A 71615-nucleotide genomic window follows, 5' to 3' on the forward strand; every position below is an offset into this window, starting at 1 on the left:
CATTTGGAAGCTCAGTGTGTGGGCTGTGAGGACAGACTGTACGAAGGGCTGGAAACTGGCAGAAACACCAGGTTCAAAGGGTGGTGGCCCCATGTCTGGTGGTCACCAGTGTCCAGAGGATCACCCAAGGGGTCGGTACTGAGATCTGCATCGTTCAATATCTTCATCAACATCTTTGATGGTGGCACAGTCAGATGCATTGATGCCACTAAAGTACTTTGACTGACAGAACAAAGCTTCAGAGAAGAGGCTCCTTAATAAACTTGAGATCTGGGCCAATGGACACTTCATGAGGTTCAACAAGTGCAAATTGTGCACATCAGGCAGAATGACCCTGTGCATCGGTGACAGGCTGGGAAGCACCTCACTGAAGAGTCATCCTGGTGAAAAGGAGATGAGGTTACACAGAGCATGAGGCTGAGCATGAATCACCAGCATCCCAGCAGGGCAAACCACAAACTGGGCTACATGAGGGCAGTGGTCAGATCTATTCAGTTTTGTACCCATTTTGGGGGTCTTACTGTCCAAAAGGGGTGTGGAGAAACTGTAAAGGGTCCTGTGGAAGGTTACTGGGATGGTCAGAGGCATGGACTGAGGGAGACTGAGGGAGCTGTGCTTGTTTTGTCTGATCTAGTGAAGGCCAATAGCTGCTGAACAGCTGCCCGTAGCGTTTTGAAGGGTGGCTGTGCAGACAGGAGTCATTCGTCTTCTTAGTGCATGAGATGAGCCACTCATCCTCACAGTGCATGAGGCTGTAAGAGGGGGTGGTGGCCACAGATTGATGGCTGGGCTTGAGAAGAAATGTTCACCTGGAAGGGAGCATAAGAGGTCACCCAGAGAGGCCGTGGAACTTCTGCTCCTGGAGGTGTTCCAGGATTTAGCTGGACCATGGCTGGCCTCACCTGCTGTTGGTGATAGCCCCCTGCAAGCAGAGTGTTGGACTGGGTGAATTCCGGAGGGCCTTTGATTCAGTGGTTAACTAATTGAAATAAGAACTGTATGAAATTATAACAAAATATAAATACGATTAAGCAGATTCATTTCCAATTTGCAGGAAAAAAGGTAACTGTAAATGTGCTAGTTCATATTTTTGCACTGCACTGGAAGAAACTATACAGAAACTATACAGCAATTCCTAAGCAACATTTTTAAAAATCTCAGAGGTCAGGGGAAGAGTAAATAACCAGAAGGAAAGGCTGTACACCCAAAGAGTCAACATCAACATTTGCAGGGGCATAGCAAAACTATAACCTTTTCAAGGCAGCCAAAAGCAAGCTCAGACATTTAAAAGCGTTAAAGATTTTCAGCAGAAGAGATGTCGTCCTGATCCGTAGATGTTAGGGTATCAGAGAATCACGGAACGGTTGGGGTTGGAAGGCACCTCTGGGTTCATCTGGTCCACCCCCTGCTCGAGTAGGGCCACCCAGAGCTGGTTGCTCAGGAAAAAGACTTGGAGAGCGCAGTAAATGAATCTGAATTTGCAGAACACGTCGTCATCACAAAAGGAGGTAAAATATAAAAATTGGTGCACACCAGAGGGGATGAAAGGAAAGACCAAGTAGGGTATGGTAGCTACATCACTTCTGACTTTGGCCTCCTTTGGCCCAGGATATAAGTGAAGAGAAAAAAAAAAGAGTCATGGAGGATAGAAAACATTTTATTGTGAAACCCTTCAGCATGTTAACTTTCCGAGGGTGAACACAATGGCCGTTCCTTCACTGTTTCCAAGAGAGCCAACTCCAAATTTCTCAGCAGCTCAGGGACAAGACCTAAGTTTGCTGCTTCTCCGTTGAAAACCCAAGAGCTTCCAGAGGCACCTGCATGCCCCCTTCCTCCACGTCCCACGGCAGGCAGCACGGGGACCTGCCGAGCCCTGCCAGCCCTGCTCCTGGCCCTGCCCCGATGCTGGAGGAGCAACCTCAAAGCAGGGCCGCAGGCACCAGCCCCAGGCTCATGGTTTTCTCTTCACGGGTCTGTTTTGCTCCTTCCAACAATTTGCGTCTTCCAGCATCTTCCTACCCACTGCAGGCCTTGGTCTCCCTGTATTTGGACGAGGAACAGAGATCCAGCACCTCTCAAAGCTTTCGCAGAGCTTAAGGGAGCTGAAGCTCCATCAGTTTAAACAGGAAGCAAGGCACAGTTATGTACACAACGCGAGCTGAAGGATGGTGGCTAACTAGTGAAATAAATTACTGGTGACTGGTGAGCGAACGCTGTTAAGTGGGGTGTGTGTTTGGCCTAAACGCGGGTGTTTTCTCCAGCTATTAGGCTTGAAACATGAGTTCCTCCATGCGTGGCGAGGCAGGAGGTCACTCAGACGATTGTGCCGGGTCCTTCCGGCCTTAAATTCTGCTGCTCCCTGGAAATTATGTGTCAGAGGGTTTTTTCTCCTCGTAGCCAGACTGAGAGCTTGAAATGCACATGGTTACTGACAACTCCCAACTGTCAGTAAAGCTGTTCCACGGAAAGTGTTACATGACTGATGTCTCTACAACTGCACTTTTCCAAACAGATGGGGGGAAAAAAGGCACTGGTCTCGAATCAAATTAGTCTTGACAGATTACGCACAAGAAATTTAACACATGCTCCACATTTTGAGCAACTTCTAAATATAACGTCTCTTTTGAAAACAAAGTATACGATGGTGCTAAAAACGTGTAAATATAGAGCTATAAAACTTTCTTCACGTTGCAGGCTGAGGACCACTATTAGGGGCTGGAAAAACGACTTTCCCATGGTGTGGGAGACCCACGTCGGTGTGGCCACACCTTGTTTAACCTCGGAGATAAGCTCCTTTCTGCAGGCTCGCTGTTTGCCTTGCAGAGGTTTGTCTATACGGCACACAGGGCAAAGATAAAAATGTTCCCATTGTAGCTGATGTCGTGATTGCATTTAGAAATAATAAATCCTTGACATTATGGAAAAAAATTAAAATAACCCACATGGGAAAAGGTGATATTTATATTCTGTTGCAGCTGGAAACATACTGTAATAATGAATTAACCACTGTGTCTTGGTCTACAGCCTGTTTTTATTTCATTATAATTAGGCAGGGGTATAATTTTATTTTACCGAGGTGGTTATACTGGTAAAACGTTTACTGCACATGCAGTTCTACTCATACCAATGTTTGATGCGTTAGTATGCATGATGCCATCTCCATTTCAAGCAAGAGATGCAGCAGTATAGGAGCAGCTTACTAGCATACATGCACCTCTAGCTAGCAAGTGCGCTGCTTTAAATGGGGCCGGGTAGTTAAAGGAGCACGGGGTGTGTGTGCAGATAGGTTCTTGGAAGGTTGAAGTGGCGTTCTGAAGATATAAGCCTTTTCCAATTACTTGTGGGAATTAATATGAGTAGAAAAAGCCATCTTGGAGACTGAGATTTAGCAGAATAAAACAGATTTGCATCCAAAAAAAAAAAAAAAAAGTAGTTTTTTTTTCTGAATAATTTCAAATTACACAGGTAAAATGGGCTCTGAAGATTATAGCAGATAGGGCCTGTATAACAGAGGAATTATTTTCTCGAGAAAATTACATTTGAATTTATTTATAGCCATTTTGGTGCTCTAAGTGCTAAAAAGCAAATCACGTGTTCAGGTTCTTTAATCCATGTGGAACCTGCTTTGGAAGGAAAGTACAACAGCTTCCTAATTATTATTTCAAGGTATCTTTAAAATAAAACAGTAAAAAAAGGGCTATGTAATTGCATATATACTGTACATGTATGCATTATGTATACACACATATGCTTTGGGGAATGGCAGCAAGAAGTCAGACTGTAGCCTCCTACCTGGTACGGGGTAAGGCAGTTTTCTTGGTAGGGTTACGGCAGGAAGAAGAGGTGTAAGAACTACCACAGCAGCAGATTTGCTTAAGAACGGTAACGCTGGGGACAATTTTGTCCCATTTGCTGATACCAGACCATCTCCCTTGGATCAATGAAGGTGCAAGAACCCCACTGCAAGGAGGTCACATGCACTGGGGGAAAAAGGACAGAGCTCTGGCCACAGAAAGCCTGGAGGCCTCTCCGCAAATTGTCAGACAGCCCCATGAACTCCTCGGGGCTGGCAGCACGGTAAACCTCTGAGCGTGCAGACAAGCTCTATTGCTAATGTGGCTCCACTCATTTTGCCTCGCCCTTAACTTGGCCCACACAAAACACCTCTTCTCAGCACCGAGGCACCACACTGCGTGGAAATCTGCCTTCCTCTGAGGGGATCCGGGCTCAGTCCCCCAAAGTTGGCTCCCCAGGGAGCCCCCAGGCTCCCACTCCCCTCCCCACTGATGGCATCGGGCTCTTGTGCCCACCCGTGGTGGGGTTCAGAGCCAGACCTTTGCTTAATTCAACCAGGTGAAGGACAACCTCCACTGGTGTTGTCTTGCACTCTAGAATAGTGGTGAGCTGGGCAAAAAAAAAATAATAATAATGAAACAACCTGAAAATGAAATGACAGTAGAGGTGAGGACAGAAATAGTCAGCAGGCGCTTGAGAATATGCAGCTGCTTGTTTATTTTCTGCGCTTTGCAGTTTCAAGGGGGAGAGCTGGGGCTGCCTGTCTGCTGCAAGGCTCTGCAGCAGGAGACACTGCTTCCCTGACGGAGCTTTGTACATCTGCCTTCCCTCTCCTTTTCCCGTGCAGGGGGAAAACGTGCATCTTGCTTCCTGCGTGCAGAAAACATAAAGATGCCGGCAAACGGGATGGGATTGTTTACCAACCCGCTCCGCAAGCCAACGTGGTGGTGAAGGAGGAACAAATGCGAAATCTCCATAAGAGAGAAAACAAAGCCTGTCTCTCCCCCATCTTGGAGCTGACGGTCCTGCAAGACAGACATGGTGCTTCGCACATTTAAAGGCGCAAGGCACATTATAGCAGCTGTACCACGGGGAGAGGAGATGCAAACGCATGCAGCTCTAAGAAGGTGGCACTCGGAGAAAAGGAATGGCAACACAACCCTTCCTCCACCCTTTCTCTGCCATGGATAAATCCGTATTTTACAGGCTACCACAGCTGCAGAAGGTGGCAGCACAAAGCAGAGACACAACCGACTCCAAAATCGCGATCCAACACCTCTTGCACGTGGCACGGAAATTCGACTAGAGACGTCGTCTTTTGTCAGCAATGGGGCTGGATTAAGAAGCTCTCATTCCTGGGCATTATTTATTTTGGCTACAGAAACCCTAGGAGGCTTTGAGGGTTTGGAGCAGCTAGTGGTTTCGTAACGCCAGCGTGACGGCTGCTTCTGGATCCAGGCAACGCGAGGGATGCACAGCGGTTATCAGAGTTATGGTATCAAAGAAACAGCAGAGATGCTGTCCTCCGTGATTATTTTTATTCTAAGGCTCATGGGCTTTGTTACATTCTCTAAAAAAGAAGCAAATCCTTCTTCTTAATGGCACTACAAATAGCAAGGCCGAGAGCAGACACCAAATCACACCCTTCCCTTTCCATTTTGGCCAGACATGCATGGCACAGGGTCAGGCACGGCACAGGGGCGTCTTAGTCCCATGCCTCTGGAAAAACAAGAGCGTTACATGGCTGCAGGGCCGTGTTTCCCCTCGGCATTTGATAAAGGGCCGTGTGCTCGGTTCCTTGCGTGTGCCATAGCACTTGCAGCAGATACGCTCCGCGTACGCCTCCAGACCGGGCTGCCCTTTGGACCAAGCCACTTCAGCCACCAGTGGCTTTATCACGAGCCCCTCCAGGTGTGGCCCGGCCTGTCGGGTGGCTGTGTGCTTTACAAACAGTTAATACATTCCTAACAACAGAACCCCTCACCTGATTGATCTTTTATTTTATTGTCCCGCAATCTTCTATCGCGCACCTTCCCCACAAAGGTTTTCGGCTACTGTAACGGGTGAGAGGTCACACCTGGAGCGCATCCATCACACCCCTGCTTTCACCGCGCTGCCGGGCGCTTGTTCTGCAGGTGAGCAGGTAGGGACAGCCCAGCCAGGAGGGCTCCCCAGGTGACTGCCATCCTTTCAAGGCACTGCAGTGACTGCTGCAGCCCTGTGAAACCTGCTGGTCTCCGCAAGCTGACGATGCCAGGTGAACTGGCTGCCAGGTTTTAGCTGCACCCCTGAAAAATAAATGTGGGTGCAAGGATGGAGCCACGTGAGGAGAGCCCGGATTCATGAGAAGGGTCCCACCAAAAAGCAGAGCCCCTGCTCCTCCCTCGCCTCGCACCCACCTCGTGCACTGGGCAGGGACAGGGAGCTGAACATCAGGGCAGGAGGAGGACAGCAAGACACCTTCCAGCACCGGGATGTTAACACGAACGGTAAGGGCTGGGAGCAGCAGGGAGCGCAGAGAGGGCAGCAACAGCTTGATAAAGGTAGGAAGCACAGCAAGGAAGCGAGGAAGAAAAACGGACGGATTAGCCAAATACATTTTGTGGTGAAAACAGCTGGATGAGCATCTCTGGAGACCGTGAGAAAGCAGAAACAGAATGGGGAGATCATCATCATCTGTCCGTGCTCGTAACGATGACAGATAGGACAGGCCGCCCAAGCCAGGCGCGCCTGCCGTGCTGCAGGACTTTCTCTTCCCAGAACAAAGCCGCCTCCGCGGCCACGTCCGGCCCAAGAAAAAAATGAAATATTTTGCTGCTGCCTCCTGTATTTTTAGTTATTTATTGTTCACTGTTATTATTTTGTCTTTGTGGATTCCTTTCTGACCATCTTGGCAGCAGGCAGAGAACATCACCTGCAGAACCGTGCTGCGGGTGCAGGGGGAGGCTCGGCTGCCTCCCAGCCTCCTTGCCCCGCTGGGTCCTCAAGTGGCCTTGGCAGCATCCATCACTCATTGGATGGCATGTAAGAGATATCCATGCTTAATAGCTGGGCTAAAAACTTCTCATTGTTATGTTTCTTTAGCCCAAAGGGCCTGTATTTAGCTACGTTCTTCACTTCAGTGCTCATTTCTCCCATTAATCTCTATGATTTCGGCATAGGGTTGCAGTCTCCCTCTCCCCCTTCACCCCATCCTGCTGTCGATGCAGACATCTCCTCATGCTGCAGGAAATATCCCCATTGATTACCCATGATGTACAAAGAGCTACGACACACAAGAACTACGACAGCAATGATGTTATCTCCTTATCTGTGTACGAACCCTCTGCACTTGGCAGGCTGTGGGATGAGGAGCCGCGCAAAATGCTGTGTCCCCGTGGAGAGAAGGGCAGGGGAGAACAAATTCCACCTCGGTACTTAGAAACTGAGCAAGGGTGGTTTGAAGTGAAACAATGAGCTACCAGCATTTCTCCTGGTGGTGGTGTCCGCTCCCGAGTGAAGCCCCACTCGCTCCCTGGCTACTGCTCATCCTCACCCCTCAGCCCCGGTGCCTGGGATGAGGGAGGCCGCCCGGCACCACTGCAAGCAGGGGGCTGCCAGAGGGCTGCCAAGCTTCCCTTGCACCCCCCAGCCACCAACAGGTCTGCAGAAAGGGTGCTGGGAGCCCAGCAAAGCCTGACATCCATCCTCGCTAAGGCAGTAGGTCGGACCATCAGTCTGACACTGCACTTAATGCCCTGGGTTCTTAAATGAACTTCCGCACGCTGTCCCAAGACGCCTTCAAGTTTCAGTGCACACTCTGGGGGGTGAATTCCCAGGCTGGCACTAAGCTCAAGGTGTAAAACCCCATGCAGCCCCTCTGCTTCAGTTCCCAAGGCCAGTGCTGCCTGCCTCCATCCACATCTTGCCAGTAGCTTACCCGGGCACATGAAGAAATAGCACCCTTTGAGGACTGCAGGGCAGTCAGAGAGGAGGAAACAGCCTTTGCAGATGCGCTTTCACACGTGTGCACGCTCTCACTTCCTCCTCCTCCTCCATCAGCAGCCCCTGAGGAGTCAAGCTGTGTGCAAAACGAGGGCTTGGACATCCCCGCTCCCACCTCCTCGCCTTCCCTGGGATTTCTGCGGTGTGCGGCGAGCTTCCTTTCCAGGTGCGGCATCACCCAGCTTTTCATCCCTCCTCCAGTCACACCAAAAGTCGCTGTCAGAAATATCATTGATGAAATGAAGCAGGACCCATGCAGCCAGCAGACCCTCAGAAGCCAGGACTAGGGGTGAACCAAAGCCAAGCGATGGAAGGGGTTTAGCAGCTCTTGTAGTCCATGGCAGCTCCTCAGCGCTGCATGCTGTGTCGTTTCTACAATGATGGGGAAAGGGTAAATGGGTAAAATCCTGAGGGAGGACGGATGAGGCCAGCCCAAAGAGCTCTGCTACCACTGCAGGAGCTGCGTCCCGGGCCCCTTCCCCCTTGCCTCCAGCACCACCCACACAGCCATCCATCAGCATCGGCCGTGGAGCATCTGGGGGCAACATGTAATTAGGAGCGATGCTGCCTGCCATTTACAGACACACGGCTAGAGAAAAGCTGGGAAAGTAAATCCCCACCGACAGACGGACCTCACAGCCTGCACCGAAGGTAGCGGGGGGAAGCAATGGAAAGGTGGAGGGGAGAGAAGGGGAGGAGGGAGAAAGGCGAAGGCAGTAGCTGGCTCCACACAGCTTTAAAGCAAAGCAGTCATAAAAACACACGCAGAGGGATCCTGATGACATCTTGCTGAGGTCTGATAAAAGTGTATCTGAAGCAATGAATAAATTCACCAAGTAACAGCCTGCCTTGCTGGAGAAGGGCAGCTACGTTTGCTCTGTGAATCCTTTACTGGGATGCACACCAGCAGAAACCGTGCAGGCCCCCACGTGCAATATTTCCTATGCACAGGGCATCACGGGGCCCAAAATGCTTTCCTCTGCTCTTGAAGTCTTTCCCTGCACGAGAATTTCTTCAAGATTTTACACAGAGCTGATTAAATTGTGTGGCCCATCTCAGGCACGCCTGCTCCTCAGTTTTTGAATGTGGCTTTTCAATAATTTCCTTCTTTTTTTTTTTTTTTTTTTACATATATCCAACTTTTTTTCTTTGTTTTTAAGGATTTGAAAAAAAAAAATTATTGTGCTTGTCACTACACTGTTAGCAATTAATATGCAGTTGTACATGTTTGCTTTCAAGGCACACATCGGCCTATTGTCAGCGCAAAAACTGGCTGCTGGTGAGAGGCTCTGACTATTGCCAAGACTCAGCAACTAGCCTTAGAAAAAGGCAGGTCAGTTAAAAGGAGCACGAACTACGACAAGCAATACGTGGAGTGGTAGCTTAGGAGGGCTAAAGGAAATCTGACGAGCAATTAGCCACATAAACAAAAACATAAGGCAAACTATAAAAAGGCGTCACAACCTGGAAACATGCAAGAACATTTTCTGAAGAAAGGAACAGATTCCTTTTTTTCTTTTTCCTGAGGTCTAGAAAAGCATTGAGGAGGAGCTAAAGGAGTTAATTCCATCTCTTCCACAGCTAAAGCCATGTAGTAGATGCATATATCAATGAATTGGAGTTAAAGCAAATTAACTAATTAAAATAATAGTATTAACCAATATATATGGGTGGAAAGATGAAGGAAATCCAGAAGAAAGTGTCGGAACCATTATTTCATTCAGCAGAAGAAAGGGAATGAAGCAAATGGACCAGCATTTACAACTAAATGGCAACAGAAGACAGCCAAGACCTCACCACTGTGCGTTTGGGGCTACAGAAAATGCTCCTTTAATGAGGAACTTTTCAATTACATTATGGAACAACGGTTTGCTAGTGCACAGCAGTGGACCTGCTGGCAGTTGAACAGGAAGGAATTTATATCAGGCTCCAGAATTGTACTCACTGCCTACAGTTTCCCTGCAGAAGGGCTTCAGATTACATCGTGCCTGTGTGAAGTTGCACAGCTCTGTCAGCCAGCTATTCCAGCAGCCCCGAACATCGCGGGAGCTGCGCCGCCCTCATCTGATAGCCATATGCCCGGGAACCTTCCCTTCGCGGCACCGAACACCCTCGCAGCAACAAAAGCTTTTCCTGGCTGAGGGTTTGCGGGATCAGCTCCCCATGCAGGCGGTGCGGCCGGGCTGCAGCACCAGCTAGCTCACAGCCATCTTGCACGGATCCTTCACGTGCCGCTCGCCCTGGGATTCAGCCACACGAGCAGCACATTGCGTTCATCTGTAACAGACTGGGGTGAAAATTCAACAGAAATTTAATTAGCTTGTGTTTTGTTTTAATAAGATCCTGCTATTGAATTTTTCTAAGTTACTTTTTTGTTTTGTGGATCCTTAACTTCCTTCAATAACTCCTGCAAGGGCTTTTCACGCTGGCCCAGACAGGTGACTGGAAGAAAAGGATCTCCAGCTCTGGTCCTTCGGACTGCTCAGGTTGGGGTGGGAGGAGAAGCACATCCCTCCTTCAAGATCCAAATCTTTTTGGTAAGATTACAGAAAACTACTTGTGGTCTCTGAGGAGCAGGCAAGCTCCAGACTTCAGATTGCTTTTGTAGTTTCGTGTCCTTCCTTTAGGTGTGCAGTGATGTAGCTCTGTCTATCTGCACACAGGAGGAATCCAGCTGAGAGCCCATTTTATTATAACTCCAGATGATGTCCAAGAGGATGAAAAACTTGTTTTTCTCAGGTGGTCAGAGAAAAGTCCCAGCAAAGTGGCATTCCTTCCTCTCCCATCTAAATTATGCAGAGGAACTCAAATCGTTTATAAAGCAGTTTCAAAGATGCTTTTAAAAATAAACACGTGAAATGCAAAGAGAGGGAGAGAGAGAAGACAGCCCTGGACTTTTTCACCTTTTCAATTAGTTTTTAATCTCTTAAGAACAGTCATTTAAGTCAGAGTAGTTCAACTGTTATAAAGCAGCTGCTCGAGCATTGTAAATTAAACGGCGAGTTTACCAAACATTCCCATTGCATGACTGCACCAGCATAAACACAAAGTCGGGATTTTAAAAACACTTGGGGGGGAAAGGTTAGACCTAAAATAATGATTCATGACCTCATGATAAATGGAGCCGATGGCAAAATTTGAACAGATTTTGTTCACGGTAAATCATGCCTGATATAAAAAGATGTATAAATACGGGGAGATGGTCCAACCGCAGCTCACATCTCAGGGTGAAAGGCAGGTTTCACACCCTTGCTGTCAGACAGGACGAGGTACGGCAGGCATAGCTGTATCTTCTGTGATGACAGCTTCTTAAAATACATTTTCATTTTCTCCACTTTAACCAAGGGAATTACCACAAGAAAATGAATTAAGGTCAGCTACACATTAATCACATCAGTAAACAGTAATAACACTTAGCACTCATACCAGTTTTCAACCTCAGAGCACTGCTGAAGCCTCCCGCAACACCCTGGGACACACTGAGGAGGAGGAAATGGAGAGGGAGGAGGAAGAGGAGGAGGAGATAGAAGAGAGGGATCCATACTTCCCCTCATCCCCATGGGTACATGCTGTCAGAACAGACTGATGTATCCTTCAGCTCCATCGCCCTGCCTGTGATGGTATTCAAGGAGCACAGGACGATGCCTTGAACCCTGAGAAGACCCCCCCTGCCAAATGTCACTGCCTCTGGGGTGCTCCAAGCCCTCAGGGGGCCTGCCAGTGAATTCTCCCCCAGCCACTACAGATGCTTTACAGCGGCGAGTCTTGAGAAAGCAAAGGCAGAAATTGCAACAATCACATTTCTGTTAACTACGCTTGAAAACGTGCATGTGTGTGTATATGGGGAGGGGTTACATAAACATCAGAGCAGCCTACAAATGGGAGCTGTTCCTTCCAAATTATATACATTGCTTGAGTCATACAATATCAACTTCTTTCAACTCTGTAAACTCCCTTCTCTCTTTGCTCTTATTCACTCCAGTATATCCATCATTTTTGATCCTCTACTGATTTCCATTGTTGGGGCTCATTTTCTGTGACTTGAGAACCTGAAATTACTCTATATATCTTTGTAGCTCATTGAACTAGCCAGCATTTATTTTAATTTAGCAAGGAAACATTTGGCTGGGTGTGACCAAATAAATACTGTGTCTAAAGCAACACAAATATACTTTGCACAAGGCTATAAACCTGTCTCGGAGCTCTAATGATATTGCAAGTCAATGAAGCTTCAGTGCTCTCATTAACATGATTCCATCAGGCCTCTATGCTGCATATTATTAATTTTTAACAATAGACTGTAATATAACTATAGCACCGTAGGGGTAACAAGAGCCAAATCTTGGTACTAATCCGACCTTTTAGATTGATAATAGCCTTAACACTGACCTAATATTGAAAGGTGAACGTGCACAGCGGACATCAGACCTAATTATAGGACAACAGTGGTAAAACACACCATTAGGCTGTAGCAACAAAGACAAAACTTTCCTCAGGGAGCAAAGGGCACGGATCTTGTCACAAGGTCATGAGGAGTCCTATCACCTATCTTGACACCAAAATAATCAAGAGTGTTGATTTAGAGAAAGACATTAGCATATTTTTCCCCACCCTAAAATGTTGGGTTTGTGTTAGAAGGAACAAAACGTAGAAGAACCCAAGCTGAAGCAGGTGCCTATCCTTTAACTCAGCTTGGAGACAGGAATTAGCAGGAACAAGTGTATTTATATGGAGAAACAGCAAGCTACCAAAATCTCTTGGAAATCCGTTAGGATGATGGCATTAATACAGCCGCACTGTTCCTCTCCCCAGCCTGCTGATGCATCACAGAGAACACAACTGGTTCCTACTCCAGCCAACAGGCTAGATGGCCCTCAGCGCCGTGCTGAGCACGCAGCCAGCCTCACCATCGGACCTCTGCGGGACAGGGGACACAAACAACTTAGAAACGTTTAACCTAAGTAAGTGTAACCTCTTGTGAAAGGTAACACGTCAAAATAACTTGGTTTAAAAGGCTTTATACTCACCAATTCGTGCTTTAGCATTGCTTGTATGTATTTTCTAATCCAGTCTTTTTTGCAGGATCTAGAAGTACAGTACAGCGGTAATAACGTAATTAGTATTTTCACTAGCTAAATTATAGAGCTGACTGCAGAATGCAGCACAGTAATATCAATATTAACAGTTAAGTATTATACAAAAATGACATCAACAGCTTTAGTACAGCCATGAGAGACATTGTAATTTCCTCTTTCTCTAAGATTCCTTCAAATTGTGTCAGATGAGGAAACTCACAGAATCCACTGGTTTTTAGTGCAACTCAAATTCTAAAAAATTACCATCTCAAAGATATCTTAGGCAAATTTCTGAAGGTTATTAAACAATATAACTAATACGTTTGGTAAGGAATAAGGAATTTAAGTCCTGCTGCATTGACCTCTTAGATGAATGTGGTATTTCCAGTACTCAGGTAAGTTAACAATGAAATAAAACAGATTCTCCGCAGAGGAAGATGGTGATACACAGGGAGTTGTAATGCTTATCCAAGACCGTAAAAGCAGTCCAATGCCAGCACAAGAAGAAGAATCATTGGCTTTGCAATCTAGTGCTGCTCCTTATTGTTTTTCCTACCCTGGTCCTAAAACTCTAGCAACCAAGATACACCAAGCAGCCATTAAGGAAGACACATCAAGGAAGCATACTTCCAGAGATCCCTCACTTGAACGGATTACAGTCAACCACCTCTTCGTGCCCAGAAATCAGTAAACTCCACTTTACCCCACAAGCTGTGGACTGCTCCATGGCATCCTCCATGCCTGTAACTCCCTTCTGGTCAAGCTAATTCACAGCCCCCAGCTGAGGATCTACCCACACACCATCAGCTTCCTAATTACAGTAACTTTATGCTTTACTTCACAAAATGGGATTCGTTTGTTCTTTCACCGATTCCATTCAGCTCCTTCAACACTTTGTTCATTTGTTTGTTAAGACGCAGATCTCCAGCAGATTGATCACTTCAGATGAGACAAAGCAATGCCTTGGTAAACCCCTCTGGAAATGCAGAACATATTATATGCACAAGAGTTGAACTCCTTGAATTTCCCCCTTTCAGATCCTCTTGGGTTCCAGTCATTCATATAAAGAATGAAGCTTTTGTAGGCCGGTTAATCCATCCACTGAATGAAATATGGTGAAGTTTTACACATCCACATGTTCTTTCAAGGCTGTAGTTTACATCTGTAGATATAATAATAGATGTAGTAATATAGACAAAAATCATAGCTTGGGCCCCCAGAGAAAGCCTTTAAAGACTTGGGTTCAAAAGTCTCCATACTGCAGTCAAAGCAACTGGCAAAATGATTTAAGGGCTGTCTCTGCTTACATTCACTTCTGCCAAAGCACTGGCTTAATTTTCTTTGTGTGTCTTAATAAGCCACCTCTGTGAGAAGGATTCTTACTTGAAATCATTGTATGTCTCTAAGCTCAGAAGGAGAAATTCAGGCACTGTTGAGTGGTATGCCGAGACAAACATTCAGAGGTGGTGTCGGGCTCAGCTGCAAAATGAGCCTACTCTTCATCTTCTCTAGCATCACAGTCACGAACTAGCATGAAAACAGCATTTACACAATGAATTAAAATGCAAATCTATATTTTATTCTATGAAATTGAGACAAATGGTACACACTTGAAGCTTGCCAGAGTAGCAATTACAAACATTAATATAGTTTTAGATGACGAGTTAAGTCAAACAAGAGGGCAGAACAGAAACACCATACATTGGAGCCTGTGAAATAATACAGAAAAAAAAAAAAAAAAAAAGCAACTCTTGCCCTAGTAAAGTAAGCCTAAAATACAAACTAATGATAATTCTGTTGCAAAGGCCTAGATCTGCCTTGTGCAGATCTGCACCACTGGCTAAGCTTCCAGCCACAGGGTGTGCAGGGAAGCAGCCTGCCAGCAGAGGAGAGCTGAGGGCTTCTCCAAGTATGCAGGAGAGGACTTTGCACTGCCACAGCCTAATAAGATGTGGCATCATCCAGGAGGGAGACCCGCAACAAGAGGCCAAACAGCTCCACCAGCCTAGGACAGAACTGCGCAACTGGTGTAAAGATGTACTTACGCTAGATCTGATTGAGATTGCACCCTGCAAAATCAAATCACTTTGAAGGTTTGCCTTGTGCAATCACTTCCTTTGTCAGCAATCAGTAAAAGGCTGCAAAAAAACCTGTGGACAAATGGTTTAGGCATTGAAATTTAACCCTGTGGAATCACTACAGTGTAGCACCTTTGTCAGGAGACTGAAGCCTCTTGGCTCTCCCCACACAGAACACATACATTAGCACTGTGTGTTGTGGCTGTGCTCCCAAAACCAAAACACAGCTACAGGCACTCAGCTAAATACCTATCCTGCCTCCCATCTGCCCTGCAACTACAGGATTTCTGTTCTATTAGGGAAAATAAGGGCTTCAGATCCTTCAAGACTCTTTGGGAGCCCTTGCAGTACATTTTCTCTCAGAGATTGTACAACATTTCATTTTTAAATATCCATAATGCATTTTGCAAATAATGCAAAATCTATTGAGTATTACAACGATTTTCTTAATAGACCTGATGTTTTTCCACCAGTGTTGTAACATCAATAATGTCAAAATATAAAAACCAAAAAGGAAAAGGCACATGGTTAGTCGATTCTAAGACTTCTCCTTCTGGTGTAGGCTAAGGCAAGAACCCAGGTGGTGTGGTTTTATACATCAGCAGTCACGAGACCAACGTTTTCCATCTCAGCTGTGTGCCATACAGCCAGCTACTGGGCATCCCCTGCTTCTCAGATGAGCCTGAGAGCACCAAGTACCTCCGACCAGTGGCATAGCCCTCTGTAGAATTAAACCTTAGCACAAGATAGCCCATCAATGGTTTTGTGAACTGTTGAAAAATATGCTGACAAGAAGAAAATAGTCATTTGGAATTTGGCAGGGAAAACCAACTCTAAATCATTTCCAACTGCAGTAAGCCTCTGCTCTCTTTTTTACAAGTAATAGAAGAGACTATCCCTGTTTTATAAACTCATTCAGTTAATATGTTTAAGAAAGTAGACAAGTTTCTCCTGCAGGGGTTTTCAAGTATTGTATTCCCTTGCAGCTGCCAGCATTTCAACATCCCATTCCAGAAACGCTGCATATTGCTCTTTGGGAAAAAAGAAAAAAATAGAAACTGCTGCAAACTAAGAAGAGAAAAATGGTTAGCAGAACAAAAAATAGTAAGTGACAATTACCTATTACTTGATGAATACTAAAGGATTGTATGACACTCCCTGCTGCTACAGTACACCAAAAGAGCAGGAAGAATATAACAGTTTTTTCACCCTACAAAAGAGGGCACAAATATTTCCTGGATGTTCGAACATCTCTCAGTTCATACCTCCAATAACCTCCACGTCTACGTGATCTGTAAGCTTCAGTTCCAAGTGTGTTTCTACTCAATTCTGCAGCAGTTTCATCACTTGAAGAATAAGTACTGAGCAGTCTTAGTGCACCAAATCAGTGGGACTCCAGTATCCTCAGGTTTCCTCTGAATGAGCTCAAAGCTTTGCTAACAGTATTCCCGCAGCCAAGCAATTCTCCTCTCTTCCTGAGTTGTCCAAGCACTGCTGACCCAAATGGGGCAGAACCTCACAGGGTCCTTCTCTCCCTTTGTACCCAGGGAAGCTCCAAGTTCACTCTGTCCCTTCCAAGAGGAACAATGACACATACACCAAACAATGTATTGTGCCACCCTTCCACGTAATCCTGCCTTAATTAGGAGGACTTCTGCAGTAGGTGTATTATCTAGCATGGCAGGACCACCACACTCTTGTAGCATGCAGAACAGAGCCCTTTTATCATCATCAGATTTGATTACCTCTTTATTTAACAGCTATTAGCATGTTTGGAGATGCAAAATCATATCGCTTCACTTTCTGAAAGGTAATGGTAGGAAATATCTCAGTGCAGAATGGATTCCATAATTAGAAAAGACACAAGGGACAACTTTTTCCTCCTGCTCTCAAGCTTGGGAAGCTCTAAACAATATGCAAAGGCAGAAGGGGAAAAAAATCGATAAAGTACTGAGAAGGATAAAATTTGAATGAGATAATAACAAACCTTTCTTGTGGAAGGAAGAGGAAATGACTGACTCTGAAAAAGCTTTGTAATAAATCATCACCCCTGCATGAAATTCCACTGATATATGCTGCAGTATGTGGTAGTAAAGTTAGATAAAAAAAAACAAATAGGAACAAAAACTTAGCAATGATTTTATAAGAAACAAAATACAGCTTGCTGGAAGTGCTGAGCTCTTTCAGTGGTTCAAACAGTAGAAGGAGATTGCAGAATCTAACAAGAGTTTCAACAGCTGTATTTGTATTACAGTCATAAAAGCATAAATGTGAAATACAGCACTAATAAAAAATTGAAGTTTATAAAACTGGCTGGTAATTTTCCACCCGTTCCAGAAGTATCTCAGAATATCCAGGGGAATAATACCTGAAAGAGAAACATATTGTTTGTGCATTAGACTACAAAGCATGTTCTGTGCTAAGTAATGGAACTATTCATATTTCTATCGATCGGGAAAAAATCCTAGCATTAAACAATGGTCAACAAACTCTACAGTTATTCTCCTAGAGTGATGTAAGTCTGCTTTTCAACTTACATTATCATTTATAACTGGAAGTCAGTTTTTCAAAAAAAGATGTTGGCTTCGTTTGGGGCAGTGGCAAATTTTTAAGAGAGGTTCAGCAGCCACAAGCATCATCTTTATTGGGAAACGTAGATATTAACGTCTATTGAAATTAGGTTCTTTAATAAAAAGGCATGAGTTTATACTGATTCATAGGCTGCCAGAGAAAAATAGCCTACTGCTGTTTGTGAAACATAAGCACACACCCCAAAGCTCATGTGAAGGCTACATCACTGCAAGAGACATTGATTCTGGAACAACAAAAAAATGATCACAGTGACCTTCCGTCTCTGGTGTCAGCTCAATGATGGAGATTATCCAATAGGTTTTCACTAGAGTAGAACTCTATGGTGCCATTATTGTCCTGCTGTCATTCAGTTGGTTTTCCACAATGGACCAACTACATGCTTCCAATATGCAAGCATCATCAAAGCTGCATTTAGTCCTTGTTTTCCACGTTAAGAGTATCTGAAAATTATTATCATGCTATTCTAAAAACATACATCACAGTACATTCATGGTTTTGCAGGCATGTTAAGATGTCACCTCTAAACCCCGGAAGCCTTAACTATAAGGAGAGAGGAGCACACTTCTATGTAGCGCATGCCTAAAATGTATTCAAGTAAAAATCCCCAATGTTTTCCCATTAAAGAAGGATCCAATTATGATGAAGATTTTCATTTTCTGAATTATTTCTGCATAATACAACCTTTTAAAGTCTTTTTAAAACTCAATAGTTCTCCAACAGTAACACTAACTTTTCAATCACTGTTATCATATTCAGTCTGTAAACGGCCCGGAATAACAGTCTCCAAAACAAACCCAGACCTGGAGCTTAATATAGCAGCTGTGCCTTGGACAGCAGAAACACCACCAGGCAGTAGCACAAAGAGGCAAGCAGGAGATGCTCGAAGGGGCCCTCCTTTGTTACATCTCCGCCTCCATATGTAGGCTTGCTTCATTTACAGAAAAATAAAATAGATGGAACAGGAAAACATTAATTATATTCAGAGAAGTGTAAACAGAAGTCTTCTTTCCCTTTTAAGTATTGGTACTTGTAGCTGCAGAATGAAGTTTCTTTATGATTTTGCTTTTACCCATTTGACAGCCAGTGGCTTTTCCTTGTGGAGACACACTGGGCTTCATTTTGCATGACTGTCTGTAGCTGCTATTAGCTAAAGAACTCTGTTGCTGTAATTAAAATTGATGATGCAGATTTTCAGAGCCTGTAGAGGGAGTGCATGAGTACAACATCCTTTTGATGTGTTGATGGAGTGAAGGACTGGTAAATGGATCTAGAATCTAGGAGGGCATTTACCTCCTTATTACAATTTAGGATGGTGACATTTTGACTGTAAGCTATTTAATAGTGTTTCTGTATTCATTAAGGGCAAAGTTCAACTTGGTGCAGACAGCTGGTGCATGGTCCTTTTATATAACACTTAAGCCTCATGATGAGGCTGGGGGAGGAAGGGCAGCTGTGGGTAGAGCAACTGCACCCTCTGTATATCAGAGGAAGTTTCAAAGGAGCCTCTGAATACACTAGTTCAGACAGGCGCTTAAGGAAGTCAAGGACATAACCAAAGATTCACCAATACCTGAGAAATCCACAGATAAGTTACCAAGATAAACTAAACTTGCTCTAGACATTCATGACTATGAGTGGCTGTGCTGAAGCCTCAGGGTTCATCTGGGTAGCGTAGGACTAGCTTTTCATCTCAGTTTCCTGCAACAGCCTGATTATTTGGGCTTTATTTACAAACAAAGAAATTTATTCCCCAAAACAATCAGAAGATAGGAAGCGTTCAAAAGTATGTATCTAAAATCTGTGGTTACCACTGGGGCATTTAACCAAACGTTACACTGTTTGATTAAAAACAAAAGTCATGTAGTTCAGTTTTTTAAATCCTCACTTTGTATTGCTACTGTGAAAAACATCTAAAAGTATGGATTTTTTTTAGATTTCATTTTCCCTACCTTACTATTTCCTCTGGAAAGCAATTGTTAATAGTGTTGATATACTCCTGAAGAAGTGACCCGGGTTCTGCTTTTATTTCTTGAACCTTTTTAAGTCCACCAGTTGTTACAAAGAGACGACGTGCTTTACTGTCATGTGGTAACACCTACACACAGAAAAGTACATAAAAAGAATATATTATTTTAAAGGAATCTCTGCACTACTGGGCTCAAATATTGCTTATCTGTTTTTAATTCAGAGGACAGTTAAAGTGGAACACATCAGAGGTATATCTGTAATGACTACTGTATTTTAACACACAGGTATGCAGCAAAAATAATAAACCAACCTTTTATTGTTATAATGTAATTTAAGATGTACTTTAATACGTAACATATATACAAATTCTGATTTGAACATTTATTGCTCCATAAGTAATATTTCTTGAATTATCCCTACAGAGACAATATGATTGTGGAGATTAAACAGATAATAAAAACAGAATACTAACATGGAATAACAACAGCATCTGTTCCACTTAAACCAAGTTATTCAGGTCTTTTATGTCAATTCCCACAGTTTAATTGTAGGGCAGAATTTTATATCATCATAATGATCTAGTATAGATTATTGCGTGAAAACAATACTGAGAATTGTTGCAAGTGAACAATGCAGCCTTGAAGCATTACACGCTACTATTAAATTCCTGGATATTAAAATCCTACAACACACTGTGTAGCCATGGAAGCCTTTTACACACATACACACACAAAGCAAAAATGTTAAGTTTCTGCAGCCAAAGGGGATGAGAAGCAGAAATGATCAGACAATACATTCTGCACTCCCTGAGTGATGCCAATATGCAGTTTTTTTCCAGAGGACGAAAGGGAGAGAGGTGGGGGCTGGGCCAGGCAATGGAGAATGACAGCATGTAGTCCATAGGCCCACAGGGCTGCAATAATATTAAAAAAAAAAAAAAAAAAAAAAAAAAAAAAGATAATGCAAGATGTCAGCTGCATCTACAACAAAAACAGATGGGTTTAAAGCCAACCCTGAGAGCTACATACTATGGGGCTATGGGGGCAAAAGCATTTTGTAAGCCTTCACCCTGGTTGGACAAATCGAGTCATAAATTTGACTGTGTGTCAGTGTAAAACAAGAGCCTTGAAGGAGGAAGGGATTACCTAAAAGGATGGAGGAAAAGAAGGATGAAATTTCTGTCACGCATATGGGCAAACAGCCTTCATTTCTCTGGTCCCTCTAGGCTGCACAAAATCAACAGACAGGTGAGGAAAAACAAGGAGAGCACAGAGACTTCTCTCTACTGTGTTCCAGAGAAGTGTCGGGAACAACTGTGGTTGTTTCATTCTGGGAACTAAACAGACAGCTGTTTCCACATACCTCCCACAAGAACTGCCAAGGAGGAACTAGCAAGGAGACAGGATATGGCCCTTTCCCTGCCTTTTTCCTCCACACCGTGACTCCCAGGCAGGATAGACAGCAGAAAAGTTTCTTGGAAGAGGCTCTAAAGACAGACAACACCTCTGAGACAGTCTCTCCCCACCCCGAGTCCAAACTGAGACAGCACAGAATTGTAAAGACCCTGGAAAGGGCAACGCTAAAATGAGACAGTCCAGCAGTGAAAACACATAGCATCCCACTCTGAAGCACAGCTCAGAAATAAGGCTTTTACTGAGCTATAAATAAGCCAACAAAACTAATACATCTCAGGTTTAAAAATAGGAAATTCCTAAGTTATGTTACAGGACTGAAAAAAAAAAAAAAAGCTTTTACTGCAAAGAACTTAATTTTAAATGTATACTTTAGAATAACAAATGCTTGACAAGTAAAATTTTAATACAATATATAAGAAGAAAAAATAAACAAAATATCAGCTGATATAAAGGATACAAAATCACCTTGACAGCAAACAACACTCAAATGTATATACACTGCGTAACCAATTACTACACACTCAACTCTTTGATAGTTCTAGTTAGCACACAAAAGCCAAAGGCACTGAATTCTGAGCAAATCTCCAATCTGCACTACAAACAGCAGTACTTCCAGATCTGTGATGAGAAGAATTGATTACCAATCAAGAGTTTTACTCGGCCATTTCCAGAAAGCACACCTCACCAAGAGAATCTGGTACCCCTGCAAATAGATCGCACTGCATATACTGCATTATACTCCAAGCAGATTAAACTGCACAGAAGGAAAGTCTGTAGTTAAGCAGGATTTCCAATTACTAGTAAGCATAACTAGAAGTCTCCTGTTTATTTAGGAATTACTTAAATAATTTGAAATGTTTTGATTAAACAGTATTGCTCTTTACATGCTGTGCTCAAATCAATGATGTAACGACCAATAAACAGTTACAATTTTGACAGACGAGAAAAGATGTAGAGTGTTTTAAGCTTTCTTAATTGAGACTGAAAATTAATGAGGATGGAAACGATGAAGTCTTTGCACTCTAGGTTACTGTAAAACATCCAACTTAAGCAACTCCTGTCCTGTACAGACAGCTTGCACTTTGTCTAAAACAGATATAACTGGGATTTATGTGATGCATTGGCTCAGTGAAAGTATTTGCACGAGTTAGTATTTCACTTAATCTCAAGAGGCAAAGAAGAAAAGAACCACCTTGCTTATAAGCAATTGTTTTCTTACTGTCTTTGGATGAATTATAGCAGGTTCCAGATAAAACAGCATCCAGTTTTATCAGACAACAAAGCACGACACTTCAAACTGCTTCTGTGAGGGATGCTTGAGGATCCTGCGAAAACTAAGACCTTTACAGATGCCCCACCTTTGGAATGATAGCTTTCTTGCTAAATGGAAACGAATGCATTAGTCATCAAGCGGAGCCTTTTCTTACCTTGCTAAACTGCCCAACAATGTGTTTCAGAATATTGGGAGGGGCATCCTGCAGCAATGGTTCAAGTGCTGGAAGATATGTGCATTTCTGAAGTATGTTCTTTAATGCTCTTTTAGTCTATTGAAATGCAAAATAAAATTACTATAGTAAGATATAAATGAAAACAACAAGAATTCATGTTACATATCCCTGAAGTCTGACCAAATTGATTCTTTGTTAGAGTGACCTGATGGACATCATACTTTTTATTCTGAAAATACTCTTACAGAATTCTGATCAATTTTCTACTTAGATTTATTAAACCTCAAACCTACAGTGCATCATATTCTTATTATGCTATCTACAGTCAAAGTAATGGCAATTTTACTTTGGCTACAACAGAATCAGGAGTAGATCCTTTAAGTAAATTGAAGTACTGTAATATAATAAGAAAGCTAAATCAAAACACAGTTTAAAAAATTGTATTTTAGAAGTGACTTATTAGGAGAATCTGCTGGTGTGGGATAGCAAGGTGCACGACCATCCAGGCAGAAAGGGAAAGAGAGACAGTGGAACAGTTGTATGTCAGTGCCTGGTTTCTGAAAACAGACTCAATGCTGGCTATGAGAAGCAGTAATGACCTCATTGCGTAGGACTGTACGTACAGCTAATTTGGCCTTGATATTTTTGTAAGCACTGAAAATTACAATGCAAAATTGTCTTCTTCTTTTATAGATCTGGAATTCATTATACTTTGGTGGACTGTAAAGAGGCACAGTACAACCTGGGAGACCATATCCTGTCATATAATACTTAAAACTACATTTTACCCAAGTCTAGCCCTATTAGCTGCCACAGAGGGAAGGCCCTACATTACAGCTTTTATGGGTGTACACAGCTCTGATCTAAAGTAGGAAAAAAATGAGGGACTATACTGCTCTGGCTGTACCAAATGATTTGGCAGGCACCGTAGGAACACCCATTAAGACCAACCAGTCCTAAAAAACGCCACGCAGCCTTCAGACACCCTCCACACAAGAAATCCACAACTCATTGAATATCAATAAAAGCATTTACCGTTTAACAGTTTTTAAGCAGTTATACTTGTTGGTTACAATAAATATGTCATACTGCAGATACTGTGAATATACTTGCTTTCAGTTGAAGATCTTCTGAACTGTGTGTGTCCATATACATAGAAAGCAGTGTGGGTAGGACATTTGCTACTGCAACAGCACGCGCATGCTCAGGAGTATGTCTTCCAACCTGTCCCAAGGCCCAAGCAGCTGCTGCCTTAATATGATCTTCTTGTTCTTCTACCAAGCAGGTACACAGTGGTGGTATTCCCTGTAGCATTAACCAAAAGCACAACCTTTACAAATCTACACCAAGAAAGGACAACTAAACTGGTAGATTGATTGTAAAAAGAAACATGTTCTCTCTTCTTCTAAAATAAGCTATAAAGAGAACACTTGCTAGTGTTGTCATATTTTGCCATCAGCACGACTAGCAAGAATTTTGAAGAAATCTTTACAAATCTAGTTAAACAAAAGGAAACAGATTCAATATTCTAAGTCAGATGGAGCTAACACACAAACTTTAAGGGATGAAAGGAATACATCACATAATTCAGGCTGTACTAACAGTAAAGGTTTCATTTTGTCAGACTGAAAATAAAGGAGTTGTAGTGCTTATGAATCTATGACAGAAGTTTAAGAGCAGAACGGCTCAATCATTCAGTCATTTAACTTTCTTTTAGTCACAACACTACATTTCACCTCATAAACCTCTTCTTGAGTTCAGTAGTTCATGCTTGATGTATCTGATAACTTCCAGAAAGGCTTCAACTCTTGACATGAAGACATCAAGAGATGGAGAATACCTCACTCGCATCCAGCTGTTACTGAAGTTCTTCTAGTTCAGGGTCACGATCTTTTTCCTTTCTCCACAGGATTATGGAGCTACTCAGTAGCCACTATTTTATGTCCAGGATAGTTCAACAGGTATCATTTCATGCTATTTTAGATGAGGCAAGGCTACTAAATCCCTACCTAGATCTTTTTTTCCCATTCCCTTGATCATTTTTATTCTTTCCTGTACTCCCTTCATATTTTTTTTTCCAAGATCCTTCTCAAATACAGACAACAGGCCTATATGCACTAGAACTAGTGGAAAAAAATGTTAATCTGCAATGTTTTATCTTCCACTTTTTATTACTGCAAAGGACTGAAGTGCTTTTTTTTTTTTTTTTGACACAGCACTGCAGAAGACCACAATGAAGTGTTTGTCCAGTAACACACAGTCACTTTTAAAAATTCATCCTTTCCAGGAGACAATAGAGCAGTATGGAACTATAACTTTATGTCACAACATCTTAGATGTGTTATTTTCAAATGGTCCCAGTTTACCAAGCCCTGTCTTCAGCACTATGCACCGCTCAATAAAACTCAGTTTCCCCAAAGTAATATTTATTTATTTTTTGGCTTTGGGTTTATTCAGGTTTATTTTGGGGATAATTCATTAAAACATTTCATGAGATTTTGAAGATCCCTACAAAACCTCTCAGTGCATTCCCATTCAGTTATGGTAGCAATCAAATCATTACTACGCTTCAAAAATTTATCACTTAGGTGCTTCCTCATGAACTTAAACCTGCATTTGTCATGCTTAACTTCAAGCATTTAACAGCAGAAGAATATTTGCTTTAGGTATGACTGACAAGGGTGAGACACGGACACATCCACAGAAGATGGACCTCCAGAGAGAGCAAGCCAGAAACATCTGTCTCTTCAGTTTTCAAATGCAAAAGATAATTTTTTGGTCATTCATTACCTTCTCTGTGCACTTACTGATGTTATGTTGTAGCAATTTCCATTTTCTAACATACATTCCTACCAGAAGACATTTCTGTTCCTCAGTTTTTATTGCTTAGCTGTTTCCATTTTAAATCACAGAATCATAGAATGATTTGGGTCGGAAGGAGCCTTAAAGACCAGACCAGGTTGCCCAAAGCCCCATCCAGCCTGGCCTTGAACACTTCCAGGGATGGGGCATCCACAGCTTCTCTGGGCAATCTGTTCCAGTGCCTCACCATCTTCTCAGTAAAGAATTTCTTCCTAATGTCTGATCTAAATCTACTCTCTTTTAGTTTAAAATTGCTACCCCTCATGCTATCACTACTTCCCCATCTTTTCTGTAGGTCCCCTCTAAGTACTGGAAAGCTGCTATATCAGAGCCTTTTCTTCTCCAGGCTGAACAGCCCCAGCCCTCTTAGCCTGTCTTCATAGGAGAGGTGCTCCAGCCCTCTGATTGTCCTCATGGCTCTCCTTTGGACCTGCTCTAACAGGTCCATGCCTTCCTCATGCTGGGGTCTCCAGAGCTGAACACAGTACTCAAGGTGGGGTCTCACAAGAGTAGAGCAGAGGGGGAGAATCACCTCCCTCAGCCTGCTGGTGTGAAAATGGGCCAACAACACTCAGTGAAATTAATCCCTTCCTCCTAATGTCATTAGTTAGCATTATTATTTCAGACACTAATTTCAGCTATTGCAGATATTGCAAATGACCCTTCTGCATCTCCCTTCTATCTCATTGCCTCGCAAAACTTATTTAAATCTGAAAACGAATAGCTTATCTCATTTGAAATACCACTTGCACAGCTGAATCAAACCATACTACATTTCAGAAACTGAGGTCTCTGCAAATCCGCAGATTTCTGTTGCAAGACTACTCTAGCAGTACTAGCACAGTCATGCTAGTGCAATAAAGAATGTGCCATAAAGCATTCTTGTTTCAAAAAGGGTTTTGATGTAGCCACAAATATTCATTTTAAGAGGAAACAGACCATAGAAATTCACTGACTTATTTTTTTTGTACTCGTTCAATTGCAACACAGAAAAATCCTGTAGTGGAATACACTGTATGTTCACAGACTAATCCAAGACATTTCATAAAAGGTTCAACTTCGTAAGGACCACCTTTGATCAGGTTACCACTATTTCAGACATTGCAAGCCACAATATTACAAGAAAGTACATTAATCAACAGCAAGTGTATAATTGTCACAAAACGTGTGCTCTGCCTATGTTAATTTGTATCTCTTACTCAGAATACCACTGAAGAATTATAGAAAGAAGGCAAAGTGATAGCTAACCTTGGAGACAATCACTGCCATTGACAGGTTCTCAGAATGAGCTGCTACATAACCAAGCATCATGATGCCAGGCAGTCTGACAGTCCCTCTGCAGCTGCCAATACAATCAATCACAGCAGCAACTCCACCTGCATTTACTATAAACTGTGAAAGCTGCAAAGATAAACGGAACAGATTAGATACCGTGGAGTATCAACAGGCATAAAGCACCACATTATAAAAGTCTTTACATGTATTGCTCCTGACTTACAAAATAAAGCTGGAATAAGACTGACATATCATGCTGATTGTCGAGCACTGAGTGAAGCATGAAGTTCTCAAGAATTAAACTGTTTTGCTATCCTGATTTTGATTGATTTTACGGTAAGGAAATCAGGATTCTGAATTCTTGATGCTGTATAGGGTGGGATGACATATTCTCAGCTCCACTATTATACACCAAAGATTTGTCCAAGTGACAACCTAATACCCAAATGACCTTAAGACACACCCACTCCAAGCCAACAAATTTCTGTGCAAGAACAGAGGGGAAATCCCACTCCTCCTCTCACTTGCACTTTATAGATAACCTCTGCAGCATAAGAGCCCTTGTGGATTCCCAGACTTGGGCACAAAGCCAAAGACAACTGTCACAGCTGCACAAAACCAACCTGGACTACACCATTCTGCCATGTTATGGTACTATAAAGGATGTGTCCAGGGAGCACCCTTAATGGGCAATGGTGTTTGCCCCTGAATGCCAAATGATATAGACTTGCTTATAAATGAAAATCATGTGCATAATCTGTGATGCTTGCTGTGGATATTAAGCTATGCAGCATATTTCTTTCCAAGTGGTATCACTTCTCACATCACTTGAGGGACAGCAGTAGAATATATATGGTATCAACAACACACAGAAATTAACATAATTTCATATTATGGTTATTTCCTTCTACATTGTTGGGTCTATCACATTTTTTCCAAAGATTCCAAAGCAAAAGAAACACCTTCTCAGAAGTTGCATTTAAATGAACAAAAATTGGAGGTATGTGGATTTCCAATCCGATTGATTTCTGTTAACATGAAATCCACTGTTGCCTCTGAGCCTTTAAAGGGGATTGTTTATTCATGAAGCAACTACATGAAATTTAAACTTATTATTTAGGAAAAACTGTTCACATGACTGCCAACTGCAGCCAGCAATAACCAAGCCCTGTGTCTGGGCAGAGCCACGTGCACTTAAATGCACAGAGCTGCTGCACAGATGCACTCCCTGGTGCTGTGAGCCCCAGGCCCTACTTCAAGACCCCCAGATCCTGGCCTTCACATGAATTTTACAGCATATAGAGATAGAAAGCAGAGATCCAAAAGCCACAATGTTTGCATGACAGACACAGCTGACACCTCTAGAAATAACGTTTTTCAGTCTATCTCTGCTGCAATGTGTTTTGCTTCAAGAGAGTTGCTCAGGGATACACAGAGCTTTCTAAAGCTCTCTAAAGTTAAACATCAGTTGTGACTTTCCACTGGGAGTCACTAAGATACCTCCCATGGCTCTTTCCGAGTGCAGCTAGAACGGCCAATTCCCTTGCATGAAGGATCCTGTGCTAGCAGCTCTTCTGCCTTAGCCTGGAGTCCTGTGAGTTTGGCCTCTAACTCCCAACTCCAGTGCCTGCCTTTGATAATTTCTTCAATTCTCTGAGAAAGTGAAGTTTCATCAATCATGAGGTACAGAGAAAAAGTAGGAAATGTAGAAAAACAGGACTGCAACCTTTAATAAACAACAGCTACAACACAAGCAGGCTGAAGAAACAGCAGCACAATATTCATGATAAAACAATTCTCAATTGTTAAGTTAGTATCATGATGGCTGTGTTCACCACTAGTGTGCTCCACAAATCCACTCCTTATATTTCATTCCACAGTCATATTTGGAGCCTTTTAACTGATTCTATGATCTGACAAATTAATATAATTGTTTGTTTTTCCTATTCATTCTGCATTTGCTTTGCTAAACCTCCCCATCCTCCTATATCTATTATTGGCAACAAGAATGTAAATGGTGACACTCAGATCACAAACACAAGCTAGTATAAGCAATCATTATCAGTTTAATAATAAATAAGGGAATTTTTGAACTTCATTGTTATTGGAAAAAATAATTAAAATGTGATACCAGCAACCCCAAAAGATTTTTTTAGAAGGACACACACCATCTATTATTGTTACAGCATGTTCTTGTCATTCATAAGCTGCTATCATGACTTCTCTGAGGCTTTACTCATGATATTTTTAATATCTAACACTGACAGTACTGTCGGCCTAAAACTGCCTCTTTGTGCTGCTATCTTATGGAATGAAATAGTCAGGTATACTCCATGTGATTCCCAATTTTCTTAAGCCAATTCATATTCAATACACATCTCATAATATCAGCAAGCATTTCCATATTTTTCCAATGAATATGCCAAACAGCCATTTGCCCTCTCTTTCGAAAAGCAAATGACAGAATAATCCTGTATTTTATTTAAAGTGTAAAATCTAATGATATGACCTTGCATTTGCATTTTCAAGGTTTTACCTCAGGCGTATGCTTTGCTATCTCTCTAATTAAAGTTGCACCATTTTTCTTGACATATTCATCTGAGTCCTTCAGGCATGTGAGCACAACTGGGAAAATCTCTGCTTCAACCACCAACTCTGCAAGATCCACTGAATGCTTTGCTATTTGGCTTAGCGCTGACAGCACCTGACGCTAGTAAATAAAAATTGTTATAAAATCAATAGTATACAAACAGCCTGCAACACACACTCCTCCTGCACACAAAAATCTATTGCATCAAGGAAAACAAAGCAAGATAGAGAAAACAATTACAGCTATTTTACAATTCACTGAATCAATTCATGCACGAATATAATGGCAGAGAACATTTGCTGGTTCCTGAATAAAAGTTTCTTCTTTGTTTCATGTCATTCAAACTGCTACGCAACAAAAAAAAGAAAAAATATATACACCATTTAAAACTATAATTTAAAAATTAGTGACATCTACAGAAAGTATTTTTGTTTGTATAAGTTTGGTCTGTCAGACTTCAAATATTTTTTTTCTATGCTTGAAGTACTGTTTTTAATGTTGTTTCTGTTAGAGTAAAACAGGAAAGATATATTAAGGAAATCTTTTGTCAGTTGAACTTGCGATGAAGTCTTCAACAAGAGCTATTCGGAGAGCACATTCTAAAATACAATAATACATTCAATATTAACTGCTTTATGGTATAATCTAAAGCATGCAAAACCTTTTTTGTAACTGAACTGTGCATTAAAAGTATCTACTAGAGGATGTTAAACTAAAAGGACAGGGTGTCATACATCAGATTGCATTCTTCGCATGATACTATATAATTTCCCCTCCCCCCCAAAAAATACCATTCACTTTAAAGATTTGTTTATCTGATCCTCACTGAGCAGCAGTTTTTTTTATCCAGTAGCTAGATCAGTGAACACATTCAGAACTCCGTCACTATGTAGTTACATCTTGTTAACACCCAAAACAAGAGCTTTCTAAATAAATATGCACATCAGTGTCATTGATTCAATATCAAGTAATGACTGGTGAAATGGAGATTAAAAAAATAATTTTTAAATGTACCTTCAGTTTAGCATCAGGGTTCAGGATCATCTGAGCTAAGTAAGCGATAGCTCCTGCATCCACTACTGTCTGTGCTAACTCTGGAGAATGCTTTGAAATATCACTGAGAGTTGAAGCAGCAATCCTTTTCAAAGCAATTTCTGGCTCCTGGATACAGAGCACTAAAAGAGGAACAGCTCCTGCATCCACCACAGCTTGTGACAGTTCTGTAGGTCCAAGGAAAGTAATTAAGTGAGTATGGGTGACTGACCCTTGTGCAAGCCATTTTTCACCCTGACAGATACAGCAAAGGAAAAAGGGGAGGGTGTAGCTCACTGTCTCGACATCTGCATTTCAAATCAGCCCTCCTGGTTTCATAAACCGTGTGGACCAATCCAAAACTGAAAAGAATGCAGGTCAATAGATGGACCCCCATTTACATGCACACATTTGAGGTAGATTAGGCTGAAATGGTTTGTTATTCTGTTTTCTTTTTCTTTTTTTTTTTCCTTTTTTTTTTTTTTTTTAAAGTAAGCAGATGTCAGCTGTTTAAACCCTGGCTATTCTACACTGATCAATAGGAAAGCATTTTATGCATGGCTAACAACAACACAGAAAGCCAAAGTACCAAAATTTTACCAACCACCTAATTAGAGAGCATTTTACCCTCTTTAAATGATAAGCAGATATTAGCATAGATCAAATGCCAAAACCAGAAATACAAAAAACATACACAAAAGATTTATCTTACATAAAAGACCGGAAAAACTGAACTCACCTATCAAAATTAGGTTTTGCTACCATACACAGGAAAATACAGAATTTATATTTCAATGACATGAAAATTTTATCACACCCAATTAGATAAATTAGAAATATCATCAGTGAGATATTGTGTGTCTGAGATTAGTACAATATCCTTAACTAACTGCACCTTAAATAAAAAGACAAAAAAAAAATCTGAGCATATGATTAGCTGACATGAGCAAAAATTACACTATTAGAAATTCATTAGCTCTGTCCATATATGCAGCATTAATCACAGTCCTAAAATAAGAATTATTGGATAACACAAGCAAAATTTATAGTATAACAAAGCTGCGCTGTTTTAAAATAGTGTTGAAAAAGTAGTAAAAATCATGGGGAATTCAATAATCTATTAGGTCTTAGTTCAGTTTTGCTACACCTTATTATGCATATCCATTATTATCTTTAACATTTGTCTTGACTTACAGTACCATGGCAACATATAGCTGTCGTATTTCAAGACTCTAACTTAGCTTTTGATTTATAGTCCATCCATAAAGAGATTTTCATACTAAGAAAAATATAGCATACTTCATTAAATATACATAGACTAATACAGTTTTTCATGAAATCTGTAAGTCGCGTTATCGTTAGGTTGTTAGCATCCAAATAATTTTTCTGACCAGATTTGTTTTCAATTAGTGAATTATAGTCATGCACTCCAATACATGTGATCTTTCAAATATTTACACTGTATGCTATTTGACATGATACAGAATTTCAAGCAAAGTATAAAAATATTACTTCAAAAATATATGTAGTCAATAAACTAATAAATAAACTAATGCAAAAATTAACCATTCAAATAACTGTTTGGCTAAAAGTGTAAAGTACGCACCCTCCAAATACACATCACACGATTTGAACAAAATCTTGCCAAATGGTCAGTCTGCAATTTTACAGAATTAAAATGAAATGTACCTGAAGCACATATGAAAACAAATCAGAAAATGAGCTAAACAATATAAGTAGTATAAACTACATTCAGCTTCCCATAAAAAAAAAAAAAAAGATTTCTTCAAATTCTTCTTTCTTCAATTTCTTCTGTACACTGACCACCAATGTCTCAGAAGCAACTTCAGAGCAACAATCTCAGTTGTCTACACTCTGCTGAGAAGATGCTAATATCATGACGAAAATAATGCCAAGAGATACAGGATGGTACTAGAAGAAGGTGTTTCTGTGATGCCTTATGAGCTGAAATTATGAAGTTCAAGTAGGGAGGGAAAGAGCAATACTTTAAGGTCACAACAATGCCCAGCCATGTAAAAGTAGAAATAACAGTTCTTTTAGAAGAGCAAACTAAATCTGATTCAATTTAGATCAGCTCTTGCTGTTAGAAGCTTGATATCATTTAAATACTGATGGTTACTGTTGGTCATGGTTAATTAAACGGTTGTTCTTCCACTGGTGTTTATAAGGTTCCTGGCTAATAACTTACCACATGTAGGGCTGCACCATGTGTCAGAAGACAGTCAAGTAGTAAACAGACTGTTAGAAAACCGGGAAAGCCGATGCAGGGACAAAAGAAATTATGCATCTTCCCATCACTTCTCCCCCACAGTCTCTGCCCAAAACTATGATTTTAAGTAGTAATTATTGTATGATAACTGCAATTATTTTTCTCAAAACAAATCTTAATTAACTTTCCCACCTGGTAGAACAACTTTAATTCAGACTATGTATCTATTATTATTTACAAAATTTTGCTATCTCATTAAAGAACACGGGGAGATGTGAAAAGAAAAGAATTCTGAGAAAGAGTTAAAGGAGAAATACAGACATTTTTAAAAACAAATATTCAGCCAAAGAAATTCAATGAGATGGAACAGAATCACCAAACAAAATACAAAAAGACTTTTCTTAACATTACCAGAGTAAAGACAAGACCAAGAGTTGGTAAGAAGGAAAAAGCAGCAAAAAATAAACAAACTGATTTACAAACACCATCTAAGCCCACAGCAAGTGGGCTCAAACCCACGGCTTGAAACTGCAGTTATGGGCATGGACCAAAAGACCCATCTAACTACATGGTGATAAAGTTGGACATCTCCCTACATGAGGGAAAGTAGGAAGTGTGATTCCACATACACTCTGAGACAAGAGAATTTGGTCTCAAAACCCACTATAGATAAGTTGCTTCTGTCCAGAACTATGAGGAGAATTTTAGCAGAGGAAGATACGGCAGACAGGAAGACAGGATGACATGGAGGTAATAAGGAAGACTTATAAAGGAAGACGTTGGAGTTTAAGATATCACCATTTCACCTAAAAGTTTCACTAGGGTTGTACTGATTTGTCTCGATACAAAAGTGGTCAGCAGGGACTGAGAAATTAATTCAAAGTAAGTTGAGGCCTAGTCATGAGCTTATGTGATCAGGAAGAGCTGCAAGTGAATGAAGAGGAGTCAATAAGCCCCTGACTACATACCCTCTGAAATCAATGGAAAGTCTTATAGGATTGATCTGGGGGTAAAAAAAAAAAAAAAAAATCCATACTCACATTAACAAGTTAGCAATAATAGTACAGATTAAAAAAAGATGAGGCAGAAAAATGAATATGAGGAAGTGACTATGCATGGTAGTCCCCAGGGCAGGCAAACCAGCCAGGAACAAATGCCATATCCACATAGTGGAAAACAGCAGCAAAACCTTCTTTGCTTGGAAACAAAGGCATGTTTCAATGTGGAGCAGTGTTCTCAAACAGACCATGTTGTGGTGGAAGGTGTAGCCACGGGAAATGACAGGTTTTGAGTAAAATAACCACTAATACTGCATTTTTCTGAAGACCCTGTGATTGTGTGATGGCCACACAGGAAGTCCACAAGCAGCCAAAAGGCTGCACTTCAGGGTCACTGATTTATACAGACCATTACAACCACAGTACTGATGATTGCACTGAAAATGGTGGAAGAAGTTCAAATCAGATGGATGGTGGTCATAAATTACAGGGTAAACCTAGATCCTGGAATAAAACAGAATTACTACCAAAGGCACATCACTGAAGATGTGAGCAACTTAGTAGCCGACCCTGCTTTAAGCAGCAAGCTTGACTAGAGCATTACCAAAGGTCCCTTCCAAGCTGAACTACCCTACGATCCTGTGGGCAGCACAGCACTTCAAAAATGCATTTAACCCCTCTCTCAGCAATATGCTTGAGCATAAGTAGCGTTGTTTGGTTTTGTTTAGCAAATGATGATGCAGGTAAGAGAACATTAATAAATTCTATGTCTTACGCTTTTATGTTGGCAAAGCAAGTAGAAAGCTAAGTGACACGCATTTCTCTCAAACAGGAGAATCTTGCATTTTCAATCTAACTGCATATGGTATAAGTAAAAATTTACAGCATGCTTTTCATGGACTTGATAGTATTTTGATGGTATTTGGAACACTTCTCTTCTTTCCAAACACAAGTATACGGTAGAAATGTCAACTGGCAAGATTAGAGCATAGCAAAAATATAGTACGCTGATCCATATACCTTGGAGTAAAATCAGCATCTGAAATTCTGCTCAAGGGGATCTTCAAGAAAGAGCAAAACTGCAAGAGCCGTTGCTAAGTTTTGGAAACTGATCCAGCAGGATTTCTGGTGTCTTGGAATCTCATGAGATATCTGTCTTGACCTAAAATCTAACATGCCTTCTGGAGACATCTGTTTACAGAAGAACTGTGTTTTAAATGATAGATAGTGATAAATGGTAAGATAGAAAGGAACTTGCCAACCAGGAAAAAAATCATCACAGACGAAGAGTCCTGATTTCTCAAAATCTTTTCACAGGAGCATGCACTGCAGTTCCTAGAGAGCAGCTTTACCAGGTCACGGACAGGATTTCTGATAAAAAAAAATGAGAATCCCTCCCACAGCAGAACAGTTACCACCTAATGCTGGGAGCATTTGCTTGCACTCAGGGAGACAGAGGTTCACATCCTGCCTGAGACAGATCAGGACTTTAATCCATCTTCCACATCCCAGACATATGCCCTAATCGTGGAACTATTCTTTCTGAGGGGCAAATAGGCCTCCCTCCTCCACGGTCTTTTCAGGAGGTTAAACAAAAAACAAATCTTGTCTTAATGTTATCCCCACGGGAATAGAAACAATTTCTGAAACTGAAAAACTACCTGTGGGTGGGGAAAACCATTTATCAGTCTGCTCTATTTTTAGAGTTTAAGCTGTAATATGTGTTCACAGTTAATGACAGAAAATCATAACTGCCAAACTTTATCAACATAAGCATCTGAGTCTAATCCAGAGTTTCTTAACAGTAAACACCAGATGTTGATAAGACCAGGTCCACCTATCCCATATATGTATCCCATCGCCAACAATATTCTTTTGCAAAGGCATGCTCATAGCAGAAGAGCCATATCATGCACAGAATGATCTTAGAATCATTTAGATTGAAAAAGACCTCTAAGATCATCTAGTTCAACCTTTCACCTAGCACTGACAAGTCAATAACTCCTCTACTTTCAGTAATCATTATTTTAAAGACTTCTTGCAACTGTGTTATAGAGGAAGGTAAATCCCCCAGTTGGCTGCGATTGGGGAACAAGAACTTTTTTTTTCTTTTTCTTTTTTTTTTTTTTTAAACTGATTACATCAAACAATCTGTCCTTGTCCTTATGCTTGAGCTTGGTAGCACTTGCAATTTCAACCTAATTTCTGAAAATGCTGTTCTTATTGGTGGCATAAATTGACATGGGATATACATTAATTCATTGTCAGTGAATAAATAATTCATAACTATGGAATAAAAAATTGTATAAGAAGTTTGCTCTATTCAACACCTCCACACCATCTCCATCTTTGCAGACAATGCCATCTCAGAGTGAACTGGATCACCCTGAAGATCAGCCAGCATTCATGCAATGAATAGCACAAAGGGCAATTGAGGTGAGTCAATATTGATTTACTGACATAACAAAACTACAGAAATGTTTACGTTAAGAGTAACATAGACACACACTCCGACTACATACATTTATACAAAGGAACACTTTCAAACGACACTTAAGAAAATATGTTTCAGATGAAAGCAACACTTATTTTCAGGGATTCAGACCCAATAACCAAAAGATAAAAGCTCCTTAGCACAGAGGTGCACCAAAAATGAATGTGTTCCCTGGTGAAAAGCAGCCCATTCGCGAGATGCTGATAACTTTGGAGTCTGTCCCAGAAAGTTAACCATCTCTCTAAATGGGAAGAGGAAATCCCCCATACCTTCTGCAGTCCAGCACTCCACACTGATTTAAAAAGAAAAAAAAGAAAGAAAGAAAGAAAGAAAGAAAGGAAGGAAGGAAGGAAGGAAGGAAGGAAGGAAGGAAGGAAGGAAGGAAGGAAGGAAGGAAGGAAGGAAGGAAGGAAGGAAGGAAGGAAGGAAGGAAGGAAGGAAGGAAGGAAGGAAGGAAGGAAGGAAGGAAGAAAAGAATAACTTCCAAATTCAGTGTATGTGCATTTTAGAACCAAAACAACACAAATTAATGTTGTGATCCTAGAATTATTTTAACTTTCAGCAATATGAATGCAAGCCGTTTCTTCCATCCTTTCCATGCAGCAGTTTCTTCTCTCAGTTCTTTGATTCATAGTTCAAAACTTTTACTCGAACTATATAAATAGCTGGTAAAAGAATTATTGACCACGTGGATCAGCGTTTAAATAGGAACATGACACTGCCAGTGAGTTATATAACTGCTTGCAAGACAGCAGTGAACTGCTCAACATCAGATTCCTAGGATCTATTCCTGACTCTCAAAGAAGAGTGTGGTCTACTGGCTAATGATAATATATGTAGTCACTGCAATGAATTTAGCACGTTTATCCTGCAGGCAGTGCTGTCCGATGGATGAAACTTGGTTCTGCCTAGGCTTCTGCTTTTTACTATGTATATAAAATAAGAACTAATGGTGAGCAAAATAAACTTTGTTCCATAGTAACAGTTATATAATATGTATAAGTTCTGAAATTTCTTCACAAAGGAGAATAAAGCAGAATGCTATTTCCTGGTCACAAATCCAATCCATCTCTTCTTAGAGCACCTCCCACGGATCGGGGCACTGTGGATGTCAGATATGCCAGCTTCCCACATAAGGTAGCTTTGACAGATTTGTAATGTTAGAGCAGGTCTTTATTCCAAATTTAAAATTTTATAACAGTAAAGAAGAAGCATCTTGCTGTAATTTATGAACATCACAATAATACAAAGTATTATAACTCTCATGTCAGATTAAAGACAACACACGTGTAACCTGTTACCTGAATTGTGTCGGGCAATATACCCGAGTGCCCAAGCTGCAGCTTCTTTGACTCCAGGGTCAAAATCTTCCAGGCAAATCGCAAGTGATTCCAGTGCTCCACACTGAACTACTGCCTGAGCTAGCTGTGGAGAATGTTTACCAACTGCTCTTAGCACAAACGCAGCTGCTTTCTTGTAAAAACGCTATACAAATAAGAAAAAGAAAAAAAAAATGCTTTTAATAAAATTAAGTAGTTTATAGCATAACAGAGCACCTATGTGCATAAATTAGACTTTTTAATAGCAGCAATATCTCATACAGATCCAAATCAGGACCACCAGACATCACGCAAACAATGAACATACAGTCCTTCTTTGAGTCAGCTTATGATCTAAAATTTGCAGTAAGTGTATAAACAAACAGAAAAAATGAGAGGGCTAAGAGGATATGGAGAAAAGATAATAGCCTAGATAAGTCTGTTTATTTAAGTGAGCAGTGAGTGATAAGAGCTGCAAAAACAATAGCTCTTAACATATTTAGCCAGCTTATATAGGTTATGTAGGGCAAGCTTCTAAAATAATTCTACCCATCTGCAACATTCTCAAGGCTTCACAATTTGTAATGTATATTGTACCCTCATAACGTCTCTATGAAAAAAACATTGTTTACATTCACAAATGGGAAACAGACACAGAGAATAAGATCCAGCATAAAGTTTCAGGATCCAAACCCCAAAATGCCTAAGTACTGCCTAGGATCCTGAAAAGTCAGCCAAGCAAACACCTAGCCCTGGATGATTCTCAGTTTTGACCAGCAAGCTGCAGCTCTACTGCACGTGTCTGGAACTGAGGCACTTTCAACAGGACTAAGCAGCTTGGTGACTCTGTAATGAGTTCAAGCAAAATCCAAGCTATTGTCTCAGATCTTCTACCCATCTGCCTCAGTGCTGGAGCAGGTACATGTTTTGAGCATCTCTATAGTGTGTGATGCTGCACACATCATGGGGTTCCATATGAATTGCATATTCCCTCATAAGTCACATTTCACAGTCTCCTTCCACAGTTTGATTAGCTATCATTGGGATGTGGAAGTTGAAGGTTACATTTCTTCCCCTCCTTTCAGTTTCAAAATTCAGAGGCCAGTTAAATCACTCCTGCCTGAAACAACTGACCACTGAGGGTAAGGAAAAGGCTGAGGTTCCTAATGCCTTCTTTACATCTGTCCTTACCAGTCAGACCACTTATCCTCCAGACCTGGAAGTCTGGGATGGGGAGCAGAAGAAAACCCCACACACAGTTCAGGTGGAAACAGAGACTTGCTGCTCCACCTGGACTGTCACAAGTCCATGGGACAAGATCTGATCCACCTGAGGGTGCTGAGGGAATTGGCGGATGTGATTGCTGGGCCACTTTCCTTCATCTATCAGTGGTCATGGTCATCCGGAGAGGTCCCTCATGACTGGAGACTTGCTAGTATGACACTCATCTATAAGAATCATCGTAAGGAGGACCCAGGGAACTACAGGCCTGTCAGCCTGACCTTGATGCCAGGAAAGGTGATAGAACAGGTCATTTTGAATGCAATCACGAAATGCAGAACCAGGGACGTGATTGTTCCTCTGTACTCTGCTCTGGTGAGGCCGCACCTCGAGTGCTGTGTTCAGCTTTGGGCCCCTCACTACAAGAAGGACATCGAGGCCCTGGAGCATGTCCAGAGAAGGGCTACAAAGCTGGTGAAGGGTCTAGAGCACAAGCCCTGTGAGGAGCGGCTGAGGGAACTGGGGGTGTTTGGTCTGGAGAAGAGGAGGCTCAGGGGAGACCTTATTGCTCTCTACAGCTACCTGAAAGGAAGCTGTGGGGAGCTGGGGGTCAGCCTCTTCTTGCAGATAACCAATGGTAGGACTAGAGGGAATGGCCTCACGCTGTGCCAGGAGAGGTTCAGGTTGGAAATCAGGAGACATTTCTTCTCAGAAAGAGCAGTCAGGCATTGGAACAGGTTGCCCAGGGAAGGGGTGGAGTCACCGGCCCTGGGGGTGTACGCAAGGAAATGTTGGATGTGGTGCTTAGGGACATGGTTTAGTGGTGATAGGAGTGGGAGGGTGATAGGTGGGCCATATGATCTTGGAGGTCTTTTCCTATGATTCTATGATCTGCACCAGGAAAAAGTTCACCTCCCTCTTGAAGTCATTGTGCAGCAACGAGCACAAGATTCACTGGGACACAAATAACCTACTGCCACGTCTGCATGCCCAGTGTGCTCTGTGGCTTGACAGTTGGTATATCGGCACTATGACTAGCACCAGAGGGCTCCTTCTCCATCCATCAGCTTGGTTTTAATCTCATTCCAAGCTGCTCGACTCCCCTGTACAAGGAGCCTGGGCAGGTAACTGGAACATAAAACAGTGCAAACACCACATTGCTTCTGAACGAAATTCATAGAAACAAAGAGCCACGGGAATGTTTTTTTTTTTTGCATCTTGCAAGGTGTCCAAGCACCTTTGAAAAATCTCACCCTGAAGCACTAAGGTATGGCAGTAGAGGACCATCTGCAACAGCTCTGCATGTAAGGAAAATGGACCCTGGCCCATTCCTTGGCCCTGAAGGAAAGCAATATCACACACCAGTTACATGCACCTCAGGTTCTCTTCTCTGAAAGCACAATGGCCCCATCCATACAACTGAGAGCTGTCTCTGTCCTGCACTACTCACTCAACCATATCCACACCCTGCTGAGCAGTTTGATGGTTAGCGTTGGCCAAAACTCATCATGTTAGCATTTAGAGGGTGCCGTCATCTTCCAGTGTTTAAGTGCATGCCCTTGTCCTGCTCAGTTTATCGGTACCAATAAAATATTTTAATGCCAAAAATCCAGACTTCAAAGTTAAGACCTACAAGTAGATACCAATGAACGTAATTTAGGAGCAAGACTTTAAACATCACTTAGGGGAACAGAGGTTTAGGGAAACAGTACAGACACAAGTGGACAATTCCCTAGCTCATTTGTTACCGTAAGTTTTGATGAACTCAACGGAACTATAATAATTTACACCAGTCTATGTCTGTGCAAATATGGGTATGTTATTTCTGTTAAGTAATTATGCTTCTGGCAAAGGAAAACACTTATTTGTTTCTATTGTTATTCAAAACACATTTATTTACAAACAGACTGTATTCACAAGCCCAGTTAGAACACACTGTAAAACTATTCTGCTCAGTTTAATTGACAAAACACTGAGCTGGGATGTAACCTTGTAACTGTTCTCCATAAATCAGTAGAATTAGTATTTATTGTGTGCTCAAAGAATCTGCTCCTTAAATATAGATGTTGATACACAAAGAGTGAGTGGAATGGAAATGTATCTTTTTCCTTTCCTTTTTTTTTTTTTTTTTTTTTTTTGCCTTTGGGAAGTACAAACTGCATGCATTGCTAAACTCTGCATGAACTGGATAATGAGTTTCCTTCACTTGCCCTCAGTCACCAAGGCATAGTAGGCTTTCCATGACCTCACACTAATCTTGCTGCTGCCCCAAGTGATTCTGAATTACAGCCATCTCACAGATGTAGGGACAGCACTGGCAGTAACATGGAAGAGATAAATCAGGGTACTCAAGCTAATTTAGTGAGTGCTTTGAATTGTAACAGGGGGGTGGTTTCCAAATTTAAAAAAAAAAAAAGGATAAAGAGTTCTGTTCCCCTCCTTCCCTTAAAAAAAATACAAATAAATTAACCAAAGTGGTTATAAATTTGTCTACCTAAAACCTTAGCTTTCTTTCCATACATTACCAGTATCTTGACATCAAGGTTTCTCTTTTTAATTTTTTTTTTTAATTAATTTTATAGGCAGTGATGAGATATGCAAAAAAAAAAAAAATATATGAGTATTTACATTTACAGTTTCCTCAAAAGACTGAAAAAAAAATATATATATATATATAAATAATTTATATATATATATGTGTGTGTATATATATATATATATATATATATATATATATATAGTTTTCCCAACTATACTTCCATTGAAATCCTAATTCTCCTAAATCTAATACAATATTGCAACTTATGTTGGCTGTGGTATCAATACACTTCACTCTCAGCTGTCTCTTCCTTTTTCCAGTCATTAGAAACTGCATACAAAACTACTGTTTTATTACTATTACTGATTTAGGTTAGGAATAAAAAATGGAATATATGCAAGAATTGAAGAAAAATGGCAAGAACAGAGGAAGAGAGACCGTGAGATCTGTAATTGTTGCTACACTTTTTTGTTGTTTTTAATAACCATAAAGACCAAAACCTTTAGTGTGTTCTCCTGTATCAGTGGTTTGATATTTCTCACACTACAGATTTCCAAATGGCTGTGTTTGGAGATAAAAAATGAACTTCTGTAATGAAATATTTAGTATGTATTTTACAAGTGTTTAGTATTATTGACAAATCCTAGTCAATTATCATTATAGCTTTCAAATTGTCTCCATTTTGAAGAGGGACCTTTAATAAAACATCACTCAACATTTTAAAGCCATACCAATGCCATGAGTGTATATCTTATAAAGCACTAGGAGGTAAAATGATATTTTAAAGTCAAACTTATTTAAAGTCAAATTTATGTATACAATATACATGGATCTCTCAGGAGTTCAAACATGCATGCTGTCTCTGACTTCCATTCATTTATTGCTATATTAGGAATAACAGCAGATAGCTGATACAGAAAGATTTCTCTTTCCCTGTGCAACAGTTAAAAAAAATGATTACTTAAGAAAACAATGATGCCTTACATTCTGCTCAGACAATGAACACACGAGCTGTGGAAGAATGTCTCCCTTCACGACTGCCTCTGCCAGGTCATCGTTATAATTGGCAAGTCTCCCGAGAGCCAAAGCAGCAGTCTGTTGAATAGTTGGGACCACGTCCAGCAAAAGAGGTCTCAGCAAAGACATTACACCTGAGTTACAACAGGAAGAGAAAAGCCCATTCGGTGAGCAGATTTTTTTTTCTAAACATTTATTCTAAACTTTAACTAAACTTCACTCATAAAAACCTATTAAATTACTCTGCCAGGTAATAAGAACTTGCAGGAAATTCAGGTGTTCCACTGAAATGAAGTTGGCACTCGGATAGCACTGCGGACGCATAGCAGTGTTTCTGCCCGTTTTTCATCGGTACAAAACTCCTCTGAAATATAAAAAGATTTACGTGTAGAAATAAGGTATACTCAAACATAAATAAAATACGTGTTAAAATATACACAGGAAAATAAGGTATACTCAAATACATATAAAATACAAGCGTTAATGAAGTCTGCACAGGAAAGTCCACCTGGAGGTGAGCTACCACTGGTGTGTCACTCGTTCAGCCCGCCAGCAGAACCCCCACGTTGACTTACACCAAATTACATTCCATATATACAAGCTACGGCTAAGCGGGGGACCAATAGCTGTAATATAGTAGACTCCAGATAGTAGAGTTAAAAGGTTGTTGGTTTGGTGTTTGTTTTTGTTTTTTAAATCACGTTACTATTTACGATGTGTTTTTACTGCAGTCCGCAGTGCATCAGCTAAATATGAAGGAATCTGGAAGTCCATTCTCCAAGGGCATATTCCAGTATCTACACATGCTGTTGAAATTATAGGTGAGGTAAAGCAGCAACGTGTTAGCAGTCGTAGCCCAAGAAAGTGCTTACATGAATAAACATTTCACTAAAAATAGGAAATGGCAGCAGTAAACTTTGCATTCTTGCAATAGGAGGGAGGAGGTCACGGGGCAGGACCTCGAGGAGTCAGTGCGGGGAGACGTGCCTTTCGGTACTCCTCTGTGATCTGGGAGAGGGCACGAACAGTGAGGTGAGACTGTACGCTGATTAATCCAAAGTTATTCAAGGTGGTATCAGTGAGGGAAACTATGAAACTAGGGACTGAATGACTGGACAATAAAATGTCAAGTTAAATTAAACTCATATGGGAAAGCCAACCCCAATGTCCCATACACAGCGATGGACCCCAAACAGGAAAAAAAAAAAAAAAACCACTATACATACAGAAGTATATAGGGTATTCAGTATTATATAGAAATGAGGAGATGCCAAAATAGAGCCCATCACTAAGCGATTGTATAAATCCATTCTGCATTTAATTCCCTTCCCTAGAGTAGAACTGGAAAAGGTTCAATAAAAAGCAACAAGGATGACCAAATGACCAAAGCTGAGCACTCTGTACATGGAAGCTACTCCTACAGTTAAACCAAGACTGTGCTGTAGGGATATAAGCAAGATACGTGTGGTTACATAAAGATCATCATTTGTAAGGTGACAAATGATAAAGGGAACCTTGCTTGTGTCGCAGTGCTGTGAAAGCAGGGTCCCTCTAACAGCCAGATGCAGGAATTAGTACTTCTGAGCTTCATAGCTCAACCAGAAAGCAATGCTCTCTGGGGCTGCAAAAGTGCTATACCAGGACACCAACACCAGAGCTGCAGTTAAAAATTTCCGTATGAGCTGCCTCCGTTCTTTGCGCTTTCTACTACATTTGTTTGAGTCAGATAAAAATTACCTAGCTTAGCATGGAAGAAAGCAAGACTTCCCTTCTTGAGGGCCAAACAAAGGTCTTTTGGTGCAACGGTCCCACAACAGTAGGATCACTGCCTAATGGCAGATGGCACTAAGATGTTGAACTGAGAAGGAAAAGCTTAGAGCAAGGAATAGTTGAAAGGGATGGAAGTTATTCATGCCCAGAGCATACTTCTGTATAGAAGGGCACCCTTAAAAAAAGACCCAAAAAAAGTAATTGAGCAGCAGGGCAATTCTCACAGGGAACATTAATGTTAAGTTATAACCAAAGTACTCCCAGCAAGAAGAAAACCTAATAATCCACTGTTGGCTTTAAGAAAGAGATAGAGAGAGCAGGAGAGACAAGGAACCGTGGAGGCCACGCTGACCACTGATGAGTTTGTTTTGGGAAGGTCAGCACCACAACCAGAAGCTGCTCAGCCGTGGTGGGTGCAGCCTTCAGGATGTTCACAAGACAAAACACCACAGGTCTTATGGGGACACACAAGAAAAGGGAAATGAAATTGTGATGTCTTAATAACGCTACAGGAACACCAAAAATGGCCCTGCAGCGACTAATTCAACATGTACATGTAGAGACTATGGAAATAGGTCTGTGGTTTTGCTGGTACCTGCTCACACCTTCCTGTCAACACCAGTGGTACCTGAAAGAGGCCTCCTGGGCAGCAGGAGACAAAGGTGGCTCCTCCAGTGTTGTAAGACCAATGTGATTTCATTCAGCACTTTGCAGGAAGCACTATTTAGGATTGTGACCTTTGTGTTGATACCTTCTCACAAACTCTTCCAAACGGCAGGTACTGCCTCAATAGTAAGTTACACTTCATATTAAAATGGACTAAGAACATCATAGGACAAATTAAAAGTTTAAAAAAAAAAAAAAAAAAGACAGAAAAGCGTGCGATATTTGCCAACACCATATATCATCTACAGTGAGGTAATCTTCTAGAAGTCACCTGCATCCCGTACAGGAAAGCATTTTCTTGTCCTTCCCTCTAACATGAGCTGCATGGTCAAACACCTGCTGAAATTCCTACAGGAGCTCATGCTGCTCCAGCTCTTTGCACTGTTCCTGCTTTACTGAAAAGCCTCCAGTCCGGAGGCTTGGGCTGACATTTGCATTTGTCGTACATTTGATCCCTTAAGGTGAGATCATACAAAAACAAGATTTACTTTTTGATATCAATAAAGCTTGATTTAAAAAAAAAAAAAGAGAGACTGAAGAGCCTATTAGAAGTGGTTGGGAAAGAAGGGACACCTCAGCATGTAGTGAGTGTTCTGCCCCTAAAAAAAAGCCAAGGTGGCACACCAAGGCGGGCTCAAAATTCAGTGAAATTTAAACAGACCAGAATGAATGTACAGCAGGGGATCCCACGAGCTAGCTCCAGACAACATGATGTGTTTCTAGCCTGCACAGCATGCCTAAACACTGCAAAATGTAAAACCCCATGCAAGAAAGTTCACATGTACACGAGCTTTGAGTTTTTTCTAAATAGGAGATTTCTCTGATTTGTATTTTCAAGATGAGCTAATTCAGACTTCACTTTTAGAACATGCTAAAAAGCCTTCAGCCTGAAAATGCTTCCAAGCATCATCGCCTCGCCATGCCCAGCACCAATCATTTCATTGTGGTACAAAGCACGTAAAGCTTGATGATGACATTTCAGATGACAAACTATTTCAGCTAATGCAACTGAAGGTGAGGGAAGAGTTGAAAAGTGAAAGATGAAAATGGGAGTTACTGCTGGAAGAAAATACACAAAATGCTAAAGCAAGGCTGATAGAGCAGTGAATGGATGAAAAAGATTTAGAAAGGAAGAGAAACTGTACTGATTCTCAAGGAGAATGTATTTTCCCCAAAGTGATGTCTGAATGAAAGAAAAGACAGTGAACAAGTAATCATTATGACAGGAGCTTTGGTGGAACAAGAAAAAGAAAAATCAATTCTTGTTGCTGTACAAGCCATACGTTGACATCAAATTAACTGAAAATTGAGAGAATCATATAGACCTAAATTATGCCTGGGCATTGAGCATAATTAAAAGCTTCTACCTCCATTTCTCACATTCTCTGCAACCAATTCCTTTCTCTGCATCACGATGATATCCATCATCTCAATCTGACTCCTCAGCAAGACAGACTGCTTGAGCAGTTTTCATTTCATTCATGATTTTCATTTATTTTATTTTCATATTTACAACCTCAGTAAATAGAGTATTTCTCCCTACAGCACTTAGAAGAGTCGATTCCAAGAGACGGGGTCTCCATTTAAACACCTACAGAAAGCAAAGACAACCTTTCCTTCTACAGCTTTTGAAGACGGCACTGGTAAGGACCAACAAGCCCAACAGAAGGAAGCTTTCCTGCCCTGGGCCCAACCAGCTGCTCTCACCTGAGACAGCCGCTGCATTTGGTGAGCTCCTCTAGTCAACCTCTTCCTTCCTTTTTTGACTGCCCAGTCTAGAGCAAAGTCTAATTTTCTCCTCCAAAGAAGTCCGAGCCAGCATTCCTGTCAGTATTTTCAGGTAAAAGAGGTAAGAAACATCCAACAGCTTCCTCTGATGTAGAGCCATACAGAGCAGGGACAGCAGCATATTGCTGCCCAAAATTTTAGGAGAACTCTTTGGTTATCGTAAACGAGCCTCTCGTGACAGAAGTAGGAAATCCATTAAGTCTAATTCAAAGGCAGCAACACAAAGTAAACTACAAAATAAGGCGTTTAGACCATTAGACTAGATTTGTTTTGGAAGAGTTCCCACGAGCAACTCAGAAACAGGGTAACAAAGAATTCCTGCCAAATATTCTCTCTTGCATCACGCAACCTTGACTGACCTCAGGCAAGGACCGATTCCCCTTTCCATCCTCAGTTTCCCACTCAGAATTGTTTCAAAGAATGACACACTTAGCAGCTGAATCACCCTTAGCACACTTCTCAAGTGGAGCTGTTGTGCCCAGGCCTGATGCACTTTCTTTTAGCAAGCAAGTGCTGGCTGCTGCCTCTCTGGGGGGAGAAAAAAAAAAAAAAAAAGCATGCTCAAGGCAGTGGCAGATCCCAAGTTTTTTCATTCCAAGTTTCCGTAGCCAAACAGTCATCACTCTGGAAATAGTAGACTTCGGTTATTTTGGCTTTTTTTGGGGGAGGAGGGGGGAAATACCTGAAAGTCAGGCAGAAGCCACCTACTCTCCTTCGCTACCTCCTGCAGAGCCTGAATGAAACCTGAAGTCAGGGACTTCAGAAACTTGAAACAAGTCAGAGTAACATCACTCTGAGTTTCAAATTCTCTCTTTTTTTTGCACCTGAAGATGGCTGCCTCTACCCCATTCTCCTTCCTCAAAAACAATATTTATTTCCATTTTAAAATGCAAATGTGCAAAAAAAAAAAATCTACACTGCTATTATCTCCTGACATACTCTTATCTTGAAGATGCTGACCTTTAAGTTGTACATTCTCTGAGCTAACACTAATGCTCCAACACTCGTTGTACCACCTTGTTTTCAGGACTCCTGACGTTGATTCAGATGATTTGACAAGGAAATGAAGTGCAAGCTTATTTCTGTCTCACGCCAGCACCAATCCCTTCCTAGAAATAGCAAAGTTTAAGCTGGGGACTTGAAAGAAAGCTTCCCAGAACGGTGAGAAAGAGCTTTCGTACTCACTCATCTTGGCACAGTCCCTTCCATGGCCCATGCATGATGCACATCTCAAGCACTGACTCCTCCAGCATGACTCGCCCCTGAGAAAGGACCCATCTTTGCACAACACAACTGCAGTCCTTCAGATATCAAAGGGAGCACAAACACAGTTGGGTAACAGAGACTCTGGGTAACTGAGTAATTCATCAAGCAGTTGCCAGATGGTGGAGCATGATGCAGGTTGGGTGCAGCAGCCGGGCTGGAGAACTCTGAAGGAACAAGCAGCAGTAAGTCTCTCCTCCTTAAAAGCTAATTTGGCTGTTCCGGCATTGATGGACCAGAACTAATCCTGTTTCAAGAGGGCTGAGTTGCTGAAAACACTGCTCAAAGAGCTAGTAAGTGGTCACCACACAGTTCTTCACAGCCACACCAAAGCCAAGGTGGTCGCAAGGAGCTGCTGCTTCTTGATTGCCATCCGTGAAGAAGTTGCCGACAAGTTCTCTCCCTGAATTTCCTACCTGCAAGTCTCCGACAGGCCAGGAGCAGAGGAGGGGGGGAATCCCACAGCAGTTGAGCTTTTAGTTGACTGACTTACAGCAAAAGGCAGTCCCCTGGCCTCAGATACGTTTACTTTCTCCTCCTTTGTCATCTCTCTGGTACTTTCCCTCACCAGGCACAACCGCACCGCCAGGCTTTGGGGAACGCCACTCTCCTCACTTAGCCTGTTACAACTCCAAAGTCTGCCTTCTGCCTTCCTCCCCACGCTGCGTGCTTCTACTTCCCCACCCACTATGCTTCTATTTCTCTTCTCACTAAAGCTCAAGAAAGCTTTTACCCCAAAACAACAAGGAGGATAAGTGCATCCTTCACAACACAGGGTGCTTGAGCCCAAGCGCTGGAACTGGCTACGTGGGGGCAGTGGAGCCCACCCATGCATATCCACTTATAAAAATAAAGGCTTCTAAAACAACTCCAAGGCTTGGGGAACACAGCATTTAAAACCTGGGACCAGTGGAGGAGCTCTGGGGCTGGGCGAGAACTAACCTGCACGGCATGGCCCTTCAGCTGCAAAGGGACGAGACCACGAAGAAGAAGGAAGCCTGCCATGCCACAAGGGTTTGAGGTGGCGTCCATCATCACACTGACACTCTGGAACTTGTCTCGCTGAGCTCTGGAGACTGACCAGCAAGTAGGTAAGGCCAAGGAACAGAGAACTGGAAGAAATCTGCTCAAGGTGTTAAAACAAAACCCTGGCAGAAACGAGAAGCACTCCCAGGTGTGCAGGGTGCCAGCACATGCAGTCCAGGGACAACACCACGCAGACTGCTAGACCACACAGCTTCCAGTTTCTTTGTCCATATCCCAGACTTGTTTTTCTCTATTCCTTCCCCAGCTGTTACGCTGAAGAGTGTGATCAGCCCCAAGAAAGGCTGACTTTGAACTACTTTAAGAGTCAAACTCAAAGTGGCTGAACTAAAACTGTTTCTTAATCCCAGTCACATCCTTAAACACAAACATTAAAAGCAATGACCCCAGCACCACCAGCTGTAACGCAAAAATGAATAAACAAATATTTAATTCTTACTATGGGAGAACACAAAAATGAATATCCAGAAGTCGTGCAAGTCTTATTTCGATGCATTTATTAATACTGAATCATAAATGCTTCCAAAAAAAATAGTACCTATTTCTAAGGGGGGATTTACAGACTGCTGCACTTCCCAAGTCAGATGAAGGAAGCAGACAGAGACTCTCAGTGACTACAGTCGCAGAAACATCCTGGAACCACCTCAGATTTTCTCCTAAGCTTTCTACAAAACCGAAAGCTGCCTGAATCTCAGTGCAAGAAAGAGGGCTCAAGCTCACCTGCTGCTCTAAGTAAAAACAGTTGGTTTCTAGTAGAGGATACGGGGCTTGATGACGCATTACAGTACCAAACACCATGGGCTGTAGCTGCCAGAGGGATAGATTTGCTTCTAAAGAACATGTTTACAGCTGCTACTGTCACAGCAGCTTCTCCCATCAGTCAGGTGTCCTCCAGAAATGAGACTTGATAAATGAAGCATCTGTCATTGTTCGGAGCTTACATTTACCAAACAGAAGAGGTTTAGGAGTTTGGGATTTTTTTTTTTCCACATATCCGTTAATTAAGGATTCAAAACAAAAATCTTGCAGTCATTATTCATAGAGGTATTTAATCAGAAGGAACAACCTTAACAAAAACATAGCAGCACGAAGCGAGAGCTGTTTGAAAACAAACAGGAACGAAAAAGGAATTTCTCTGATCATTCCTTGCATTTCCCTGTCACAAGCAAGCTGCTGAGCTCCCAGGAACAAAACCTCCTGGACATTCTTGTACAGGCAGAGCCAGTGCTTTGGAAGCGTGCCAGGGAGCCCAGGGCCAGCTTGCGGTTCCCTGGTTACAGCCACCTCTGGGGTGTGAGTGCAAAAGCAGCTCCAGAGCTTGGTTAGACAGAGCAGCCTCAGAAGAGAGGCACTGGAAGGAGGTGGTTTTCCACTTGGCTCCCTCCCCACTAGCATCCCCCGCAGATTATATGGAGGGCACACCACAGGAATGGTGCGACAACATTTCTCAACAGCCAAACCAGTAGGAGAAACTTTCACCCCCACCCTGGCCACTTGCTCCCTCTTATGCTGCCTCCTCATCTGCAACAACAGCACCGTGCCTGCTTTCATGCCACGAAAGCAGGGCTTGCAGCGTAGTGACGAATCATTTTTTAAACATGCTTCCATCTTGCACAGTGTCAGCTTCATGTCCAAAGAAAACTCCGAGCAGAACGAGATGATCTCAAACTACTACTTAAAAGATATGAAGTATTTACCAAAATTACTTCTCAAATAGAACCAAATGCTTTATGCCTTGAGCACTGATATTTCACAGTCTCCAGCCTGAACTCTGGCTAACCAGGAATATAAACCAAGGCCAGTAACACACGAATACACTTCAACACATTTTGAGGGCTTAATTTGGTTCGAATTCAAGTCGCTGAAATCTTGCCTTCTGCTTCAGCTGGGAAAAGGCTGAACCCCAACAGCCTCTGAGATCCAACAGGAGAACCCCACCAAGTGCTCCCGACTCCTGAAGCTAATGGAAAATGACAGCAGGCAAAGACTTTCTGCATCTTCTTAAAACAGCCGTCTCCCTAAGGAATAATTAACTTTCTTTGCCAGAATATGAAATCAGCCCCCCAGTCCTATTACGTATGGATTTATACGGAGATGCGTGTGTAGACAGACATCTTTCCTTCTCAAACCACTGCTACAGAGCTCGCTGGACCAAGACCACAAAAGGCATGCCAGTTATCCTGCTAGACAAAGCAATGCCTCTACATATTTGCATTAGTCATTTTTAAAGCACTTAATCGCGTTTCGTTTAGAGGGAGGTTTTGAAACCTGTTTCTAGCACATCCCAAAAAGGTCAAAACCAACAGTTATGATTTTAATTATATCATCATAACTAAGTTTAAAAGCTTAGGTTGGGGGAACAAGGTAAAATATTTGTGGGCCTCAGCCACTCAAATTAATTGCAATAGGAAACCCTACATTTGCAGACTTTCCCCTCTTTTCTACCATCTGAAAATCTATTCAAAACCCAGAGGGAAGCAGCTCAGCACTGGACTGCTGCTCACCATCCTTCTTGGCTCACAGAAGCACATTTCCACATCATGACCCCAGAGCCTGATCCTTGCAAAGTGAACTCCCAGACCAGCACTGGCTGTGCACGGAATAGTTTCAGGCCTCAGAACGATTATTTCCTCTGCACGAGCAACACATCGGTTCTAAAGCAAAGCTACCCACCAGACTGCATCAGACAATTATTTTAAGATCATGAAATACAACGGAAGTAAAATTAGCTTGACACTTTGATTGCTCTCTTAAAATAGAAGTTTTTTGCCGTTTTTAAAACACCAAACTGTACGAACTGTGCCTGAATGGGACCTCTGTCTGCGAACAGACAAAACCCACAACTGTAAATGGCCACAGAGGGACCTCTTCTTACAAATACGACGCAATCTGTTCCTACGGCCAAGATGTCGCTTTGGTAAATGGGGATGATTTGTGTAAATTAAAGCAGTGGCATTATCTCACTGAAAGATTCAAACAAAACCGAGAAGCAGCACAAGGCAATCCAAAAGGCCTGGCGGCAGCGTGTCACTCCCATAACCCATGCAAACGTTTCCTTACCAAGGATGCAAGCGATCGATTTTCAGCAGAACTATTTTAACAGCGAGCTGCAATCACAACACCCGAAACCCGAAAGTATTTACGCGACTGCTTTTCTTTTTCTGGTTGTTTGTTTGTCTCTCAGGCTAGACCGAGAGCTTCGCAAGCGCTGGGAGGCAGGCACTGAAAACAAAATCGGGACGAAGCAAAACACAATCAGTTCGTGGACACCATATGGCAAAGCCACTACGGATTTACAGCGCTCTGCCTTGGTGCCTGGCAGGTGATTAACTTCGGAGCACCTCTTTGTCCTCGGTTAAGCTCAGGGACCTGGGGGATCGGAGCGGGGCCGCCAGCAGCACGGCACAGCCGCTCTCCCGCAGCATCCCCGGCTCGGCAGAAGCGAGCCCGTGCCGAGCCGAGCCGAGCCGAGCAGAGCAGAGCGGCCGGCGAGGAGCACGCAGGGATCTCTGAACAACTCCCAGGGGCAGCACAGAACCAGCTGCTTTTGGTGCACGCCGTCCTCTGCGAGCCGGCAACTCCCGGAACACCGCGGAAACCCCTCCGAGGAGCTGGGATAGAGGGAACCGGAGGAGGAGAAGCCGGAGGAGAAGCGGGGCTGCGGGCACGGCCGAGGGGGGACCTGGGGTCAGCCCCTCACGGCCCGCGGGGGTCGGGCCCCCACGGCCCCCCACGGCCCCTCACAGCCCCCCACAGCCCCTCACAGCCCCCTATAGCCCCACACAGCCCCCTATAGCCCCACACAGCCCCCCACGGCCCCTCACGGCCCCCCACAACCCCTCACAGCCCCCCTCACACCCCCCCAGGTACCTGCGCTCCTCAGGCTCTCGGCGTTCTGCGGCCTGGCGGACAGCTCGGCCACCGCCTGCACGAACTGCGTCCGGGCGCGCTGGTACTGCTCGAACACTGCGGAGGGCAGCGCCGGGTGAGCGCCTGAGCCCCGTGTCCCCGTGTCCCGGTGTCCCCATCCCCGTGTCCCCGTGTCCCCGTCCCGGCCCTACCTTGCAGCACCTGCCGCTGGCTCATGGCGGAGGCCCCGCGGCCGCGCAGGGCCGCGCTGTGTACCCGTCTCCATGGCAACCGGGCGGAAGCCGCGCGGCTGAGGGAGAGGGGGGCGTGGCCTCGCCGCCGCCCGTGACGTCAGCGCGCCCGCCCCGCCCCGCTCCGAGCCCATCCTGGACGGGGGGGGGGGGCTGAGAGAGAGGGGGGAGCCCCATAGGGGGGAGGGGGTTGGGGTGGGGGGGGTGGGATGGGATGGGGATGGGATAGGGGTGGGATGGGGATTGGATAGGGTTTGGGATGGGGATGGGGATGGGGATGGGATGAGATGGGGGTGATATAGGGTTTGGGATAGGGATGGGAATGGGATGGGGATGGGATAGGGTTTGGGGAGGGGGTGGGATGAGAACAGGATAGGGATGGGATGGGATTTGGGATGGGTTAAGGTTTGGGATGGGGATGGGATGGGGATAGGGGTGGGATAGGGTTTGGGGTAGGGATAGGATTGGGATAGGGAAGGGATGGGGACGGGATGGGGATGGGATAGGATGGGGGTGGGAGTGGGAATGGGATGAGGATAGGATTAGGATGGGGATGTTGGTGGAATGGGGATGGGGATAGGATGGGGGTGGGATGGGGATAGGATGGGATGAGGATGGGGATGGGTATAGGATGGGGAATGGGATTAGGATGGAGAAGGGGATGGGATTGGGATTGGGATTGGGATTAGTATGGGAATGGGGACAGGGGTAGGATGGTGATGGGATGGGGATAGGATGAGATGGGGGCAGGGATAGGACGGGGATGGAATGGGATGAGAAGGGGATGGGATGGGGACAGGGTTAATATGGGGTCAGATGGGATGGGATTGGGATGGGAAAGGGCAGCACCCGCGGGACCCCATCGCCCTCCCGCCGCCCCGGGCCGCCCCCCCGGGGGACAAAAAGTAAGAAAAGGGTAAAAGGGGAGGCACCGCCGCGCTACGGAGCCTTTTTTATTTCCCCCCCCCCCCACACGCCGTCGCTGCGGTTCCCCGGGGGATCCCCGCAGCCGCTGCGGCCCACGCGTGACTCGGGGCCCCGCGTGGGGCCGCGCAGCCCCCGCACCCCCTCGTGGGCTGCAGTGGGGGCGCTGCGGGACGGGAAGGGCTCGACCCCGCGCCCCCCCACGCCCAGGAGCCCGCGGGACCCCGGGGAGGGACCTTGGGGACACGCGTGGGCACCGCCCGACCCCGCGCGGGGAGCCCTCGGCCGGGCACAGCCGCTGCTTGCGGGAAAACCCACCACGGCAGCACTTGGATTTTGATTTTTATTTTCTTTTTTATATATATATTTTTTTTTTGGCTCAGAGGCGGCTCATTCCGCCGCAGCGCCCAGGCACAGGCTTCCAATTCCCGCACGCCGCTGCGGGTTCGCCACCGGGTATCAACCCTGCGGCCAGAGTACGGGGACATCTCCGGGCAGATTTAACCCTGCAGCCCCTCCGAGCAACCGATGAGGACGGCGAGGCGGAAAAAATGAGACGCCGGCTCTGGGGAGGAGGATGGGGACAGGCTCCGCACCCTGCTCCGCTCTCTTTTGCGGGCGATCCCAGGGCGCTGGGTGCTGGTAAACCAAGAGCCCGGGGAGCCCCGCTCCCGAGCCGGCTGCTCCGAGGGGAGCCGAGAGGCAGGACTCAAAGAAAAATGTCCCTTTTTGTACCCACCCCCTGCCTCGCAGCGTCCTCCTGATTTCACGGGCTGGAATTTTGTTGTGCAGAGCTGCGAATCGCCCGAACCTGGCGCCTCGCCCTGTGCGGAGGCATTATTCGACAGGCAGGGCAAAGTTTGGGCTTAAAGCCGAAAGGGAGCCGTGACTTCAGCCGCGTTGTAAAACTTTGCAGAAGTCTGAGAAATCGGTCCGGTTTGCGTAAATAATCCCCATTTTTGCTCAGCTGAAAAAAAAAAAAAAAAAAAAAAAAAAAAAAAAAAAAGAGTGAAGAAGGTTGTACACCGAAATGAGCCACGTGTTTCCAGGAGGATTTAATGCGAAAAAAAAAAAAAATCACTCTTTGAGCAAACAAACAAAAAAGGCGATGCGGTGCTCTTCTCAAATAAATGAGACAAATTAAATCAGATCGGGGAGAAGGTCGTTTGTCACAGAAAATATTTTGGGAAATTATCACCATGTGTACTTGAGAGGGGAACAGCTGTTAAACACATTTCTTTATACTTATTTCTGTTCTTAAGTTAAATAAAAAAATAAAATAAAATAAATAAACAAACGGTGATGAATTGCTTCCAGAGTTTAGGAAAAAAAAAAAAAAAAAAAAAACAGATGTGTCGATTTCAGATAAATTGATTTATCTGCCTAATTAAGTCCGATGCTCGGGTAAGCGGAGCAAGCACACGCACCCGGAGCACCTCCAAAACTCGCTGCGACATTTCGTTGCTTGATACCGGGAGGCTGCTGGCGTGGTTAATAATAATAATGAGGGATAAACACCATGCAAATGCGGTCTACGGAAATGTCACCTCTTCTCGCAAAAAAAAAAAAAAAAAAAAAAAAAAAAAAAAAAAGTACCGAGGACGGAAAATCATTGATGGAAATGACGTAGTGGGGAGAGCGCACTGCACGCTGCTGGGGTGCTCAGCAGCAGCAGAGCCGGATCCTTCGGCCGGTCGTGTTCCTCCACACGTCGGCTTAAAAAACAAACAGGAGGGCAGGGGATCGGGGAGCAGTTATCCAAATAAACGTGTGCTCGCTCGCTGCTGGGCGCGCTTTAATCCCAGCCTTTGGTTCGCTGGGAAATGCGGCCAGTATTACCCACGCGGGGAAAAATCATTTTCCCAAAGCCGGGGAAGGGCAGAGCTATTCACGGGGGTTCTGGGGGCTGAGGGGTGCCGAGGGTCTCCCCAAGGGCTTGCCGAGCCGCGAAGCAACAAGTGTCTGGGCCCCACTCGTGGGAGAGGCCGGCCCCCACGCGAGTCTGCCGAGGCGCTGCGGGGCACGTCGGGGGCTGAAGCCGCGCCCGCCGCCCCCCGACGGCCTCTTTATTTCCCGAAAAGAGGGATTTCACCGCTTTTCCACCGCGAGGGCGTGAAGGGGGAGGCTTGACACCGAGGGGCGAGGGGTCCCCGACCCTCCCCTGGCTCACCCCACGTCTTGGCGGCTGTGGGACCCCCTCCGCGCCCGCCCTGCCCCGACGGGGCGTCCGCCGGGTGCCGCTCGGGAAACACCGGGCGAAGCGTTTGGGCGTGCTGCTGCTGCTGCTGGAGGCTCTCAGCACGGGGCCGGGGGTGGTAAAAGTGAAGGTTTCAGCCCCCGCTCGCCCGCCCGGGTGTGCTCGGTGGGAAGGCAACGCGCCCGCCCCTCGGGTTTCCCCCGGGGCTCCGAGGTCGGAGCGCTGGGCTTTCGGAAAGCGGGGGGGGGGGGCGAGGGGTTACGCGTGGAAAGGTTCTCGAGCGAAGGGAAGGTACGATGATCAAGTGCTCCCACGAAGGCGTGCTGAGCTCGGGGTGTCGTCCTGAGCACCTACGGATAACAGGGGTAGACCCCAGTCTGAGATATAAAGGTAAAATATTCGAATCGCTGGGCTGGATGGCTTCATTTGCCGGTTCAGGGTTGGCTTTGCCACCGCTTGGCTTTAGCGTGGCCGCGGGGTCCCCTCCCTGCTCCCCGCACGGTGCCTTCGGGTCCCGCGGTGCTGCGGGGACCCCGCTCCGGGCTTCGGGCATCGGCGTTCATTTGCGGGACCTTCCTAGCGAGCAAACTAGTTCTGGGGGGGCAAGGCAGAGACGTCGGGGCTCTTCAGACCCACTAGATAAGGGAATTCTCCTTTTTATTCACCGAAGAGGACGACGCTAGCACTGGAGCTGGCATTTGCCCCGGCGCGGGTTTGGCTGGTGGGGATCAGCGCGTCGCCACCGCGCTGGGCAAAGGCAGGAGAAAAAATCGTAAAGGGAGAAAGAAACTGGGAAAGGACAAAAATATTTCGGGTTGGCTTGCAGGATGGGACCAGGAAATATCAGCTGGTTGGGGCTGAGCCTTTTTTTACCACACGCAGATGGTTGCACCTCTGGTTTCCTGCGGAACCGCCGGCGCTTGTGCAGTACCATTAAAGAAAAAAAAAAAAAAAAAAAGAGAGAGAGAGAGAAAAAAAATAACAAATATTTTTGGGACGGTCCAAAACTGAAAGCCGGAGCTTAATTTATTCTGGGCAGCTGAAAGGAACGAGGTCTTCCTTTGTGTCTGTTGCTCCGGGGGAGGGTGCGCTCTGGCTCGGCGCTGGGCGCTGCCCGCATCTCCATAGGCAGCAAGGCGAGCGCTGCACCCACCCGTGCCGCTGGCAGCTCCCAACAATGCGCCCAGACAATGCGAGCCGAGCCGAGCCGAGCCGAGCCGAGCTGAAGGAGGGGAGGGGAGGCTGGATTTGGCAAACCCCATTTCGCCCGCCCCGTCCTCCTTGCCCCGTCCTCGCCCGGGAGGGAGCGCGGAGCCTCCCGGCTGCATCCCGAGCCGCGGCCGGAGGTGTAAGGAGAGGCACCGGCAGCAGGAAAGGCTGCGAATCGCTGTCGTGTGGTTGCTATTAGCAACAAATCAGCTGAACAGCCTGCAAACCCCGAGCACCTAGCGCCGAGGTGGCGACGGGAGCCTGCGGCCGGGGAGGCCGCCGGGGCTGGGGAGGCCGCCGGGGCCGGGAGCCTCCCCGCGGGGAGCGGCGGGGCCGAGGGGGAGCTCCGCAGAGCCCCGGTTCTCCGGCGGAGGGGAAAGGCAACCCGCTAAAAAGAGACAAAATGGCAGCCTCGTAGCCATCCATCCCTCTCGGCGCCAGCCTCGCCTCTGCCGGCCCTCGCCGCTGCCAGCGAGGCCTCGGGGCGCGGTGGTCCCCGGGGCTCCGGCCGCGGCCGCTCTCCCTCCGCCCCGGCGCGGCCAGCCGGGGTGCCCCGCAGCCGTCCCGCACCGGGGGAGGCGGCCCCGCAGCTTTGCGGGTCCCGCTCCGCGCCCCGCGCAGCCCGGCTGCGGCCCGACGGCTGCCGGCGGCGCAGGACGCGCGCAGGTTCCGCGCCCCCGCACCCTGCCCGTGCCAAGGCAGCGCCTCGCAGCACCCTTCTGCCTGAATTTGTATTGTTTTTTTTTTTTTTTTTTTTTTTTTGCCCCGCATTTCCTAGACGAGTTTTTGGGCTTGAGTATGCGGGGCTGTCCAGGGTGTTTTCTTCTCTTGCTGCGTCCTTTCTTATTTTCTTTCCTGATTTTTCCTTTTTATTATTATCATTTTTTATTTTTTCCATTTTTATTTTTTCCATTCTTATTTTTTTCCATTCTTATTTTTTTCCATTCTTATTTTCTCCATTCTTATTTTCTCCATTCTTATTTTTTTCCATTCTTATTTTTTCCATCCTTTTTTTTTTTTTTTTTTTTTCCCCTACGTCCACCCCTTTCCGGCAGCCTCGGGACCTTCCGCACGACGCCGTCTCCCCCCCCACACACACACACACTCCCAGCTCCTCGTCGAGGCGGCACCGCTGGAGCATCCCCGGCACATGCCGAGGGAGGAGCGAGAAACGCCCGTGCGGGCAGAGCCGCCCGGGAGCTCCGCGTTCAGCCCCGGCTCCCGGGGCGGCGTCTCCCGGCCTCGACCTCCCTCACCGAGGGGGCGGCCGTCGGGGGTCCCGGTTAGCCGGGAAGCGTCCCCCCGCCGCCGGAGAGGCCCGACCCGGCCGCTCCCGGTGCGCATCCCCCGCCGCCCCGGCGCTGGGCTGAAGCACGCAGCCCTTTGTCTCCGCGACACCGAGCTGCGTGCCGCGAGGATGCCAGCGCCAAATGACCGCCGAGCCCCCTCCCCGGGAAGCCCCCGGAGCCCCGCGGCTCCCGGAGGAGGGCTGGCACCGGCCGGCCTCGGGGCGACGCGGGGCAGGACGGCGGCACGGGACCCGCAAAGCCCGTCCGGGGCTCTCCGCCTGGCGGCACGGCCCCGGCTCCGGGAGCCGCGGGGGTCCCGGGGGGGGTCCCGGGGGGGTCCCGGCACCGCTCCCGTCCGAACCGGGCGGCGGGCGGGGAAGTTCCGCGGGCTCCAGGCGGGAGCTGCGCAGGCGCAAGATGGCCTCTGCCCGGGCGGCGGCGCGGGGGGCGGCCGGGGGGGCCCGGGGGGCCCGATCCGCGGCGGGGCGGAGCGGCGGGGGGGGGTCCCCGGTGAGCTCCCCCCGGTCCGGGCAGCCTCGTCCCGGCGGGGCGGAGCGGGGCGCTGCGCGGTGGCTCGGCGGCTTTGCGCGCAAGTTGCGCGGCCGCGGGGCTCGGCGGCAGCGCGCAGCCCCCGGGAGGTGCCCGCAGCCTCCTCCTGCCCCGGGGCGGCGGGGCCGGGCTGGGGCTCCCCGGGGGCTGCGCGTCCTTCCCGTGTGGCTGCTCCTTCTGTAATTAGCGCGGGGTAATTAGCGCCGATACCCCGTCCCCGAAAGCGCAGGGGCCGAGGGTTTGTCCCGCTCTGCCAGGGTTTTGCTTTTGTCCCGGCGGGGAGCGGGGCGCGGGGCTCGGGGAGCTCCCCGCAGGCACAAAGCCGGCCCCGGAGCAGGGCAGCAGCTCGGGGCCGGGCAGCCCAAAGGCTTTCTCATCCTAGGAGGTAGGCAGAAAAGATGAAAAAAAAAATAAAATAAAAAAGAAACTGTTTAGAGTAAAATAAAGGAAATCCGTTTCGAGGACCCAGAGGAGAAGCGAGAACGTTAAAAATTAACAGCGGAAACAGGAAACACTTCGCTGGGTAAACACAGGCTCCCAATTTCGCCGTATGAAAGCCGGGAGGGCGCAAGGTGCTCGCCGGCACCGCGGCCACCCGCGCCCCGCCGCGGTACCTGCCTGCGGCCTCCCGACCGGGGCCGGGCCGGGAAGCGGGGCCGAGGCGGGGAGAGCCCCGGTCCTCGCGAACCGCTGTGGTGGCAAAGATCGGAACTGCAGGAGCTGCCGAGCGCCGGGAGCCGAGCCGTCCGCCAGAGATGCGGAGAAGGGAATAGCAGGGCTCCCCGGCGGCGGGGAGACGGGACGAGAGAGCCGGGGGCGAGGTGAAGGAGAAAAGGATGCTCGGGGAGGGTCGGGGGGAAGGACGGGGTCCTCGCCCCGGTGTCAGCCCCCCATCCCCGGCAGGACGCGTTTCGGCAGCGCTTTGGCCGTCCCATGCGGAGCGGGCGATGTCCTGGGCGGAGGAGGGCGGCCACCGGCACGGTCTCGACGGCTGCGGGGGAAAGGGGAGGAAAACGGTTTTCCGCCTGGAAGGACGCCTGCCGCTTTCTTTGTCCCTTCCCTCGGGCTTCCGAGCCCCCATTCATTAGCAAAGAAGGAAAAAAAAATAAAGAAGAAAGAAAGAACAAAAAAAAAAAGAAAGAAACGGGGGAGGACTTCTCAAGGCGAGGTTGCCCGCAGCTCCCCCGGGGCCGGCCGGGCCCCCCGGCAGCAGGGCAGGAGCAGCCCCCTCCCCGCCCGCATTTTCGGGCACATCGGCCCGGTACCGGCCTGCTCCGTAGAGGTCTCTCCGAGCCACAGCTTGGTGCTCCGGGACTAACGGCTCGGCGGAGCGAGCTCCTCATGCTCCTCCTCTTTCTCTCTTGCAGAATTTTGTGTGCCTCCCTCCCGTTCCTGCCCGTCTTCTGCTAAAGCCTGGGAGCTCCTTGCGCTCCTTCTCCCTCTCCTTCCCGGGGCAGCACCGCCGGGAGCGCTGCCCCCGATCCGGCCGGGGCTGCAGGCAGCCGGAGCCGGCAGGAAATTTTGGATGGGCGACCACGGAAAAACCTCGCTTTGCAGCGGGCACGCACCGCGCCTGCCCCTGCGTTTGTCCAGCCGGACTGTGGAACAGGCTCCTAAAAACGCAGCACACTTCGGCTTCCATCCCAAATCCCAGCAAACGCAATGTCGGGTGGCGAAAAGATCCCTCTTGCAAGTGGATAGCCGGGATTTCTTTTCAAACAGCGGGGACTGACAGGCATTTCTTAAAAATCCCGTTCTCTGTATAGCTGCGATGAGAAAGGCGGTGGAAGAGGGGAGCCAGCAGAGCATCCTCAGCCCGCCGGGCATCGCCTCCCGGACCTGCCCGGCACCGCAGTTCCAGCTGCCCAGGGCCAGCAGCTCACCCAAAATTACTTTCACAGGGTGCCACGAGCATCCTCGGCGGCTTCTGCAGCCCGGCAGGGAGATAGCGGAGACGTTTGTTCTTTTTCCAGGCGGACCGGGAGAAGACGAAAGAGCTGCAAGAGCTTAATAAACCTCGGAGGGGATCATCCACCTCCTGCTTCAGCGCCTTGTGCTGCGCGGACACCTCGCAAAGAGCAGAAGAAGTTGCGTTTAAAGGCTCCAAGGGGTGGTTTTCAGCCCTTCGGAGCAGTGTGCGAGCGCACAGCCCTTCGGCTTGGGCTCGGTGTCGGTCTCGGTGCGAATTAAGTCAAAGAGCACCGAGAAATTAACTCCTGGGGTTGAGGATTCACACCAAGACACACACCCGGTCGCACGGAGAGGAAGCTTTGCATTGAAACGTCTTTGGTTGCAGGGTGCTTTGAGGAGGAAGGCAGAGCACTACGGGCAGAGCACGGGGTTTGCCAGCACAGAAATTACGGGAAAAATGCCCTCTGAGCTTCGCCAGGGGCTAAACTCGGGCACAAAGGACGCGAAACGAGGGGCTGGCTGGAAAGCGAGGACACCCCCTTTACTCGGAGTAATCCGAGGTCAAATAAAGAACAGCAAAGGTTTCCTAGGTCGGCACCCAAAACAAATCGAGGCGATTTCTAGGCAATTTTGTTGCTGCTATTTTCGTACGGTGCTGTTCTGTCCATTAAAAATCTTTTTATGCCCCCAGAAAGAGTGGCACTGAGAACGTTTCCCCTGTAATATCACATTATCAACACAGCTCGTTTGCTATTTTTCAATGAATTATCCCTTTTATTTGTTTATTTCTTTGATCAACTATAAATGAAAGTTATTCGTGTATATAAAACTGAAGTTTTTACTGTTGAAATTGAACTGTACATGTTTACTACAGGAAAAAATATCAACTCTTGTTTAACAAGACATTATACATCAATAAGCAATAACCTTGTGGAGGATTTGCAATCACCTGGTCTATAAAAACAAGCAGGACAAATAACAGCAATTTATATGCAAAAGTAATGATTTAATGACTATAAGCAAGACAAAGCAATAGAATTGTGCTTCTTTTGCAGACTGGAGACAATGAAATGTTTAACTACAATTTTCCCGTACAAACATGAAACAATATCCATATAGAATAAACACCCTCACAAATGTATAACTGATGGGTGATGAACACACACGAAGTTCGACCAAAGCAAAGCACAAACTGAAAAGTGTTCTGGGCTGTTCATATTTTATGTCGGAAAAGTTCCTTCTGCTGAAAAAAAATAATACCCTTAGAAGCCTCTAATAAAATGCACCTATTTGCAGGCCATTAAAGAGGAGGCATTCTCCACAATTTATTGGAAATATTAAAGTACCTGTTAAATTTTAATGAAGTTAGTACTGTACCATATACATATATATTAAAACAAATTTAGACAAAATGCCTTCACCCAGCAATTTGCTGGTTCCTTAAAATTTATACCAAATAGTTTATGGCTTCTATAATGATTCCATGTGCTTTTAAAAACACAATCCCACCACTCCAAATAATAAAAAGGTAATCAAACAGGTCAATTACTTTCATCTCCCTTAACTTTTTTTTTTCTTCACTGCATCACTTCAGCAACATTTGGTAAAGTTAAAATATACCACTTGGAAAAAAAAAAAAAAAAAAAAAAAAGACAAAGGCAGTAAAATGCTTTTAAGATTGCCAATTGCCCCCAGGTTATCAGAGACTTGAATGTGCTTCCCCAATACTGTAGCTTTCACACGCAAAGTGTTTCTCGCAGTATGAGCAAAGCTCAAACAGGCGGCATCTGCAAGGGTCGAACCAGTTTAGAAATTTAACAACCATATCATGAGTGCATGAAACACAATATTTTCTTTATAGTATTTATAAATATATCATACAATACTGTTTCCTGTTATGTCATATACCAATATGGCATTGTACAATAAGCATAATGCCATCTGATTCTTACAAAAGCGAATCATTTAAACAAGTCAGTAAATAAAACGGTAATACCCGCTTTTAGGCATACAGATTGTAAAACTGAAGTTTACTTTTCTTTTGATCGGTTCTGCGCAGCAACAGAGAATTAAAGATGCAACATAAGAATCAAAATGGCTAATACGCAAAAATTGTTATTCACAGTGACATGGCTACATATATGCATTATTCTATGCATATTCTTTCCGTTTCGTTGGATTTCAAGATGAAAAAGCACTTGCTTTCTACAGGTTCACAAAACAGCATAATAACAATAACAATTGAAGAGAACGCGATGGAGGAGTTAGTCTGGATTAACAAACTACTTCCCAGGGGTTTTATATCAACTTCGGGAGACTCCCGGGTCCAGATGACGGGGACGGAAACAACTCCACATCATTCAGAACACATGAAGGTGTCGCTCCTGTTTGCTTCCCAGTCCTTCGAAAACAATTTACATTTCAATCTTGCGTCGCAATTAACGTCCACAGCGAATGTCACCTAGTCCGCCTTTTATAGCCAAGTTCAGTGTCACTACAAAAGAAAGCAGTTTGGACGATAGTCACATGTATTAGCATCTATAAAGCTGTAATGGCATGGAGAGATCTATAGAAAGGAGGGGCAGGGGCGGTAGTCTCGTGGGCCCGTCAACCGGACGAAGTGGCCGAGGAGCCGTTTATCGAGGTTTTCCGCGCTCTGTTGGTGAAGGAGGACTGGTGGTTACTGCTGGGGCTGCTGCTGGTGCCGTTCATGGTGCTGGAGATGTGCGGGAACTGGGGATGGGGAGACTGGACCGGCGTGCTGGGGCTGGGCAAACAGGAGGAGGTGGAGGGGATGCCTCCTGCTGGGCTGCTCGCCTTATCGCTCCCAGAGTCACTTTCTAGCTCCCCGCTGTTATTCAAGCCTTCCCTCTGGTGACCGATCTTCATTCTCTTGCAAGTGGGTCGCACTCTGTACTTGAGGGGCAGAGGGCCGTTCTGCAAGGCAAAGAGAAGCCCCCGTCAGCGCCCTGCCCTGCCCGGCCACCACTGGGCACCCGCCAGCCAAGGTTGGGCTGCTAATTACCCGTCTCCAGGTGTAGATGTAGGCGATGTCCATTAGGGTGTAGTAGTCCTTCAAAGGCTCCTCTTCGTACATCACATCGATCTGCACGAGACATTTAACCTTGCGTTAGCGAGCCACTATGCTGCCCCCAAGGTGACCGTAGCCCCCAAACCCTTTTAAAAAATGCCTCGCCAGAAATGGAGCTGGGGATTTTTGCATACATTAAACGTGTTTATAATGAGTTAAGGAGCAATCTCTTGACACATCGATATTTACATAAAAATTCAGGGTGTCACCAAACTCTGCCCTGAGATACTGTAAAATAATGGTCTTAATCCCACCAACATGTTGTAAATGCCCCGTTGTTAGCACTTGCTGGAAGTGACCAGAAATCTAAACCAAGAAGAGCGTTAACCAGCGTTAGCGGGGTTCCAACAGCAAGACTGATTAAACAAAAAGAAAACCCACTGGGTACCTGGAAAGTGTTAGGAATATCCATTTTACTCCGCAGGAACTTTCTTAGATGCATCACTGTCATTGCTGCTGGGCAGCGTAAGTATCTTTTGTCATTCACCTAATGACATAATAAAGGAAATCAGTCAACTGAGAACAAGCAATTACATCCCCCAAAGCTGCATTCTAACATCTTATGCGATATTTAAAAAAATGAGTGTTATTGAATTCTGAACCTTACGGTAACGGCTTCTACTGTTCTAAGGAACAATAGAAATAAGTGGTACCTTGCAGTCCCAGGGAAAGTAATTAAAAATGCAACTAATTTTATACATGAAGATTTGCATCTCATACTGAATCCCTGTTAAGGATGCGTATGCATTACACACTGATTTTTTAAAAATAACCAACAAATAATTTATTGCAGAATGACAAAAAAAAAAGGTTCAACTTTAAAAGCAACACTCCAGGTATTTTTTATTTTTAAGAGCTGGTTGCATACACGGTTATATGGAGCTGTTCTACCTCTTCTCTCCCTGCTACCGCAGCAGGAGGTGTGCTCCTCTCAGTCCAGACACAAATCTCTGTCTATTTTTCTCAGCTACAAACCCGCTCAAAAGATACTTGTGTGTGTGTCACGTTTCCTCTGGAGCAAAGGAAAGTTATTTACCTCTTCCTTTGATTTTTCTTTCTCCTTGTTTCCTTTTCGTTCCAGTCTGGGAGAAGAAATGAAACAATTACAACAAATAGTAAATATAGCTGCTATCAGTCAGGTAAACATAAAATATTGCCATTCAGGAACTTGCCTATTCTGGTCAAAGAATTCAATGGATAAGCTTATTATCTCGTCGTCTGTTATAATTCTTTTGTCTTCGTCAGCCACTTCTCCCCTGTCTTCATTAGAGCCATTGGCAGCTGCGCAGAAATTTCCACAATAATTTACATTTTGAAATTCAAATCAGGAAGAATGGCAATTCTCAGCAACAAGAAAAAAAAAAAAATCTCCACAGCAAGATTATGAATTAAATCTACCAAAGTGCTAAAACAATGAACGCCCATTACTCTGAATTTACATCTTAAAATTCTATCGCGGTACCGCTTAATTTGTAAGGTAAAAAGGAAACAGGGAAGCATCTAGGTCAATGCTACAGCGATTTAAGTTGTGAACGAGAAGCATTTACCATCAGCCGACGGATGAGCAGCATAAAAATCCCTTCTTCTTTTCATTTCATCTAGGTGGAAAAGCATACATTTTTGTCTTTTAGTACATGCTCTGTAACTGCTGGCAGTGAGACAGGGCAGCAGTTCTGGTTTGGGGTTTTCTACTCTTAAGAAAAAAAAAACACACTCATTTAACTACTTACTTTTGAAAAGGCCTGGCACTAGCTTGTATACAATATCTTGGAGAGTTTTATCTGACCTGAAAAAAAAAAACAACCACCATAAAATTAAGCAGATGAAGCAATATTTTAATCCAAGTGGCAGCTCCTCATTTATAATCTTTCACAACAATGAGGCATCTCCTGCAAAGCGGGAGGCTAGTCATAAAAAGTTAACTTACAAGACCTTATAATCAAGCTAACACTCTTCTAAAGGCTGCTATAAACCAACACCCGAGCGATCTGCGGCACAACAATTGAAAAATAATTCTCTCAGACTGGAGGAGGGCCCTGAAAACTACCAGTCCTCCAAATGAAGGGGGAGAATGGGAAAAAAAAAAACAACAGCGAGAAGAAAATATTCCTGAACCAAGAAGCCTGCTCTCCAGGCTTTCGACTTTCAGCCTGAAAAGTTGGAGCAGCATTTTATTTTATTTTATTTTTTACATGGCTTTGCTGGATGGCCAGACTGAAGCATGTCCGTGGGAAATGGAAAGTGGGGATAAAAACTGTCGGATCGGTATCCATGAGAATGGGGGGAGAGGGAGAAGGCATTGTGGCAGCGGTTAGCCTATGCAAAAAAAAAAAAAAAAAAAGACCCAACAGCAACTTTCTGCCTCGCATCCAGCGAAATCTTCAATTTCCATCAATGACAAAACTCCAAAGAGAGAGCCTACGCGCAAGTTAGCTCGGAAATTGACAGCTCCTTTCAGATTTAAATGGCACACCGAGAGATAACATCAGCACAATCGCCGCTGGCCTCCCCAGCCGGGGGAAAACCAGAGGAGCGCGCCGCACCTCGCCCCCTGCTCCTACCTTATGTTCAAAAGCGGCCGGGTTTTGTGAACTTGGACATCGCAAATGGGGCAGTACTTGCTCGTCTCCAAGTAACGCACGATACACGTCTTGCAGACTGCAAGGCAAACACGGGAAGCCTTTTAGCCAGAGGTGGAGGTGCCGGCGGAGCATGCATAGAGCGAGGTGCGATCTTCTCAGCTATGCAAGCCCCGCAGATCGTCCATCGGCAGGAGCGCGCTGCTTAAGCTCAACAAATACCCAAATAAGCCGCGATTAACATGAAAAGGGGACGCTCGGAGTCCATATACTCGGACTTTAACAAAGAGAGCAGCAGGGCCGGCGGCGGGAGGAAGCCGCTCGCGGCGGGGCCGGCCGGGGGGCGGCTGTCCCGGGGCTGTCCCCGAGCCGTCCCGGGGCTGTCCCGGGGCAGGGGCTCGCCGGGCGCCCGGTGCTACTCACAGGAGTGGAGGCACTCGATGATGGTCGTCGCGTCGATGAAGTACCCGCCGCACAGCACGCACATCAGATGGGGGTTCAGCTCCGTGATTTTGATCCTGGTGGTCCGGTGCATTTTGCCGGCGGACCGGGCGGCTCTGCAAGACACGCGAGCGGCCGGCGGGCCGGGTGAGCGGGGCCGAGCGCCGCGTCCCGGCGCCGGGGCCCCGAGCCCGGCATCCCCCGGTGGCGGCGGCGGAGGAGGCGGCGGCGAGCCCGGGTCCCGGGGCGGCTCCGGGCGGCTCGGGGCCGGGCTGGGCGCAGCCCCGCGGAGGCGCGGCCGCGGCGGCCCCCGCGCCGCTCGCTCCCCGCCGGGCACCGGGCTCTCGGCGGGGCCGGGCGGCGGCTCTCGGCGCGGCGGGGAGCCCGGGGGGGGCCGGCCGGGCACCGGGCTGCCGGCGAGCAGCACAAAGGGGAACCGGCGCCTCCCGGTGCGGCTGCCCTGGCATTTCCGGAGAGCGGGGAGGGGCGGCGGGAGGGGGGGGGGGTGGGGGGAAGGAGGGACCGAGATCGGTGGGGGGGGGTAGGGGGGGGGCACACAGACGGGGGGGACACGCACCTCGGAGCGGGGTCCGGGCAGCGGGGCCGGCCCGACAGGGGGGTCCGGGCGGCTGCCGCTGCCGCTCGGTGCCGATCCGGATCTGCTCCGCTCTCCGAGGGGGTTGCTATAGCAACTTACACTTACACTTGGCATCCTGCCACCGCTGGGAACACACGAGAGCCGGGCGGGGGGGCGGCTCGAAGGGGGGGGGGGTGGGGAGGGAAGGGGGGCCGGGCCGGGCCGGGCCGGGCCCGGGGGGGGTGGGACACGGGGCCCCGGGGGGCTGCCCGGGGGGGCGGGGGAGCCCTGAGGGTTTGGGAGCCCGGTGGCGAGGGGATGGTGGTGTGGGGGGGTGAGGAGGGCATGCAGGGGGAGGCGAGGATTTGGGGACGGGGGGGGGGCGGGCCGGGGGGTGCCGGGTTGCGGGGTCTGAGCCCGGCGGAGGCGAGAGCGGGAGGCTCCTCCCGAGCCTCGGCCATTTCGGCTCCTCGCAGGGGCCTCTCTCCACGTCGACTCGGGGCGAGGAGCTGGGCTCGGATCGCTCCGCTCCCCCCCGCCGCTCCCTCCTCCCCCCGCGCCGCCCCGCCGCGCTCCCGGGCCCCCCGCACCGCCCGCGGGGTGCTGAGCCCGCTCCGCGCCGCGCCGCCGGGGTCCCGCCGCCCCCCGGTCCCCTTCCCTTCGGTCTCCCCTTCCTCCCCCTCCGCCCCAGCTCTCGCTCTCTCTTTCTTTCCTTCCTTTCCTCCCCCCCCTTCTTTTGAGGCTCATTTGAAAAGCCTCCCGCGGACGAAGCGAGAGCGGTGCAAAGTTTTGCAAGAGGTGGAAAGTGATTTGCAGCACCCGGGGCAAGGTGCTCGGGTGGGAGGCAACGCACGGCTCCGGCTCCTTAAAATAAAAATAAAATAAAAATAAAAAATAAAAATAAAATAAAATAAAATAAAATAAATAAATAAAATAAAACCGCCTCCTTTTCAGTCATAAAGCACACCAAGGGAAGGGAGAAAAAAAAAAAAAAAAAAAAAAGCTCAAACCGACTTTAAACGGTACATTAGTGACAACATGCAAAGGACCATGTGACCAAATCATTCCTAAAGCTAAATCAACACCTTGTCAACACAATGCAGCGACAAGAGTGAAAAACAAATGTCATTTTCACAGTCTGAGAGCCATAAACCCCCATCGGATGCAGTGGCACCAGCGTTACATGCACACGTACTATTCAAAAATGAGAGGGAATAAGAGCTAGAGGGGAAAGTACACAGCGGGAAAATACCCTATCAGCCACGTCAGTTGCAGAGCGAATTATTTTCTGTCAGCCAGATCCTGAAAAATGCGATGTACCCGTGTTAGCGAGCTGCATGCTGCTCGTTTTCCCGTGCCGGCTCTCCCAGCACACCGGCTCGGCTGCCTGTCCCCCCTGTCGCCGAGCCGCAGCCCCCAGCCGCCTCTTGCGAGCTGGGGCAGCCTCCAGACGCGAGGCTCTCCCCAGCTGCTCGCAAACTTCGATGCTGGGCAGCGCAGGCAGCCCCACAGCCCCAGCTCTGCAAACGCTTTGAATTTCGGCCAGCCCGCCCAGGACAGGGGTAGGGTATTTCCCGAGGAGTGCACACACAGCGCCAACGAGCGACCTTAGCAAGGAAACTTCTGCTGCTGCTGCTCCAGGAGAAGCTCGGGACGAGCCGCAGAGCAGGCTCCCCCAAAACCAAAGCGGAGAGAGCGGGCGAAGAGAAAAACCGAGGGCGAAAAGCCCCGAGCGACGGCAGGTCCCCAAAGCTGCTGCTGGCACCGGGCAGGAGAGCGAGCCCCCCGCTTTTTGGGGCTGTGCTGCCGCTGCCACGGTCCCTGGCCCCCCCTGCACCCCCGGCCGGCGGCTCGCCCCCCGCCAGCACGGGCAGAGCCGGGGCTCCGGCCCCCGGCCCCCCGAGGGAGCCGAGGCAGCGGCTGCGGGGTGCCCCCGGGTCCCCGCCTGCCCCGGGCTGTTCGTCCGAGCCAACACCTCGGAGCTGACAAATCCCCGAAGTCCAAAACCCGTCGGTGAGCGGGGTCAGGCGAGCCGGCTGCTAGAAATCCTTCCTCGCCAGCCCTGCCTTTCTGGGACAAACCTTGCAGGACATCGACGCGTTTATTTCACGCGAGCCTAGCCCCTGCCCAAGCGGAGGAGGATTAAATCCAACCGTGAAACCCGTTTTTGTCGAAGCGACCCCCTGAACGCCGGTTATTTATCGCCCGGAGTTGGAGTTATCTTTGCCATCAGAGACTTTCCCCGGCCAGCAGGAGCGGGCAGGGATCCCCTCGCCGCCAGCCGCCCGAGCAGGCACACGGACACGCGTGTAAATCCCTGCGTGGGGGCCACAGCAACCCGCCGCGTTTCTCTCCAGCAGCCCGAGCTCAAGATTTGGGGAGGAGGGAGACCCTTTCAGTATTTATTTATTTTTTTTTTCCCCTGCTCGTGGTGATAAGACGACGAGTACCGACACTTCACACAGTCAATACAAACAGCCTCTTAGCCAGGACAATACTTATTTACACATTGACACATGGGACAACCAGACGTAAAATATAGGAAGATAATGCTTGCTGGAAGTAAACACTGCCAGCCGACTGGTTATTTAGAGGCCTTAAACGGGCTGTGTCAAAATGAGGAAAAACAGAAGTGCATTCTCCTGCTGAGGATCAGCTACATTATTAAAAATCCATAAACGCAATAAACTATCAAAGCTCGCCTGACAGGTCTCTGACAGAAAATACACCCGCAAAAAAAAAAAATAATAAAAAAAAAAATAGAAACATCACTGGGACAGGTCTGTGCACTTGGTACCTATCTCCACTCGGGAAAGTCTCTCCTCATCAGGGAAGAAGCTGTCATGCCACATCCTCACCTACTATCAGCCAGAGCCACTTCTACTGAGAAGTCTGTTACTGCTCTTTCACGTAAGAATGCCCCCATGTGTTTTTTAAGGAGGGACGGTGCTCCTTTCAAAGGAGGCATAGGTAGCTCAAATATCCTCGCCCAGCACGCTGCGGCCAGGAAAAGACCTGAATATTGGCAACAGAGTGCAAAAGGACCTCAGCCCCTTCAATAACCTCCCTGCAACTACGTGAACTCCACAGTCGGTCCCCTTAAAAAATGCACGAAAATGTTAATTTGGCATTCATTAAGGGATCAGGTAGGTCATCGCTTCGTATCTCTGGCAAACTGCACCAAAAGTCCGTCTCAGTTTCCAGGACGTGCTGCAAATGGGCAGTCTCGGTAGTTTGCCCGGACTGCACTTCCAGAACCTGCTCGGTCTTTGGGACGGTCCCATCAAACAGGCTGCCCGGAGCACTACAGACCACGCAAAAAAAATTAAATAAATAAATTCCAAAAAATCCATTTAATGCCCAGCTTGCAAATAGGCACACGCGCCCAGGTTTTCCTGAACTTTTTGGAGAGTGGAGGAGCGAATCAAAGTTTCTAGCTGCTGAAAAGTGACTCTCTCACTTTTCCAGAAACGCGTGTTTTTGGCTTATTTTTACCTGTTTACTCGCAAATATTTACAGCAAACAGGCGGAAACACCCCGCGTTATACACTGCCAAGGCCAGACAATCGCAAACACATCCGCAAGCAACTTTCCAGCGCTGCCCACAGCCTGCACGAGGATCCCACTCGTGACACCTTTAAGACCTGACAAAGGATTCCACGTTCACGTACCCTTCCCGGGCTCAGGAGGAAAAAGAAAAAAAAATAAAAATCCCAAAGGCAGGAAAGAAATCCGAAAACCCCTCTCCGTCCCACGGGCACATCACCTTTGCTCCAAAGGCTCTAGCAAAGCGCACACCCCAGTCCCCACAGCTCGCAGCCAAACTGCTCCCTTTGGCAAATTCAAAATTCAAAAAAAAATGCAAATAAAAGTTGCTCCTCGGTCCTGGTCGCCCCCTCCCCGCCTCTCCCAGCGGGGACACCCCCCCAAACTTTCGCATTTGAAGCACAAATGTAAGAGGAGACACTGGGAACAACTGGGAACCGCCATCTTACGAGCCATCCAATTTCCCCCAAGTACTTGTCCAAGTTAAGTTAATAACATTTTCTGCTGGGCGCCCCGGAGCCTACCAACCCCTCCAGGAGGATCGCTACCCCCCGGCGGCTCCGTCTCTATAAAATGGGGGCGTTATCTGACATTTTGGGCTCCCCCGGACGCCTTTCTTTCGGGGAGGACTGAAATCACTTGACCCAGGCAGCTCCAGATTTCACGACCGTCCCTGTTTAATCAAAATCTGCCTTTAAACAAAGGGCGCTCAGGCCGGGCTGGCAGCAGGGTCTGGAAA

At 45.8% G+C, this 71615-nt stretch overlaps 2 protein-coding genes across 3 annotated transcripts in view; both read right to left on the minus strand.

Moving 5' to 3' along the window:
* Positions 1–14439: 14439 nt before the first annotated feature.
* On the minus strand, positions 14440–52584 carry SPAG6 (sperm associated antigen 6). Of its 2 annotated transcripts, XM_082755278.1 has the most exons (11): positions 52525–52584; positions 52334–52429; positions 41900–42066; positions 37138–37321; positions 30097–30302; positions 29029–29202; positions 26466–26618; positions 23469–23660; positions 22335–22451; positions 19474–19619; positions 14440–17300 (listed from the first exon to the last, which is right to left on the minus strand). In XM_082755278.1, exons 1-11 carry the CDS (start codon positions 52547–52549, stop codon positions 17234–17236), a joined length of 1527 nt encoding a protein of 508 aa, XP_082611404.1. In that variant the 5' UTR covers positions 52550–52584; the 3' UTR covers positions 14440–17233. The 2 variants fall into 2 exon arrangements, with proteins under 2 accessions (XP_082611404.1, XP_082611405.1); XM_082755279.1 differs by lacking the exon at positions 52334–52429 and having other exon boundaries at positions 52525–52563.
* Positions 52585–59722: 7138 nt separating this feature from the next.
* Positions 59723–71615, minus strand: part of LOC309875224 (uncharacterized protein) — an 18151-nt gene continuing 6258 nt past the window's right edge. Inside the window, exons 9-17 of the mRNA XM_082754372.1 lie at positions 66736–67436; positions 66295–66391; positions 65464–65519; positions 65281–65331; positions 64906–65014; positions 64770–64815; positions 64122–64220; positions 63668–63748; positions 59723–63579 (exon numbers count right to left, since the gene is read on the minus strand). Of these exons, the coding sequence (XP_082610498.1) occupies positions 63250–63579; positions 63668–63748; positions 64122–64220; positions 64770–64815; positions 64906–65014; positions 65281–65331; positions 65464–65519; positions 66295–66391; positions 66736–67436 (1570 nt within the window). The 3' untranslated portion in view covers positions 59723–63249. The remainder of the gene's footprint in view (positions 63580–63667; positions 63749–64121; positions 64221–64769; positions 64816–64905; positions 65015–65280; positions 65332–65463; positions 65520–66294; positions 66392–66735; positions 67437–71615) is intronic.

This window comes from Aythya marila (genome assembly GCF_965140915.1).
Source record: "Aythya marila genome assembly, chromosome: 2".
NCBI lineage: Eukaryota > Metazoa > Chordata > Aves > Anseriformes > Anatidae > Aythya > Aythya marila.

Excerpts from the sequence above, each read along its gene's own strand:
- SPAG6 (XM_082755278.1), bottom strand. The coding sequence starts at position 52,549 with ATGAGCCAGCGGCAGGTGCTGCAAG. Across the intron at positions 42,067-52,333 it reads CGAGAGCCTGAGGAGCGCAG|GTGTAATGTCTTTGCTGAGA; the intron begins GTACCTGGGGGG and ends GTTGTAACTCAG. Across the intron at positions 22,452-23,468 it reads CAGAAGATCTTCAACTGAAA|ACTAAAAGAGCATTAAAGAA; the intron begins GCAAGTATATTC and ends GCATTTCAATAG.